This window comes from Heterocephalus glaber, unplaced genomic scaffold, assembly GCF_053883595.1.
Source record: "Heterocephalus glaber isolate CG9 unplaced genomic scaffold, H.glaber_assembly_v1.0 deba00000122, whole genome shotgun sequence".
Lineage (NCBI taxonomy): Eukaryota > Metazoa > Chordata > Mammalia > Rodentia > Bathyergidae > Heterocephalus > Heterocephalus glaber.
This window is the reverse complement of record NW_028258138.1, coordinates 26,462,955-26,535,043: the sequence shown is the minus strand read 5'-3', so window position 1 is coordinate 26,535,043 and position 72,089 is coordinate 26,462,955. Positions and strand designations below refer to the sequence as shown.

Sequence of the window (72,089 nt, the reverse complement as noted above, 5' to 3'; positions counted from 1 at the left end):
TCCAACTAGTCCACTTCTGAATGATAGGTTTAAAAATGCTGAAATAATGGTAAACTTCAGCTGACTTTTCTCTTAGCAATTCAGCATTGACAACTTCAAAATTAAAGTTTTATGAGAGTGGTCTGAGTGACAGGTAAGGAATATGGTATGGAATGGGAATTTTCAGTTTCTAGAGGCATTTCTGGAAAACTAATGGAATTCAGATTTATGTATATCTAATTAGAATTAATCCTACCTATTACTTTGATATCATAGTTTAGTTATTGTCTAGGTTAGGATTTCTTTTGTTACTGATTATAGAAATATATCTATCTCGAGGCTGGGAATTTAGCTCACAAGTGCAAGGTCCCGAGTTCGATCCCTAGTACCAAAAAAGGTTGTATTTATTCTGAGGAGAATTAACACAAATCTTGAGAAAATTTTCCAGTGTAAACTTTAAAAAATAATTTTTCATGATGTGTAGATCATCCTTATTTGATAAATATATTATACAACAGTCTTAAACACATAAATAAATTTTGCAATAATTTGATATATCTAATACCTGTACACTTCATACAACCTAACCTTGTTATTTAGAAAAGATGAAGATTTTTTTTAAAAGGAGTTCACAGGGCCAGGGATTTAGCTCAGTGGTTTCAGTGCCTGCTGCGCAAGCGCAAGGACAGTCCGTGGTACCAAAAATAAATAAATAAATAAAAAGTAAATTAAAAAAATAAAAAGGAGTTCACAGAAAGTCTTAGCATATACATAGAGGGTTTTAATAGAAAATAAACACAGTAATTGTGGAAAATATAACAGATCCATAAGAACAATTTTGAAAACTTCTTGTCTATATCACTTAAATAATCTATTTACATAGTTATATTAGAAAATGAAACATAGTAAACTATTTTTCCATTGTTCATTTCTTTTTACTTAATTGACTTAAATTGTCTTACCCATAAGTCAGTAAGATAATATGTTGTTTATTATTTTTACGGAGCCCAGATTTTCCATCATAAGAGTTAAACTTCTTTGCCTTAACTCTATCATCTCACTTTGTAAATATACTGTATATCTACATTTCTATATATGTATATACATACAGATTCTTTTATACCATGTTTCCATCAAAGTGAAGCAATGTTATATATAATATCTTTAGATATTATATAATTGTCATTTGCACTAGAAATGGAAGCATTTTCATTACCACCTATTTTTGAGTCAATTTTCTGGTATATATATTTGCTAATCCTAGAGTTTCCAGATTTTCTTACATGGGGCTTATGTAATACTTCAAAGCTAGACAAGAACCCTGTCATGGGCACAAGTGGATAGATTATTAATATATTTCAATCAACAATTTGAAAAAGGCTATTTGGTGTTTAATTTAAAAACTCATCATTGAAGCACAGAAACCATAGCTATTTTTCTTGAACTAATGTTAAGCCATTTCTTAGACCAATAAGGAACAACTAAGAGTTGCATTAACTCTTGAGACTCTATACAATATAATGTGTAGCAGCCTGGTGAGTTAGAAGCACCCACTAGGATACTGGGGACCAAGTAAGGAATAGCAGCTTTATGAAACTGCTCTCAATCTTACTGCTTATGAAGAGTACTAAGGATTTCACTATCTGCCGTGGTGCGTGTTGAAGAAATGTAATATTGTCCTTAATATCTACAGGTCATTTTATTAACTGTAGAGTATTACGGAATCATTCTTTCAGGAGGCATCTCACTAACCCTGAAGGAATGGGATGTGGGAGCAAGGAAGGATGCTCTCATTAACCCTCTGATATATGCATAGTGGCAGTTTTGATATGAGAGTGATCATACATGGATGAGTTAATTCTATTCCATAACTGTGGAAATCTGCCAAACTCTGCTACACTTTTCAGAGCAATAAAGTTGGTTCAAGAAAGTCTGAGCTACTCATGAAATTCTTTGTATAACATAAAAATAAACCAAGCTTTTACCTCGAAGACCTTGTCATTCCAAAATATATAGTACTAATAAATTTGAAACTTTACAGTTCCATCTCTGGGATGTTTCTTCACATTTATTTTTTCCTGTGTATTGATGTTCTCTAGTGAAAATTATATTGTTTATTTTTTATAAGAGAGCTATTAACCGTTATGAATTTCACTACAATTTGGTCATCGCCTTCCCCTTTATTATTGCTATATGTATAGTGTTGGTGTGACTGAAAATTATTTATAAATAAGATAGAGGAAAATATGAGTACCTCTACAAAATTGTATCAGTAATTGAGACTAAAATGGAATTTTTACTTCAAAATATTGAAAAGACAGTTTTTATTTTTATAAAATGGTTATTAAGAGTACGCAGAATATTTTACTTAATGCCATATGGCTCATAGAAAGTTAAATATGCTTGATGACAATGAAAGTTTTACTATGACATATGCTGTAACATGGAACTGTAATATCATATTCTTATATTTGCATCATGTATATATATATATATACATATATACATATACATATGTATGAATATTTCTGTGAGTGGCATGAGTGGATATATAGCTACAAAGATGAAAAAGGATTCATAATAAATTTCACATCAAAATCTGCTAAGCAAAATGAAAAGAGAATGTATGTAAAATATAAAAGCAACAGTAAAAAATAGATTAAGTAAAAGAAAATATATACATGGAAATAAAGCCCATTGTAGGCTTCTGCATATATGTGAATAACTAATACTATCATTATGGCCAAATAAAAATGAAAGGCTGGGCTGGGGACTTAGCTCAGTGGTTCCACTGCCTGCTTTGCAAGCACAAGGTCCCGAGTTCGATCCCCCGTACCAAAAAAAAAGGGAAAGGCCATTTCATGATATTTTGTTTATTTTAACTTATTTTTTAATAAAAATTTCAACAGACAATAGACTGCATAGTTTTTATAGAGAAAGTTTTAAATGATAATTTAAAGAATACCAGAGAGATTCAATAGTTACTGTAGTTCATTTAAATTATGATTAAAATTGTGGAGAGTAATCTGTGAAATTTGAAAGATTTGTATGTACCAGATTTAGCATTTGTATGAATTATATGTATTTATATGAAAAACTCTTTTAGGTCTAATGTAAATTGCTAATCTGTCATAATCTTTAACATTAAAATAAGCTTATATTCTTTGTGATAACTAAACTGGACGAAGTTGAGTCTCCAACAGAATTTCACATTGTTATTTTATACATTTTAAAATGCTGAAAATGTCAATTTTTGAAGCTAAATTAAAATAATTTATATTATACCTTAAAACAAAAACTAACATTATTTTTGCATATACTTTTCTTTCATGTGATATTAGTATTAAAATGTAATCAATAGGTTGCTTTAGGGATCTGCTGCTTCCTAGGTTTGCTACCATTCAAATACTTCATTTCAAGTAGATAAATATCAGCTTCACTGAGACAGGAGAAGCCATCATAAACTTGGGATGTTTTGCAATCTCTCCAGGATAAAAGAATAATAATAATTTAAATTATTAGCTTTTTGGTTGAATTACATCACTCATTGGGAGGCACAGCATCTCATGTCACTTTGAAGGATAAATTTCATTTGAGTTTTTAATCATTGCATTTGGGCATGTTAACTGCCAAGGCTAAAAATAACATGTTCAGTATCAATGTTTAAATCTATCGGCAGCTTGACATTGGAGAATATGTATTTTCAAAGATAAATACAAGAATTTCTCTACCATATTCTCCTAAATTCTAATTAGAAAGTAATAGATTTCCTGGTAATTATCATGGGTGTTTTCTGGGAAACAAATGTGCCCTGACCTTGGTGGGTTAGGTGTGGGCCTTGTGGGACAGTTTTGGGGTTATACCTTCCACCAATTTGATGGTGGGAGGATTTGAGGGGGAAATCTTTTCATCTTTGGTGAGGTTTCATTTTTATCACAGGTTTTTCCTACAGTTAGACATTACTCTAGTTTCTACACCAACAAATTATCTGTAAAGGCATCTAATATACCAAGTATCATTAGCATACGTTCCTCTTCTAAGATATAAAGTCATCAAAGATCATCTTGAAGACATTCAGATTATGTGTGTACACATCTAAAAATCATGAAGCATACTTTACTTTGAAATTATTATTTACAAATAAGTCACTTGTGAAATGTCCATCGCCTCTTCAATCATTTTCAGAGCTATCACAAACAGAAATTTTCTCCTCCATATTTTTGAGGCAGTAGCTCCTTTTAAAATAAAAAAAAAACTGAATATTTTGAAGCTAAATCAATCTAAGCAAAACAAAAAATGAAAGTCCTTTACATTTATTTTATTTGTTAATTTTGTTACTACTGGTGGAGAAGAATCACTCTCTCAATATTTTCCTTTATTTTCATAAACATGAATAAATTTCTCATTTAAAAATTTTTCCATGTTTCTGTTCCTAGTTTTAGTGCTACTATATAGCTTGTTTTGTGTGTGTGTGTGTGTGTGATGTTTGTCAGAGTAAGTAGTTCCAATGAATAAGATGTTTTGGCAGTTAGGTCTCTTACGTCATGTTTATGAAGACATTTATTTTTTATTTATTTTATTAGTATGTATTTGCAGTATACAGTGATTATATTTATTGTGGGGAATTTGTATATATACATAATGCATCTTAATTATCTTTGTCCACTTCCCCTTCCATCCCTCCCTGCTCCTTCCAACTCTGTTCCTCTTTCCATTTGAAAAATCTCTTTTTTTTGTCAATTCTTTCCCTTTAAATCCTTTCCTCCCCTCCCTTCCTGCATCTCTTATTCTCCTTCTCATTTGAAAAAGATCTCAAAATTTCCTATTATCTGCCCTTTATTTTGTTCTATATTTATATTTTGGGTTTCTCATATAAGTTAAACCATGTATGTTTAAATGTGTGTCTGTTTTATTTCAAATTTCTTTAAAGGTTATTTATTCTCAAATTGAAATTAGTATCACATCACCTCTATGCTTTACTCCCACCGAAACACTTGATGTGTAGTGCAGTTTACCTCTTTCTGGATTTTTCTGGATGACAGTGACTTAAAATTAGAAAGTTTTGTGACTCAAATGTGTTCTCACAGGTATGAGATATAAATTGTCATAAATTATTGTCCATAAAATGCCAGATTTGGTAATTTCATTGACAGTAATATTTCAGAAATAGTTTGAGAATAGAAAGGTAGTTATTTACCTTTCTCTACAAATGTAATTGTTTATCTATAAAATAAATACAGTTTGCTTTGTTTTATTCAAAGACTTGGTAGGACATGGAGTGCATTGATTATGCCCTGTCATATTTGGGCTACTTAGATTTCCTTAAAATCAGAAAACATCTAGAAATGAACTGGTTTTAACTTTTGATGTTTTGTTTCCTTACAAATGTTTTTATATGAATGAGTATGTGATGCAAAAATTGGCATTGATGTGATATATATATATTATATATACATATATATATTATATTTATATATATATATATATATGAATGATTGAATCCAGAGCTTTTGGACTGAGCTACATCCCTAGCCTTTAGAAAAAATTTTTTGACACAGGCTTTCACTAAATTGCTCGGACTGGGCTTGAATTTACTTTCTTCCTATCTCAGCCTCCCAGAGTGCTAGAATTGCAGGTATGCACAACCATGCCCCATTGTAAGATCTATTTTTAAAAAAGAAGTGAAACTTTAAAAAATACGTAGTCAGAAAAAAATCTTTTGTATTAAGTAGCAAGCATTCGTTAAAAATATTCTACCAGTGTTTCATGTTTCCTTTTTCATGGTTAAATTTGAGAATTATAAAATACAATTTTGGGAAAAATTATGAGGTAAAATTAGATCTAGGTTTTACAAATGCTATTTGCTACTATTTGTTCTAGTATATAGTAGTTATTTAGTGAGAGAACAGAAGATAACAGTGGACAATTACCTTTTGTTTTGGGGTATTATTTGATTTTAAATAAAATATCTTTAAGTTTCCCCTGAGTATATATTGAAGTGTGGTGGTAGAGAATTTTTGTTAGGCCATTTTATAGACGTTATAGATTACAAAACAAGTATTATATCATTTCTGTGTAGAGAATAAAAAGTAGATATATACACAGAAATAAGAATTTGAAATAATTCAGACTTAAATGAAAAAATATGCCCAGTTTAATCAATACACCTGTATTATTCATTGATAATGCCCATTATGTGCTGAATTCTTTTCTCCAACTCACTTGCATAGTGCAACAGGAGCCTGAGTTGGTTTCTCTATGGGAAGGGAATCTAGCACATTAAGGCAGTGATTGACATCGGGGGCATAGTTTGTTTATAGTACCAATGGCGCAGAGGTTTTCTAGTGTAGAGTAATGCTCATTAAAAAACTGTTAATGATGCTAAATTGTTGACAATCAAACTATCTCATGTCTCTCAGAATTGTGGAATCAGAAAAGGATGATAAACAGTTAACTATGGAATTAGTTACTCATAATAGCTTGAAACATTATCTTCTAGGATTTTTGTAACTAATAGGGAATTATTAAATACCAAATCTCACATTCTAATCTAATGAAATAAAATAATAGGAGGATTCCTGGCCCATGGCTACTTAATGAAGGTGGGCACTGTGGAAATGATATTGCATTTTGGTCCTCACCAGCAGTATGTTTCTGCCTCAGATATGTACCTCCTGGGCCACCCTCTCTAACATACACTTTGGAGTCCTGATGCAGGACACACATCAAGTAGACTACCTGTCTCTTTAGGCTTTCAATTCAGAATGAATAAACAAAATTTTAGTTACCCATTGTGGTTTAATCATTAGAAAGAAAAAATATTTCAATTCAATCTGGGCTGACTCTGCCTACAATTAATAGAGTGTGCAGTGGCAGTAATTTTTGACCTAAAACTCTTAACGTCATTCTTCAATTGCTTAACAAGGCATGTGATAATCCAACCATATCATTTACTATTTCTATTTCATTTCCCTGACACGTATATTTATATTTGTCTACAGTCATATATATTTAAAATCTTGTAGCTAACATTTTCAGTACGAAGACGTTTTTAAATACGAGGGTTCCAAGAGTTAGAATTATAGTTGTGTTAGCAATAGCGTTTTACATCTCAGTTGATACTGATTTTTAAAAATACATTTCCCTCAAAACCATTATTTTTGTACAAGTTTGTGTTTTACTTATATTAAAAAATTGAAGAAATTTAGTCACTAGAAAATCATGCATTTAACTGGGTCTTCAAACTGCAATCATATTGCTTATGGTTTTTCAGACATTTTCACATTTTAACTTATGCCATAGACTAATTTTATAAAAAGAGAAAGCTTAAGCATTTTCTCTCTATGATTTGGCTTCATTTATTACAAAAGATTGCAAAGTAATTGAAGGAAAATGAAAACTAAATGAAATAATTAAATAAGCAATCTAATTTCTAGGTGTTAATTCAATTCCATTTCTAATCAATTTTCTGTATTTTAAACTTCATTTGCTTTCTATCTACTTCTTGCCTAAAGGCTTAGATGTCTCAAATTATGGGCTGGCTACATCTGTGAGTACTTAGCATGGAGACACAAGGGAAAATGGCATTCAGAGGCCTAAGACTAATACATTTAACTATGATTCCTTTATTTGGTAGTTCCAAATTCCAATTGGCCTTGTCTCATTGATTTGATTGTCTCTGTACATTAGAAATATATATTATGAATTTGTATGACCAGAAAAAATAAATCTTGCTTTAGTAAGGAGACATTACTGTTTCAGAGGCATTTTTTGGAGAAAGAGGTAGTGTACCAAAAATAGGAACATCAAACAAGGTAAGTGAAAACGTTTAAAATGTATCTTGACTGGTAAATTAAAATAAATCTATAAATATAAAGTGTATTGACAATTATATTGATGCATTTAAAAAATTCCCATGTCTCCTACCAAACACATGTACAAATGTGGAAAAAACCCATGGTGAATTTACTGAATTGCTATATAAAAGCCTTTTGTATAATCCATAAAGTCAATTGTCAGTTTCTTCTTGAGTAATTATTCATTTCTAAAGCTACAGAACTACTATTAAAGTTAAATACATTCTTTAAAAGCAAGAAAGTTAAATAAAAGTGTATAGGTGACTATTAGTATTATGACAAATATCCTCTAATTTAAGTGATCAAAACATAAAATTTATAGTAATTGAATTTAACAGTTTTTGTCAGAAAAGTACATTAAAGTATGAGTAAATATTTCTTAATCAACTAGTCATCTTTGGAAAGAATTTGAAAAAAATTTAAAATTTTTCAATTTCTTTTTAAAACTTGTTTTAGGATTGAAAGAAATAGACAGTCTTCACAAGCTTTAATGGAGTTTGTATTAGGAAACAAATTCAACATAAAAATTCCACTGTAGCTTTTTGTAGCCTTGGATCCACATTGTGTTAATAATCACATTAATCTGATCTATCTTTTATTGTTCCTTATTTGAAAAAATAGCTATTCAAAAATACTTAAAATTATAATTGCTTAGTTATACATATGCTGTTTGCAAGTCTATAGGCATGGGGAGATACTTTAAAATATAATTAACAGATTTCCTAGATTCCTTTCACTACATATTGCTTCATAGTAAGGTGATCATAAATACTTTAATAATATTAATGTGTTCAGTTTTTTCTTTTAATCTAACTGCATTAAAACATATAGTTCTACCTGGAGTGGTGGTATGGCATTTCTACCTCCTGGCAGTTCTACACATAATAGGCTGAACAATTTTTTAATAGTGGCTACATTAATGACACCAAACATATTGGACAGTAAATTGCGTGTGTGTGTGTGTGTGCATGTGTGTGTGTGAACTGTTCCCACACCAAGTTCTTTACAGCACCATCAAAAGATTGAGTTTGTTATACCCCTTCTGTCCTTGGAGATTTTGTGCATACCTCTGCTTCTCTGTAGCTAAGTACACATTCCTGAATTATATGATTGCATGTGGCAGCAATCTCCCTTATTGACATCTTGAAGATGAATTAAGTGAGGCTGGATTTGTGGATTTTGCCTCTCATCCTGTTGGAGACCAATGCCCTCTCTCCTTTGGGAACCAATGCCACTTGTGTGCTCGCCCAACTGCATATTTTTAATGATCTGAATATGAAATTTCACTTATTTATTGTTATATTATTACAGAGATAGATAAATTACATGTTTCTCAATTATCTTTAAAAATTCCCAAATCCCTTACTTATATGTGATATTTTAATAATTATTTACTCCAAAAGGACCTGTTTTGACATGCTACCACATCTAATAGTAAGCTTTTGCTTTTATTTGTGACTGAAAGCTTATACTGATAGCTGCTTCTAGAGAAATCTAATTATTCTTGGTTGGGAATGTTCTGCCTGTGATACCATAGCCTCCTGGGTACTAAGCATGTCTGATGATAGCTGATTCATAAGTGCAATGTGACATTTCCCAATGAGTTGTTTTGTCATAGGTTACCCATTTGTCTGATATGTTATTTCAACCTGAGCTTTAATGTGACTATCATGTTTCTGGGCAAGTAGCTGAGTATGTCATAAAGCTTGTCAAAGCTATAATGTCACTTGAACCAAGAATATATAATTTTAAAATCAAAGATGTGAAATTTAAGCAAGGATCCTAGTGTCACAGCTAATTGCTTTCTTACGTGGTAGTTGGAGTCCAATGTATTAGACATTTCAAATCAGGTTTTGCATATATTTTACATTAATTGAGGGACATAGTTGCTATCTGGAGCAGCCTGTGTCAACTGTTAGATCTGTGGCCTGCATTTCAAGAAAGCAGTTGCTCAGATGATGTTCTTGGTTTTCTGGTTTATTTTTAGTATTTATGGTTCTAGTCATGCTTCTAGTCACCTTGAACTTCAGTTAGTACATCTACTGTAAAGCAAATTTGTGTTTTAAGTAAAACTAATTTTGATATAGTAATTTCTTTACATGTGGTCTATAAAATTCATGTGTTCTAGAAATTCAGACATTGAGGATTAGAAACAAAGTTTGAGCGTCAATATCAGAAAAATTTCAAGGCTAGTCTTCAAAAAAATGTTTATTAACTAATTTTCAAATAAATAGTTAAAAAATAGAATCAGCTTGTCAGCATAGAAGATTCTTTAACTAAATTATTTTTATATTAATTATTTAGGGGAAGTTTACAGAATTTAGTTGAGAGCACTATTTTCATATATTCCCTTGTGTTAGTATTTGGAGGGTGCTTTAAAGTCATGTATGATATATATATATATATATATTTTTTTTTTCTTTTGTTTGAGCCCAGTCTTCCTATGTAGTTCAGGCTGGCTTTGAACTCATTTTGTAGTACAGGCTGGCCTCGAAGTTGCAGCCTTAGCCTTCCCAGTGCTGGGATCACAGGCATGCAGCACCATGCCTGGCATATATATATCTGTGTGTGTATACATATATATACATATATATTTCACTATATATACTATATACTATATATTGTATAATATATATTATATATTATATATGCTATTATATTATATATACTATATAGTATATATAGTATATATAATATATATACTATATGTTATATATATATTTCAATATATATATTTCAATATATCTGTATTTCACTGTGTGGTATATCATATTAAAATAGTTTATTTTCAGGAAATCTATGGAGAATCTAAAAGACTAAAATAAAATAGTCTGCATATCTGATAATAAAGTAAGTAAAATCTTGATTTTTCCAATACCAGTTTTCCTCCCTTTTTACATTAGAGTACATCTATAAGACAGTGTATTATTTAGAATCAGAGTTCTACACTTGAAATAGCAATTGTGTGTCTGATGGTTTCCACTTTCCATTTGCAAATTTGCATTGTGGACGAGGGGACCATCTGAGCTTCTTAGAGCTTGTTTGCATAGTATAAAATGTTGATATTGTCTGCCTTTTGCAACTCTGGTGGTTGTTATAAGAATCAAAGAATTAATAAAATTATTGTGAAAAGTGTAAAACCTCATCCATCCCATTGTAAGGGTTTTTTTTATTATTATTAATGGATCTCTGTAAAAGCTTTTATAATTTCCATAATTCTGATTCACTAGTAAAATCTATTTCCATTTTCCTTTCCTTTTTTCCTAGTCTGGTTCTTGCTTTTGAGGGTAACATTTTGATTTTCTTCAGGAGTGCTGAATCTAACTCCCTATACCAATGCTCCTTCCCCAGACACATGCCTGTGGCATTTTCTCTGATAATTTGTGCAACCGTTCTCACCAGGAGACTCTTGGTGTGTGTTTTTAAGTAAAATATATCTTATTGTTACATGCGTGAATTCATTTGAGAAAAAATTTTATACGTTTATAGAAATCATTGAATGGGAACTACTGAGTCAGCCCTGAAAGGAATTTTATGAATGCTTAATGCAATTGCCTCCATCTAATAAAAGCACTATACATCTCACATTTAGTTTATATTGATTACTTTCTGACATGGAAATAAACCAATATTTATATTATGCAGGGTTCCTGTTAGTGGTAATATCAAGAATATAAATCTTCCCTTGTGACTTCTATTTCTATGCTTTTCTCTAACCTGAAGTAACCCTAAGCAGGTTTTTAATTAAGGTAATGTGAGCCTCTGAGTGTGTCACCCTTTTATGTGTGATCAAGTTACCATAGCATATATATATTCCAGCTCTCTTGCAAACCTGAATTTTATGGATAGGTAATAAAATCCTTCTTTCTAAGGTTTGCAATTTGATTTCCACCTTTTAAAAATACTGTAGTCTCTTGGCAATGCTTACGTAAAAATAAGTAAAGTGTGAGTAACACTATAGCATTATCTAGATATACTGTACTAGATTCACTTTGCAAATGTGGACTTTGAAGCCCTTTCAATTTGTTAGCCTGTTTAGAAAATGAGGTATACTTTAGATAATGATAGTGTTTCTTTTTGCTACACGTCTTGTGTTTCACAGAATTATAAAAATTTACTTAATCTGAAATCAAAGGCTTAATTGTGTACTCCAGCAGAAATATTTTAGATTTTAATCATTTTCATTGTATATAGCATTAAAACCCTTGATATTTGGAGGAAGGTTTTTAGGAATCAGTGAAAGTCCTTGTAAACACTAGCCCTGCCCCATGAGTATAGTTACCATATGTAAGCACAGATGTTAATATACGATAGGGCTTCAGAGTCTGGTGTTTCAAAGTAGATCAACCAAAACTGATTCGCTTTATGACCTTGAAGAAGGTACTTAATCTTTTTAAGCCTTCATTTATTCATCTGTAAAAGTGAGAATAATTATGTTACTGCCTGTTAAGTTTGAGATTACAGATAATACAACTGATACAATAATAGATACAAAGAAACACTGTAAAATGTTAACATTTGCATTAATTATTCATTCATCAATTTACAAAAAGTCTTTTTCACTGAGTACTAAATAGGATGCCTCCAGTGTTTAACAAGATGGTCTCTCATCTTGGGCAGTCTTTTCTATGACTTTAGCTTTGGTATTTTTTTGTTTACTATGAAATAAGTATTATAATAACATAACATTTGGGAAAAGTTTATTGTCTCTTTAATAATTAAAGATTTTTTAATAGTGCTTTCAAATTAGGTAGGTTTCTATGGCACATCTGCCCATACTTCAAATTGGTTCAAGAAATTTTTTTTCATCTACTTTTTGTTCTGATGTAGAAAATGATTATTATTTTTCTCTATAATATTATCTTTCTTTTGTGTCTGAGGGCAGTTACCTGGTATGCTAGATTTCTCAATAGCAGGAAGTTTACCTTTGCCCAAGAGGTAATCTTTCCCTCACTCTTTCCCCTCTCCTCCTTTCTTGCATCCCCTATGTGTCTGTCATTGGAAAGCTTTGTTGGAAATTATCAAATAAAGTTTGGAACAGTATCTTTAAATCTTTCTTTCACACCATTTTAAAAACATCTTAACTGTAGATAGATAGATCAATGATAGGTGCAGATATGTATGGCATTATCAATAGTAGACACCTGTTGTTTTCAAGTAAGAAACAATTTAAAAAGCAATTTCCTTCAGAACAGATTTTTTCTTTTTGATATAGAATAAGTCATTTTTACAACCATCAATGGTACAATGCTAATTCTGTTCATTTTTAAGTGGGAATGCTGAATAATGTAAAGCAGATACTAGCATGTGGCTTGGAGACAGAATACTTGCAATTTGGGCACAGATTTGCCATTTAAACTTGGATGAATTTGTTCTTTTATTTATTCTTTTATTCATGTTCATTCTTTACTTGGACAAAAGCATAGGGAACTAACTGAAGTAAGAGATTGAGGTGTAAAAGAAAACAGCCTAAGAAACAAAACAGAAGTGCTAGGAATGAAGCTAAAAATAAAGTGATAAATACACTTGCAAAAATTGTGATGGGTCAACTTTTTGTTTCATGATTTCTAGCAGTCAACACAACAAAGAAAATCTGGCAATATTACAGAATTATAGTCTCTGTGAGACTAAAAACCAGTCACACAGATGATGAATGCCTTTTATTGAAATTAAGATCAGGAATCTCCTGTTGGTTCTAGTAAAGAGAAATGGAAGGTGAATGATGGCACCAATCATGTCTTTGAAAAGCAGTGATGAGTTTCATGAAAAAATCACAACTTCAACCCATGATTTTACAATGTGGAGATGTTTGGGCTTAATGTAAGGATGATTTCAGTTTCCATTGTACAAAACTCAACTAGAATACACTGAGTTCAGTCCGTTGCTAAATATGAACCATTCACCAAATTAGGAAGTTACTGAGAAATTAGCGATCTCATCTTCCACTTTTGGGCATTATTTTCTTTTCAAAAATTCCTAATGTTTCCATTGGCACTCACATACAGTGACATAACCAAAGCCAAGAAGTGAAAGAAGAAAAATTATATTATCACCTTTCTAATTGGAATTATGATTATTTGATGAAATTCTATTAGTCTTTACTAGTAATATGTCTGAAAAAGAATGCATTAAAGATTGTCATCCAATTAGATTATAAAACTAATCTTAGGGTTTAAAATACAGGTTCTGAGAAATGAAGACAGAGAGTATATGACTTCATTTTCTTTGGAATTTATTGGATTTTCAATTTTCCATGGAAATAATAATTTGGAAAATTTATTGCACATTGCTGGCTCTGAGGATCTCTTCAGAAATCTTTCTTTTGCTAATGATAGTTCTTGTGTTCTAATCTACAATACTGTAAGAAAAGATCTTGTAAAACATACCACTCTCTAAGACATGAAACTGTTACCTGTTGTCAAGCATGAACTGTGAGACTCTGGTACAGAGATTGCTTACTATCTTTTTTGTTTCTCACTTCAACCTTTAAAATTGTGAAGTTTTATAGGTCATACAGTCTATTCATTACGTAGGTTATCATAGATGACACATATTACCCTGACATTGTCATCAATTTGTGTACAGTTTTTCTGTCGCTTGAGAATCATGTGCCACAGAATTCAGATCATTAAAAACTGCAGGAGTGAAATACATAATTACCCAATGAAAATATCTAAGGATTGAGTTTATGCATAATTAGTAATTTCAACTACTTAGAATGAAATTAATGTATACCATATATATGAAATCTGGCATTGAGTGAATATATACTTTGTGTTATAGTCATTGGTTGAAATAACTCAAATATATTATCATTAGCTTTAAAACTTCCTTATGGTTTGAGAGCTATTTTCTTTGCTATTACCGGTTTATGAATAGAGTATGGTAGGTAAGTTCTAAGTTCACATAACTAGTTGTTGGTAGAACTGAAATACATACTCATGCAAAGTAACTCCCAGGATTTATAAATTAACACTTGGCTATGCTACTAAAATTATTATTATCAGATATTAACGATATTCTGGAAGTTTTAGTTAAAAGAAATGTGGCATTTTAATAACCACTTGGGTTCTAGAGGTATCCTGAAGTCCTCACATTATTCAGCTCTTTAGGGTAATATAACAAGTCCAAGGCTCCATATGCTATGGCTTCTTTGATGACTTCCTTTTCAGCTGTTTTTCTCCTGATAACAATGCCTACCATAGTTTAATCTAGAGCATAAACTATTTGGCTGGGGCACTCTAATTCTTGTCTTGCTTTTTCCAGAAGATGGTAAAACTTGTTCCTTTAACTTTTTATCTCTAAATAGAAAACTGTCCTAAAAGTTCTTAGCATTTGAACTTCCATGATTGACTCCTCACATTGAGAGAAGGTGAAGATGAAAGAAGCCAAATGTTTGCTGAAGCCTCTTTTACTAGGACTTTAATGACATTCATGAAGAGGACTCATCACATAATCATCCCTAAAAGACTTCACCCCTTACCATCACCACATTGGCCATTACTTTTCAACTTCTGAATTTGAAAAGGATATAAATCATAGCAAACCATAAATTAAATTTTCTAAATGTGAAATAATGCTTCTAGAATTACTATGTAGTGTGATGAAAAAGTGTGGTGAATGTTTACATTTTTAAAAATTACAGGTAAAGATACATCCAGATTAATACTCCTTACAATTCTCCCCCTTGCTTCAGACACACTTATCCCATCATTCTTGCCACTTTCTGAAGCAGTTCTGGGAGTCATTTTTCTTTTTTCTTTTTCTGTTTTTGGTACAGGGGATCGAACTCGGGTCATTGCACTTGCAAAGCAGGTGACAGAAACACTGAGCTAAATCCCCAGGCCCCTGGGAGTCGTTTTGGTGAGTGTCTGTAGTTGCTCTGTCCTTGATGGTTTGATTTCACAACCTGATTGAAAATGTTTACCTTTCATGATCATTTTGAGTTTAGGGAAGAGTCTGAAGGGAAACAGTGTGAGATCCAGTGAATAAGGCGAATGAGGGTACACTGTAATTAATGGCTTTAGAAACCTGCTTTTCTGTTGGTAGGCACAAGGCAGCAGCCTTCGGTATAGTTTGGGTCATACGTACCTTACAAAGACATGAAAGAGGATTTCCAGAACTGCTTCAGAAAAAGGGTAGAATCATCAAATAAGGGTGTTTGAAGCAAGGGGGCGCATTTTCAGGGGCACTAATGCTTATATGTCTTTTACTGTAAGAATTTTTTTTTAAGTTTAAAATTCTCAGTATGTTTTAATCTCACATTGTATTAAATATGCATCTATAACTACTGGCTTCTATATTGAATAACACAATGAGTGTATATTGCTAACTGATGTTTTATAAATTTAAAATATGGTGGCTGAGAAAAATATTCCAGTTAGTTTTTGTTGGCCAGATCCTGATGTTGATGATACAACAGAGACAGGCCTTGGAAGAATTAAAACACTCTTTTAAATATTGGAGAACAGGAATTGCTGGTGCATTTGATTTGTATAAAGGCTAGGTAGATTTTGTATGTGCATCATTTTTCAAGTCATTCAATAGTTTGCGGGTGTTAGTAGGGCGATGCTTTATAGAAATAAATTGTGTAATTTAATCCAGCAGGAAATTATAATGTTCAGAAATGTGGTAATATTTATCTACCCTGAAAGAAAGGATAGCATATCACCACTTAAAAAAAATATTAGGACTGGTAAATACTGTTACATTGCCAATAACAAAATGTAATAATTGATTAATAGAGCTATAAAGACAAATACTAATACAATGTGAAATATGTAGTGATTTCTGAAAAGCAAGTGAATATATATACATGTATGTATATATACACACACATGTATTTGAACATACATATCTTTGTTAGAGTAAATAAGATTAAAATACAGGAAATGTTTCAGTAAAAATTACATAAGCAACAAAATAATTAGAATTTATCTGTGGATAGTACAAATGTTACAGAAATTGTTTTAGAAAGAACTGTTGTAAAGCATAGGATATAAAAATAAATTTGAGTTAAATGAAGTTTTTTTTTTTCTGAATATTAGTAAACAAGAAGAACCATAGGGAAAACAAGTACAGGCAAACTGGTAGATAATCAGATATTCTTATGATAATTGTATTTGTGGCACCAAGTACCTCACTTCTCAGCTCATCTTGTGTTTGTAAATTTTCAGCCTTTTTTTAATAAGTGATGACTTTCTAAGATATAGTACTAAAAGTTTGTTAGCAAGCACATTAGTAACTTCTTCCACATTGAGCTTGAATCTCACATTCAACTGTTTAGGGTATTCCTTATATTTACAAGAGCCCTAAAACTATAGTGAATAAAATAATATTGAAAAATTCATGTTACCATTTACAGACAATAATTTCTTGTAGTTCCATAGCAAAGATATCTGGTATATAATGTTAAAAATTTTGGATGTGTACTTATACTGTGTAGGAACAGCTTTAGTCATTTTGGTCCACTTTTAGGATTTAGAAAAATCATTTTTCCTTTTAATATTTATATCATGTTGTAATCAAGTTAGCTCCTAGAGTTTCCTTTGAAACTCACTTACATGTTATACACTATAAAAACATTAATATAAAATAGAATAAGATTTTATGTGTTTTGACACTTAATATATTCATATAGTGTCTTTTCTTACTTAAATGAGAATTAAAGATTATATTTAATTTAATTTCAACAGTGGATCAACTTGCAAAATCTTTACTGCAGCCATTAAAGCAATATATAATAATTGGGAAGATATAAATAAGGCTAGAGATAGAATATCCTGTTATATGTCTCTATGGAGTGCTTTACTGACTTCAGTGTGTTACATAAAACCAACAAATGTAGTGCTATTTTTTACAATTGTGACTATTTCAATAACAGCACAGTGTTAATGGCTCAAATATGCTTTCAAATTTTTATTTAAACATGCTTAATGTTTCCTAAACATCCATTTTAAGCAAAGAAGTATATTCTTTCCCATTACCATACTGGCCCATCAAAAAAGCATAAGATAAAAGAATAACATAGTCAACCATCTGAAGAAATTTTTTCTAGTTTTCTTGTAAAAATTTTTAGTAAGTGAACTTATTTTACCAATTAAATTTTAATACATATGGAGCAAATCCCATATTTTTATATTTGCTGATACTTAGGATCAGTCAAAATAACTTCTTTGAGGGCCGGGGGTTTATCTCAGTAGTTCTGCTGTCTGCCTTGCAAGCGCAAGGTCCCAAGTTCGATCCCCAGTACCAAAAAAAATAAAAAAAAAAATCTTTAAACCTCATCAGTTGGTCCCAGAGTCCTATGGCTTAAACTGCCTTTGACTCTCTAAGTCTGTCTTCCTAAATATATACCTCTTTCCAAATTTGAACTTTCCTTAAAAAGCAGTATAAAGAGAAATGAAAAAAGATCAAGATATGATATATATATGTACTAATACCCCACAGTGAATATATTCATTATGTATTGTGAACATGTACTAATAATTTTTAAAATAGAGAAATAAAAAAATAAAAGGAAAGTGTTAAGGAAAATAAAAGTGAGAGAATGTCAGTCAATACACATAATCATTTAGAAGATGCCCGAAGCCAGGCAAAAATCTAGAATGGAAACACACATAGCTTTTATGATGTGATATAAGAAGATTTATACAACTTAACTTTAAAGGAGTATATAAGAAACAGAGTCCTTAGAAATACCATAAATTAAATCAAGCTATTGCTATTTTTTATACAGATCTATTTTCCCCACATGATACCAGGGATTGAACCTAGGGCTTTCATACTGAGCTATATCTTTAGCGGTTTTTGTTTGTTTGTTTGTTTGTTTGTTTTGAGAAAGGATCTCATTAAGTGGCTAACTTGCAGAAGCTGCACTTGAATTTACAATTTCCCTTCCTCATTCTTCCAGAGGGCTGGAATTACTATCATGCCTATTACTCTTACAAAGCTTTAAGTTTTCAGACAATGTATTTTTTAAAAGCCCACTCTATAAAGATCATTCCAGGTTGGCATTTAGATTATGTGAATCCAAATATATAGAAATTTGATGCTATAATTCAACTAAAGGATAAAACTTTATGGAGCCTAGAAAGCATGATAATGATGATGAAGATAAAGATGGTCCTAATCATGATCAAGAATTATACTGCTTTATTTGCAGCACTTACAATTTACAACCTTTTGATGCCAAAGATGTTATTCCCATTTTTCAGCTCAGAAACTGAGAATTGTATAGGCCACTGGGCACATAAAGTCAAAGAACAGGTCAGTAGCTGAAGCTAAATCTGCATCTCTAGACCTCTAGACCCAAAATCCATAATATTCATCATTATACTATAGTTTTTTCTAAAAGAAGTATTTTGTAGGAAAATGACTATATGAGACATTAACTATTATAGTATACTCTCTGGTTTAGGTATGTAATCAATAGCTCAAAGACAGATCGACAATGTATCTGGCACATAGGTACCAAGGTTAATATTTATATAAAAACCAGAGAAAAAGATTGAGATTCTTATCCACTTCACCTAGCTTTCCAAGAAAATAATAGTAGCAGGTAAAATAGAAATATGCATAGAATGCAGATTTGGATTTATTCCAATTTTCTCTTGTTGCTGATTTTTACACATGTTAAATTCAGTCTGCTTGGGCTGCTTTATGAAATATCACCAATTGAGTGGTTTAAAAAACAGAACTGTATTTTCTAATTGTTCTGGAAGCTGAAGTTCATGATCAAGGACTTTCGTTTGTGGTGATGGGATCTCTTCCTGGCTTGTAGACAGCTGCTTTCTCCATTTATACCCACTTTGCTTTTTCTCAGCCCACATGTATGGAAAGAAGCAGCAAGCTCTCTGGTGTCTTATATGGACAACAATACAATTAGATCAAAATCCCAACTGTATGACCACATTTAACCTTAGTTAACGCCACAAAGGCTTCATTCCTGCTGACAGCCACACTGGGGGTTAGGGGTTCAACATATACATTTTGTGGGGCCACCACACTTGGTCTACAGTAATATAGGAGCCTCAACTTGTCTCTAGTTTTATTTCAGGCTTTCTAAAATCTTCATTAAATCTCATATTATGGCACAACATTGATATCTATATTCCTAAAACATGCAAAAGCACACATTTAGATGAATTCTTCATTGCTTCATCTCTTTGTCACCACCAAGCTATTTTTGGGGGAACAGGTTCTGTCTGCCGCTCACAGGGTTTCAGATATGATGGACTGCCATGTCTCAAGCCTTCCAGTAACACTCATGTTTTATCTCCTTCTTCACCCCATGATCATCTCCAGGGAAATGGGACATACTGTATTGCTCAGGGGGTAAACAAAAACATGGAAACCACTACTCTAGAACTATATTAGTATTTTGTAAACATATTTTGAAAAGCAAATTTTAAAGGTAATTGACCAAACCATTAATTTCTGCATCTCAGAAAATACCCATAACAATAGGAATTGAAATTTTGTAGTACAGATTCTGTGATAAAACACTATGATTTCTTTGGCAATTGGTGAAAGTAAAGCATCACATTCAAGTTTTAAGGTGATATATTTCAGAAACAGTCTTATGAATAAAGTTATTGAATTTTCCCATATCTCTGGTTAAATGGTAAACTCATTACCATAAATTAGATTATTAGGTAATTATTTCACATAAAAGCAATATATATTTTAGTTATTTACTATTTTAAAATGACGTTTTACATTTTGTGTAAGTTTGCAAATGTCTTTAACATTTGTTGATTTACTGAATTTTATATATTAAAAGATTGGTTTAGATATATTTGTGGAACTACCACAGTTTCTATGCTTCTACGAGCAGTATAATGCACATTCATTATAATAATAATTTACATCAATACTAAAGAATAATATTGAACTTTATATTACAATTGTAATTCATGTGCATTTAATGGCTTTCTAAATCTTAATGCTTAAGTAGAATTTCATGAAGCAGAGAAATATTTAGTATAAAGCTTAGTTTCTTGTGCTTTCAAACTTTGTCAAACTTAAGTTTTGTGGAAGAAAATTCTTTAACTATTGAGTCCTGTTTCACAAACTAAAACTGATACCTGTGGATAGAAAGCAAATGCTTGTGCCATTTATAATAGTAACTTTGTTTTACAAAAGTTAAATGAAATAATAAGGATTATAACTTTATTATGTGAATGGTTAAGGAGTCATTTATGTTTTTTTTTTTTAGTTTGCCTTTTTTCTCTTTAAGGAAATTGTATGTGTGAGTTTGTGTGTGTGTGCATGGATGTCTGTTTCTATTTTTCAAATATTTACTACCTAGGGGAATTTTTAGATATATGGTGCTAGAGATTTGTATTATATTGTAGTCAAAATAGATCTATTTAGGTATATTTATAAGTATTAGCTTTAAACAGTATTCACCTTTTAGACATATGCAGCTACAGGGCAAAAAAAGTTTAATGAAAGATAACTTGAAATCATTTATATGCAGTTTAAAATTTATTGTTGTTTTATTCACCAAAACAAAAGGGGAAAGCATACATTTAGTATGGTCAGAATGTTGATTAAAGTGGAGAATGTAACTGCTAATTCTGAAAGTAAGCATGTGTTAAAGCAATATGAAAATCTGAAGCATAAATGCAGATACAATTTCAAACTTGTTTTACTCTTTGTTAAATCATTATCAAGTTGAAGAGAAAATGTACTTAAAGACTCTTTTTAGTTGAAAATAGTAGATTTTCTTTCTAGAGCTACTGGATAAACTTTCATCTTCAAAAAAAAAGTAAAATGGATATTGTTTACTATTCATGATAAGGATAAATACAAATGAGCACAAAGTTTAAAAAATGCAAAACAAAGAATGTAATGCATTCACTCCGTAGGTTAAGTCATTTTTTTGTTGTTCTTTTGTTCTGTAATTGATTGCTAGCACCCCCTTTAACCCACCTTAAAGGGCAAGCAGGAAATTCATGTTTTCGTTCATCAGCCCATCCCTCTGAAAAGCGTTCGATATTAAAACAGTTTGTAAGAAGCAAAAGCAGAGGAAACAAGAGGCCCAGCTATACTGTAGCAAGGTTAGAAGATACATGCAAGATTGCCTGCAACACACATCGGGTCTTGCTCCTGTCCAGTATTTGCATGAAGATATCAAGTTAATTAGGGTAGGACTCTGCTCTTCACTTTCTATATGACCTTTTATTGTATCTGTGCCTCTCTAGTTCATATGGTGTCATAAAAATATGGGTAAGTCTTTCCAGCTGTTAGACACAAACTGGGAAAAATTAAGCATTGCTGTTTCCTTTTTGCCTGAAGGTCTTTACAGTAGCAAAGTAATGTAGAGGCAAAGTTGATGTAGATTTACTGTGGATGTCAGAATGTTTCTTTTGTCTTTGGTCTCCCTGCTTTTCCTGATGCTCAGATGCAACCCAGAGAGTTGGAGAGAGGAGCAGGGTGTTGTGAGGGCCTGGAGGGGCATGCTTTGCGGGTTGGTTTAGGAGGAGGTTACATGGCAGAATTCCCACAAATGCTGGCAAAGGATGAAAAAGATAAAGAAATCTTGTTTCTCTGAACCAGGGCATTCTCTGCATGACTTCCCCACTGTTGGGGTGATGAGCTTTCAGGCTGAGATTTTACTAACAATTCATATGGAGATTGAGGGCAGAGGAGGAGCAGATTCTCACATAAACTTGATCTGTCCATGAATGCAGTTCTCTGTTTGCCCTGACCCTGCATGGCTTAAGACACTGCCTGTGAGGCCAGTGTGCCAGACACAAAGAAAGAAATGAAAAGCAAGCACATTCCAGGAGTCTGCACAAAGGAGCCCAGCAGTTTCTAGTCATCTCCCCAGAGAGGATCTTATCTCTGCACAGCCAAAAACCTCTAAAATGTTTATTTGTGTGCTTCAAGTTTTAAGAATCCATGCATTGCCCATTAAGCAATAGTCTATAGAGATGTTTTGTTAGGTTTTAAGCTTTGTTTTCTGAAGTTGTTGGAGTAAGAAAAAAAAAATTACGAGGCTACATTTTCTTAAGTTTACCTTTGGAAGTCACTGGCCTTGAATTACTTTTACTTTGTCCATTGGTAGATCCCTTGCAAAATGAGTCCTTTCTACCTTTAGCAGAACCCAGAAAAACATTTAAAACTTGATTTGGCTTTGTGATATATGGTGACAATGTACCTCAGAAAATTGTACCAGAGTTAATGCCTGAGATGAAACTGACATGAGATCTCAGGGGTGGGCATCACTGTGCTCAGGGCATGAACGAAAGTGTCACCTTAGAAAGACGGCAAACAAAAGTGGAGAGAGAAGTTGAGAGTGAGACAACTAGGAACTTTTAACGTTACATTTCTATGATTATTGGTAATTCACTGAACCTGAAGCTTTACACCAGGATAATGACAGCTCTCCTAAGCTTTTTAATCTGCTTGATTTCATTATAACAAACACATAGAAGTTTGCTATTTTTAAATTTAGGGAATTAGAAACTTTATGTACATAAATCTGTTGCTAAATTACTTGTTTCCAAAGATGACTAAAAACTAGAAAATTTAGATACATTAAGTCTTGTATTTTGCATATGTTTTTAGCTGTTCAAGTTGCTTGAAAATTTTAAGGTTCATTAATGAAATAACCAGTTGAGGAATACTGACAGATGCCATTAATTATGATAGGTTTTGTTCCTTTCATTTTATAGTGGTTTTATTTCCATGAAATTAACTGTTGTACTTAGGCTAATTGTCAGTCAGTGGTGACAAAATCACTTCATTGTTTTTCTATAGCATGATACTAATTAGAGTGTTTGCATTATTGGCTCAGCTATGTTCTGTATTTTACCTTCTATATTGAGTCAGTGGTGATAATATTAAGCATAACTTTTTCAGAAATCTATAAGATAAAATGTTTCTATTAATAATTAAACACATCCTTTAAACAGCTTGTCATAAGTTAACTTTAAAACATTGATATTAAAGGAAGCTTTTATTATATATTTAGTTGGTTTCATGAAGTATAGTGATTTTCTTAATTTGGAATCACCTTTAAAATATAAAAATTATAAATTTCAACTACTTAGACATGTGCATTTTCATTATTCTATTTATGTAGGCAACATTGAAATTGGTATTGCTAAAACTGTTGTATGTCACAGGAGTGAATGAGATTATCTTTCTCTACTCCTGACAGTTAAATTGATTCTCATAAAAAATAGTCTATTATTAACTCCTGTTTTTCTGTTATTGTTTTCCTGGATATTGCCACATAAGATTATTTTTGGAGAAATATTTAAAAAATATATATACAAACAGTTGAGATTATAAAATTGTGTGCATTATCTCATGATAGAAAAATTTGCATCAGTTTATTTTATTTAGGTTGTATTGAACAAATGCTGAGTATTCTATTTTTGAAGTGAAATTTAATATCTATGGGAGAAAATATTACAATGTGACATTCCATTAAAATCACAAACAATACCATTAAGTCAATTTGTTCTTTAAAGGATTATTCTCAACTGATTTTCTTATGATTTTTATGACTTTGTAAGTTAAAAAGTTTTCTAATACTTTTGAAGTATAGTTTTCTTGCTGCTTTTCCTTAATCTAAGAGACTTTTACCAATCAAGTGCCAATTTGCAGTTTACAACCCACTCAGTTTGTTTTAAATACATCCATAATGGATAACTTAGAACTGTGTGTCTCACAACCATTCTGGAAAAAAGTTTTTACAGAGCGATTACGAAAATAATTGCCTATTAAAAGGTGAAGATTGGTTTGAGCTGGGAGAGAAGAAACTGAACTTTGAAATTGAAAGCATTCATTGTTAGCAAGAGACATATGCACCAAATCTGAAATTAGAGAAAACTCATGAAATACGTATCTTGGCAAGGGGAATTGTTTGAATTTTCTAAAGCTGTCAGCCCATTTTCTTTATTTTTTTTCTCTTAAAGAGAAACTTCAAATGGAAAGCTTCACCTTTTGTACAAAGTTGAAATGTTTTATTATTGCAAGATTGTTCTACACTGTACAAAACCAGAAAATTCAATAACTTTCAATGGGGTGGGGAGGGGGCACAAATGAGAATCTTTCTGTCATTTTGGAATGCCCATAGCAAAGCAAAAATAAGTATAAAAATCTACAGTTGTTTCCTTGAAAAAAGAGTCTTTTGAATATAGCAGTTATTTGAATACCCTTTCAGTTTCTTTTGTAGCATGTTGTAATAAGTGCACATCTCTTAAATGAGGAATACTCTCGAGGGAACAAAACTCAAACATAAACTATGCAGTTGTTGCATCTCAATAGGTTACTCTACAGGATTAAACAAAGATTATTTTTCTCTTTATTTTATTTTGCACTCTAGAAAATAAATTCCTCAAAGTAAAAATCAGTTTCTTCTTTACTCATCTCATGGGTGTATATGCCACTTGTTATTTCATTTTATGTTTTTAGTTTTTGGTTATTTTACATAAATTTAAAATGTGAATAAATTTGAAATTGACTTCAAATTTTGAAAGGGAAAAAGTATTATAAAATTGACTTACAGAAGATAATTTTTCTCTGTTATTCTTCCTGCTCTATCAGAGATCTGAAGAGTAAAATAAGATGGAGTTTTTGTTTCTTGAGAATTCTAACTGTTCAAGGAAAACACAAGAGTAGAAGTAGGACTCTGGTAAAACTATGAGCCACATCCATGGTCATCTGAATGCTTTAGGAAAAAAATCCACTCTATTTCTTTCATAATCATACTTGACAACCATATAGACACCACTGGGCTAGCACAAGTAGCACTGTGTCTTTGACTATGTTGACCCCAGAAGTCTTTTATAATTGTAATCAGTGTCTTCATCAGACCACACTCTCCCAACACCCTAATTAGCCATAGTCTCATTTAAAAAAATAAGAACAACCCACATGCAATAACACCTAACAAGCACCACCAATCTCAAACATTTACTGTGCTCTTTGTGTGACCTCACATTGTGGAGCTGTTGTATCCAGTGTCTGGATTCTGACCTGTATGGAATCCTTGGGGTTAACCAACTCCCCAGTGGGAGATGTACACACATTTGAAGGAGCAGACCCTATTCTAGTGTTATGAAATTCTGATATCATTTTTATATTTTCATGTTTTTCCTCTAGTAATGTGCTTGTGTATAACAGATATATTCTGACTCTGGTACTGCTAAATAGACTGCCCACCAACTTAAGCAAACAGCAATTTAAAAAAATGATCAGAGATAGAACATATTTATTTCAAGTTAGCTTTAGTTTATGTTACACAAATGAGTTCCACATTCTGTGAAACTTATCTTTCCCAGGGGTTAAGCTCCTGCAGTCCTTGGGAAAGTGGGCAATGACTACATTAAAAAGAATAAACCATAATAAAACAATGTGACAGGCCTTGGAATGTTTTACTTTTTACATATTTTATAATGCACTAAGAATTATTTTATGTCACAATAGAGGCATATATGTATATAGACTCATATTATTTTTTTATTAAATTTTTTCATTTCTGAGGCTTTAATTCTGTCTTGGGCAATGTCAAATTTGCAACTTGGGCAAATTTATGTGACATCAAATACACGCCTCAGCAAGTAAGAGGTGGGTGAAACAGGTCCACTAATGCATGCCATAGGAAGGAGCCATTAACTCCTGCTTCAAGTGACCAGGGGCTGAAGGTGAAACCAAACTGAATATATTTGTCTTTAGTACCTTAGGGCCAGTTGTTTATATTCATAAATAATGGTTGAATTGCAAGCTCATTTGCTCTGGAATCCAGTAGCAACCTGAGACTAATGATTGTTTTACAAATCAGCTAGCCATCTACTTCTAAGAAATGTTCTCTTATTTTAATAGCAAGTGTTATCTACTTTAGACTTTATCTCCAAATATGAGGCCAGCATATACTGTAATCAAATTCTAAGTCATGCCTTGAATATACTTTCCAATTCTCTCTTCACACTATGGCTGATGAGAAATGAACTTTATATGTTGTCATTTTATTCAATATGTCATGTTTGAAATTAATTTAAAATAATGTCTAACATTTAAAAACATTAACACTAATGTATGCTATAGTTTTATTTTATTGTTTTAAATAATGAAAGTAACATTTTGTAGATCTTTATAGGTACATATTTTTCTGTGGTTATATAGCATTATAAAGAAGCTAATTAAATCTCAATATTATATAGAGAAAATTTACTAGAATAAAGAAAATCTACACCTTAAAACTACAATAAAGACTAATTTCTGTCCGTGGATAACAAGCTCAAATATGGAGTGTTAAGTGAATATATAGCTTATAGTGTGACCACATTGTAAATGTCAAAGGTATAAAAACAAAAAAGCAAGACACATAATTTTGGTTAACACATTCATAGTGAATGTAGGGGATTCTTAATGTTGATTTTTACTTGTGCAGTTTTGCTCTTTGGTTTACTACTTCCTGCAATCGATTCCTACCAAAAGCCAAGGCTCTTCAGGAGAAGGTTGAGATTAAAACAATGTCAGCCTTCGCTTTTAGCAGAGTGATGAAGTTATCAATAATGCATTCGAGATCTTGGGAACCTTGGACATATGCATATCACAGCTGCCCCACGTTTATTGCATTTATTGTAGAACTTGCTGGTTTGAGCTGAGATGTCACCACATCTGTATTTGAGCCAGTCATTAACACAGTCTCAAGAAATCATGGGGAAATGGGGGGAGCTGTTGAGATTATTTAACTGGAGCAATGGTTTGGAGAAGGTTATTTAGGAGTGAGAATACATCTATGAAATTGCTTTTTTTAAGAAAACTATTCAATACTCCCTTTAATAACCTTTTGTTCCTCTAGCTCCCTTCTAACAGTATAAGTTGTGTTATTTTCCTGACAAGTTTATTCATATCCTAACAGCTTGTCTGGCAGCAGGGTTCATGTTCTGTACTTGAGCTTTCTGGTCACGGTGGTGACTGAGAGTAATGGAGAGGGGGAATAAGTGAGTGTGGAAATGCAAAGCTGTCTCTTGTTACATTTTATCGATCTCATTCTGGTGTCATTCAATTAAGACAGAAATGTGATGGATAGTCTCTGCACAGATTCCTGGGTTGCTCTCCATCCACTGCAGATAAAGCTTTTGTGTTTTGTTTGGGGGAAGGGTTGGAGAAAGGGCATAGGCAAGTGGGAGAAATCAAAGATGCTATGTGATCTGAATTACAAATCAATGTCTAAGGATGCTCCAAAATGTCAAACATGCCATATTTATATTTTTATGTACACAGAAAATTTCTGTTGATATATGAGGTGGGTTACTAGAATTTAATGATAAGGTTAGTTTTTGTATATGTATTTTCAAAGACTTGTGAGCTAATATCTTCCTTTTACCAGCCCAAGATAATTAAACATGGGTTACATGAAAAAAAGACTTGAATTAAACTCATGCCATTTTTGAAGTTTGTGAAAATGAGAAAATCTCTTATTTTATCTTGGGCCTGTAATTCCAGGTTGACCTTTTAGTAAATAGATTTTAAAGCTCATAAGATGAAAATAGTACTTATTTTTTAAAGTAGGGTATATAAATAAATCATTTCTATTATTGCCTATACTATCAAGAAGTATACTGTCTTGATTAAACTATCTAAATTTAGGAGAGCATAAATTCTAATCTTTTCCCCTGATGACATGATTTTTCCTTAACTATGTCAGTACTTTAATTTGCTGCCAATCTCATAATGAGAGTGAAAGGAATTCATGGAAGTGAGAAGGTGTAAAACTAACAACTTATGTAAGCAAAGTATTTTTAAAAAGATTTTAAAGTATTTAATGCAAACAGATATTATAAAATCAATTAATGCTAAACAAACTCCCTTAGTTCCTTTCAAAGTTGTGCCAGATTCAAATTGAGCATTCATAATTTTCTAATCAAGGTTGTGGCTACTGATAATTAGGTGAAAGTAAAAGGCTCTGCAGTGTAAACATATAAGGAGAGGTTTTAATATCAGACCACTGTGTTAATGTCCTGGCTCCCCTTTATCCTTGCTATAAGGCTTTGAATAAGTCATACACGCTCCAATTTAAACCTCAAGTTTGTTTTCTGAAAAATAACAGAATTATAAGTTTAAGAATGTGGAAATGCCTGCTCCAAGTTTGTCCTAGGTACTTGGTTCATGGAGGGCAGCAAATACATTTCTTTCATCCTGAATCCAACTTTATGGCTCTGATACTGAGTAGCTTGGTCATATAATAAGCCCATCCAGTCATTTGGGAATGTGCAATGCACAGGGGGGAAGTTTACCAATCTGTGTGAAAATATGCTAAAAAGTTTCTAAATGATCATTATAAGTTTCTTTTAAAATTCTGGTTTTGAAAGGAACTCTCTGTATATTAAGTCTTAGTCAGAATTTGTCAAAGAATCATCATACTTTAATCCTAAAATTAGAACGCAGCAAATATTTACTAATTTTACAAATGTGAAAGGGCATATAAAAATGAAATATGTGAGAATTTAATTGATAACCGATATTGTAACCCACTTAACTAGAGAAATACAAGATTTTCTGTTGTACAACTTGTACATACACAGCCTTGCAGGCATTGTTGAAAGTTATATGTATAGAGGTGAGGTAGGAACTGACCTTCTTCTTCATGCATTTTTAAATAGGGTGCTAAAGAAACTTATCTTCATCAGTCAAGGCTTACTTCAAATATACGTCAAGGTATAATTGATATCTACTTAAGAAAAATATACCTGCAAGGGATAGGCCATAAGTAAAGGAGTTTCCCACATTATTAAAAACAGATAATCAGAATGTTTCTGGTAAAATAAATGTTTGATCTTAAATTTTGCATATTTTTTCAATTATTTTTGATTTGTGATAAAATGACTTAGTGTATCCTTGCTAAAAGCTAACAGTTGAAGGTATTCTAATGAATCAACAGAATGCTATATTATTACATAATTATTGTGAACTTAATTAGCATTACTGGAGAATAAACATTTTTATGGGAAATTAATACAAATTATTTCACTAATTTTAAAATAGGTATGGGTAGTACTCCTTGATGTCTTATAGTATTGTTGAACTTTTTCCTAGTAAGATAGAAATTATGCTGGCATGCTGGGTCACATTGATGGCCTGTAAGATAGTTTAGATCTGATCTAGGATGAGATGCTTCTTTACCCACTTGGATCCAAGCTATTTTCTACTGAAAATTGCTGTATAAGAGATACTACTACATTCCAGCTGCCTGACTACATTTATAAACATTCTAGAAGGTATGATTTACAGAATTTATATAAACAGGGACTCTAGTTTGGGATCTTACAAATAGGTAACTTTCAATGTTATAATTTCTAGAGTTTCTAATTTCAATGTTCAATTCCTAAGGCTTGTGGCAATATTGCTTTCCCTTAAATTCTGAAAATAACTATTTTCATGACGATTTCCAGTATAGTTAAGTACTTTTTTCTAGTTGAACTTTCTTGTCTTTAAAAGAATATATTTTACTGCCTTCAACTAATGTTGAAAAGCTTATTGTTGTTCACTTTTCATTTCCTTATAGTTTCTCCAGTTAGGATGTTAGTGCACTGAAAAGTAAAAGCAATTGCAGATGAACAAAGTATGTTGAATTAGTCATGTTGATTACTGTACTTACAAAGCAGAATGTTGCTATATTCTTCTCTATTCTTCTCTGTTTGTGGGAGAGATTTAAAGGATGTTGCCATCCTTAGACCTTGGCATTTCCTTTTCTTCAACTTTTATCTTTGTTGTTGTGTGTGTGAGTTGTTGTTCTTGTTAAAGCTAGAACCCAGGCTCTCACACATGTTAGGCAAGCACTCTACCACTGAGCTTTATCTCAACCCCTCTTTAATGTTTAGACATCCATTCTACATTTATTATCAAACTAACATGATGTTCTAGGCATTATACTGCATGCAGAGTATGCAACATTTCAAATTAATAAACTGTATGTATGCTAATATTAATTTTCATAATTTTATATCTATCTTTAGATTTTCCAGATTCAGATCAGTATCTGCCAGCCTTGATCTCCCTTTCTCTGCCTTTTCTCTGTGTTTCAAATGAGCAATATCCTTTCTGCATGGTTTTCTGGCCATTACAGCATGGTTTGAAATGTTTCTTCAACAGTTCACTACCATATAATGCAAATGAATTGTTCATAAACCACATAAAAGTCTTTGAACCATTTTTTAAGGTTCTAACTTAAGGCAACTTCAGTTTGATATTTTCCAAGACTTACTTAATTCAGTGTAATCCATTCTCTGTTGATTCTCTCTCTCTCTCTCTCTCTTTCTGTCTTTCTCTTTCTCTCTCTGGACACACACACACACACACACACACACACAGACCTCCTTTTCTCACACTGTACTCTCATCTCATCTCTTCCTCTATAATTTCTATTATTGTATCAACAACTCTTGGGAATCAGAACATTGGCATTTTTGATTTACTATGAGCTTGAGTAGACATACACTTCAACTTTATATATTCATAAATATCCTGAGATCCTGAGCCAGGAAAAGTTAGAAGAAAACCTCATAGGAAATTCAGAAATGCCTTTGGCCTATGGAAAACTAGTTGCCCTTCTGAGGGTTAACCCTATCATATTGTCCTGAAGTTTGCAGGGTGGAGTTTCTTGTCTTTTTCAACCTTCTCCCCACAGGGGTCTATTAGTCTAGATTAAGTCAATATAAGTTTGTTAGAATAGTCAGGAAACTGTCATATTTTAAGATGTTTCTAAAACAAAATGAGTTAAATTTCATCTTTGCAAACACAGATGTGCTAATTATGCATTATTCTGAGCAGGAAGAGGAATTTGAATGTTTCATAACTGTGTCCTGATAATTTTCTCTTCATGAGATTCTATTGCTTCAGAGGAAGGAAACAGGGGCCTGTTTTTCTCTTTCCCTTCAGAACATTTTAGATGATTAGTATTATCCTTAATACTCTCATGATTCTTATATTAAAACTAATATCTAAGATTTTTGCTGAGTAAGATTTTTTTGAGAATTTCTTGAGGTCTGCTACATATAGCAATTGACAAGCTATTTTGAAAATGGAAATTTGAACAATACCTTACTAAGAATGCAAGATATATGCCAGAGTCACACATTTAAAAATTCAATGAAAAGTAAAAATTCTTCATGTGGATATATCTTGCTATATTTTCACCAGTCTCTTAGCTCTCTCACCAAAATTCAATTTATTTCTTATGAGTGTTTTGTTTCTTTGTTTATTTTGTTCTGTTTTGTTTTCAGCCAGTAGTGAGTATAATATCAGTATAATATCAATATTTGGCTGTCCACTTGAATTACTTAGTTGAACCCTGACCAAAATTTGTATCTGATCACCAAGCACAGCAAGCATTCTAAATGACTGATTTGTAGTAGATTGAATCAAAAGTGTGGAAGAGGAAGTGGAATTATGTGGACATGTGTGTCAGTGGAATAGATACAAAGCAGAAATGAAGCCACCCTGCTTTCAACAGTTACTTGGAAAAATAATTTTCATGTTTCTGTCTGTAGCTGGACATATCTTAAAATATAGACATGCAATTATTGGCTTATTTCCTGACATGTGAGATTGTTCCTGTTTTTTCCAATCAAGAAGGTGGATAGGCTAATCCACATCAAAGGATCTACACCTCAGTTGGGTCTAAGCACTCCAGGAGTTGCTTGTATTTGTTTAGAAAGTTTATTTGGTCATGTACTCAAAGGTGCTGCAATCCTAGAGGATTAACTGACATAAATTCAAGTTGATAGGAGACTCACTAAGAGAAAAAATGTTGATGGAATCCTAGAGGATTAACTGACATAAATTCAAGTTGATAGGAGACTCACTAAGAGAAAAAATATAAAAAGAAAACTATCTTGGATAAGTGAATATATATATACTTGTTAGCGGGCTAAAAGATTTTTATTCCCAGCAGAATAGACAACTTAAAGACTACATTAGTGTTTTGATGGCCCTTGGAGATTATAAAATTATAATAAGTAGTACTCATCCTTATGGTTAGCTCCACATAATTGTCACCTGAATTTCTAGCCAAGTGGGAAAGAGTTTTCAGTGTGGTTAGTGGCAAGTATCCTTCAAATGGATTCAATATTATCTTCCCTATTTTTAATATTCATGTATATTATCTCCTTTATGTGTAAAATAAATAAGAAATGTGGTATAATTCAAAACAGATAAAATAACTAAATAAAAATTTGAAACAACAAACCAGTTAATAGGTAAAGCATGTCACTGGTAGACAAAGGCATATGTTCTTGGCCAATTTTCTACTGCTGTAACAAAATATCTGAATCTAGGTAATATATAACAAAAACAGATTTTTTTTTCTTTTAGCTTATAGTTTAGGAGGCTTAAATTTTGATATTTGGCTGGCTTGTTTGTTTTACTTCTGTGAGGGTCTCTGGCTACACCATAGCATGGCAGACCGGCATCATGGTGGGAACATGTGCAAAAGGTAGAGAGCAGACATGTGGTGAGCCAGCAACAAGAAAGATTCAGTGGTGAGGCCTGTTCTTTATGAAACAACTCACACCTTCCAAACTGAGTGAGCTTCTTTGAAAAATACATTAACCTCTTAATCATCTAACTACTTTCTCCTAGGCCCCACCACCTAAAGTGCCATCACCCCAATATCACAACACCAGAGAACAAGTTTCCAGCATATGAACTTTTGGAAGACACATGCAAACCATATCCAAGCCATAGAAAATCTGTTTTATTTGTCTGTTTTGTCTTTCCTGGTATATTTGCCAGTTTTCTGTTACCATAATAAAAATTTCTGAGCTGGGACTTATAAAGAAAAGAGGTTTATTTGGCTTAGTTTTGGAGGCCAGAAGTTCAAGGTCAGGTGGCTACACTGTGCATGAATGAAAATAGAGATGTCATGATGAGACAGGAAGCCACAGTACAGAGGGGCTAGTAACTATCCCCCACTACTTCCCATCTCTTAAAGCTTCCACCACCTCTTAACATTGCCATACCTTGACCACCGAAGGATCCAGTCAAACCACATCCAAGCCATAGCACCTAGGGGAGTTTTGAGTGCAAAATGAAGCTGGGTTAAATTATCTGCGCTATTGCTTATAGAGTTTGCAGTTTATAATGTTGCTAATATATAACAGAAGTTCCCAAACAACTATTCTATGTTATAACCTTTCTGAATTTTGGAAAATAGCCTGCCTGTTTCATTCTTTTTAATCACCACAAGACTAATCAAAGGCTTTTAATGAGAGAATTATGTTGAACACAGGGTGCTACTAGAGTATGAAAGATATCCCCCTTTTTCTTTTTTACTTTAACCAGTTTACAATGCTGCCTTGTAGAAAGGGCCTTGAACTGAAAGTATAGTTAAGACTTTCAGGTTATTTTTGTAAGTGCTTAAGGAATGAAGCAAATGATGTCCTCTTCAGAATTTCAGTATTTGTGCATTTCTCTATGTGGTCTGTAGCAATCTGAGAAGACTTTTGGAGGAAATATGTTTTGAGAGTGGTTTTGAAAGAAAGAGACAAACAACAAAGAAAAATAAAATCCAATGAACGCTTTATGTCTCTTCCCAACCTCAAGGCTATAGGAAAATACTCATTATAGATCAAGAAAACGGACATATTAAATATTACCTTTAGATAGCATAAAGCAAAAAGAACTTTAACATTCGTTGCAAGTTTGTTCTCTGGTTTACCTTGACCATTAGTTTGATGATCAAATCAAACCTATGGCCCCCACAATAAATATGATGCTATAATATGAAACATTAAGAACACTTCAATACATTTATGTTGGGCAGGTGGTGTTTTTTTTTCACACCTTACCTGAATCTATGGAGGTATGTATCTGCCAACACCTTTTAGATCTTTTCCAATGCTGAAAGAAATATTACAGATTCAAAATGTTATAGACTGAAAATATTTTCTAAACAATGCCATGAGAAGTAATAATATGTATGAAAAAGTCATCCTAATTTTCTGCTCATCCGCTCTAAAAACCCTGCTTCTTTCCAGTTGCCTCTGCCTTAGGGAATGGTGGATGTTGGACAACCAACCTGTATCTCAAGTGTAAAATCTCAGTGTGGCCTTGGAGTAATCTCTTCTTTAACATTTACATTCTCATCACCAGATTCCCCTAACTTCACCTTCAGCTCTCTTCTTATATAACCCTTGCTCATTACTTCCAGGACTGCCCCTTTTCCTTAAGACACTGTCATCCACAGCTACAGATATTTCTAACTGATATTTCTTCATTATTCTTCTTCGACTGGGGTTGATTTTTCCTCACAGCATTCAAGATTACCTTAAAAATGTAAATGAGATAAAACCCTTCAGTAGCTTCTCATTAGAGAAAATGCCAACTCCTTGCCCTTGCAGACGTGCACCTGGTTTGTAAAGTTTCAGCCTGTTTCTAACTTCAGGCCCTGCCACCGTCCCACTTATATATCCTGTCCTAGTATGTCCACCTTCAAGACTTCAATTAACATGCCATGGTCCTTCTACCTGGACCTTTACACGTGTTCTATCTGCTGTAAACACTCATTCTTCTTATGGCTTTGTCCTTATTAAAATCAGGCTACTGCTAAAATGTCACTTCTCAGAAAAACCTCTGACTTCCCAACTAGTATTTCCAACTCATTACTCTTTATCTCCTTATCCAGATTTGTTTTTCATCACAGTGCATGTTAATACCTGGACCCCCATATATATGTGTGTGTGTGTGTGTGTGTGTGTGTGTGTGTGTGTGTGTGTGTGTGTGCTTATTGTCTCTTTCCCTGATTGTATTTCATAGTAGCAAAGATATTATCTGTCTTCCTCATCATTAGAAGAATTCAGGGCACAAAAAGGAGTATTTGTTGAATAAATTTATTGAAGAAAGTGGAGCATAGTCTTGAGGCAACATACAATGGAGTGGAAATTGTTCTGTGGCCAGGGTGAGCTGAGGTACAATCTCAGATTGGACACATGCTTACTCTCTTTTTTGGAAAAAACAGTAAACACTCCACGTGTCTCATGTGCAAAAATGAGAATAATGCTCTTATGATGATGTGTAGAGAGAATTTGAGGTGATACAATTATGAAATTATGAACACTGAGAAATGTTCACTGATATTATTATTGTACTAATAACAGTGAACACAAGGGCAATAATCCAGTGCCCTGAATTCCAGCCAAACTACATCACCAAAGTGGGATAAAATGGGAGCATCTATCTTTCAAGTCATTGTTAAGGATTTTTAGTAGACTCTTGAATATGAGAAATAGAGTAAGAACCACAGTTTAAATAGTTTAAACTCATATGGGACAAAGAAATAAAGAATACACAAAAGGAAAAATATTACATTGGAAAAGAATTGATCCAAGAACCTAATGCATCTTTTTATTATTTCTGGGAAGAATGTGCATGTTTAATTCATAAAATTCTTCACTCTTTCTAAGCTGAGATGCACTTAAATGACAATTGCACTCCTATCAGCAAAACTGGATTAAAAAACACACCAAGGGTTTCAGTATTGAAAAATTTTTCTATACTGTATATTAAAGTTCATTGACTAGTCGAATCCCCATTTGCACTTTGTGTGAATTATTAAAAGGTGTCCTTTCCTCTTGGCAGGTGATGCATGCACCCTTGCAAGTGTAATTGGGCTCATATTTGTGGCTTGGTAGTCAGAGCGTGGGCTGTGTTTTAGTCTCACTTACCTCCCAGGTTGGCCTCCATTTTGCAGGGCACAGCCCAAATAATCATGTGCAGTGGCTAGAGAATGAATACAAAGTCAAAATTAAGAATCCTACTTAAGTGAACAGAAGATTGACAAAGCTCAGCTCTGCCTTTTTAAAAACTGGTAACTTTCAACAGTATGCAAAATAAAAGAAATATGATTTCTACAACACAACAATTGTAGGCATGTCATATTTTAATGTAGATCACTAATTAGTATTGACCCACACTCTAAAAACATTATCCAAGTAACATGTTTATCGCCATGTTTATTGTACTTATACATATCATATCCTAATCCTTTTTACTTTACTTTCCTCTCCCTTTCCTCCCCTTATCATTCTGTCTCTTGACCCCTTCTTATCTGCAAAAGATCCACCTCCTTTCTGTTTTGCTCTTTAAATTATATTTATTTTGGGTTAAAGAATGCCAACAATGTTCAACTTAATTCTAATGATCTTTACTGAGTATCTACTCCATTGTTGAACATTTCCAATTGTAGAAAAATATGTGCAATCAGTTTTAGACCTTATGGGAGTAATACCTAGGAGTGTACTATTAGAATGTGAATCAATGTCACACAGAGTACAGTGAGATAGGTGTCATAAAAACAAAGACAACAGGTCAAAGAAAGGAAAATTTACACACTGACAAGTGGCACAGGAGAGAAGTGAGAGAAGTGAGGTATTTCATTGGGAGCCTTACAGGGCATGACCACTCTGTCACCTTAATGTACTATTCTGGCTTTCTGTATTAAAACAGGTCCTGTGAGTGAATGAATCAAAATTTTCTGCTGGAGGGAAGTAACACAGAAAAAGTCAAGGGTAGAAGAGTGTGAATCCTCTTTAGGGAATGAAAAGCAATCAGTTGAGCGGGAATTTAGAGGGCATACACAGAAAGAAGGAGCATGAGTTGAGGTCATCTAGATACCGAAGGGCATGAGATAGTCTAGTCTCTGAGGGACTGTTCTTGTGTCTTTGTGTCTTGTGTTCCTGTGTCTTTGTGAAGGTAGTACATTTCCTTCTGAAGACTTTCAAACATGAATCACAAATATAATAATGAATCAGGGAAAGTGGGGATGGTTTTGAGGAGGATGTTCTTACTGAGGGCATTACAGAAGCTCTAAGAACTTTGTGTAAGATGAAAGCAAAGATAACAGAGGCAGACTTGGCCTGAGTTAGAAAACTGGATGAAATGTAAGAGGGAGAAGGAAGAGTTAAAGAGGACTCTGACTTCTAAAAAGCTAAGATAGAAAAGTGGTGTTATGAACAGATTTGGTAAAAATAAAAGAAATGTTTAGGACTCTGGACACTTATTAGGTATTTTTTCTTAAGAACACATGGAAACTGGCTTGTAACAAGCAAATTTGCATTCAGATTTATGGTAGATTCATAGCTCCTTTAAAACTCCTGAAGATATTATTTATTTATTAAGCTCTAAAATATTTTATGTACCTGTATATTTATGCACGTATCTCTACTTTATATCATTTTATGTATATTAATCAAATTTGATTTGTAAATATAGATGAACTAACATATTGAACCAAGAATAAAGGTTAACACTGAGTAATACCTCCTTAATGTTGACATTTGCAAACCTTTCTCTTTTAAATACATTGGAGATGTATAACATTCTAAAATGTTCCCTCACATTTCTGATTGTTTAAAAAATTTTATTTATTTATTTATTTATTTATTTATTTATTTGTTTGTTTATTGTGTTGGGGATCAAATCCAGGGCCTCATGCATGATAAACATGCACTCTACTAAACTAAACATTGAGCACCGGTTTTTTTTTTTTGTTTTGAGGCAATTGAAAGTTAAAGAAAATTTACAAAAGAATACATAGTGTTTCCATATGTCTTTTACTCTACTTTCATATGTTAATATATTATGCAGCCATAGTCTTCCTATCAAACCGAGAAATTAAATTTAATACTGCTGTTCATTTTTAATGCTATTAGTCTTCACATCATTTGTATACAAAACAAAAATATATAGTTCATAAAATTATTGCCTATTTATATGCTCAGAATGCTATTTTAGGCTTTCAGAATGTGAGAAATAATATGATGAATTATACTCTACACTGTTAGCCAATGACTATTAACACAATCTATTGCAAATAATAGCAGCACTCTATTATGGTCTCCTTTTATGCTGTTTATTTTGGGCTCTAACAAACAATCTCAACTCCAGTTAGCTGACATAAAGATTTATAAGTAATAGCAGTTTGTGAAGCATGCACATGAGCACCCACATGCACACATACCCCCATACACACAGAAAAAAAATTAAAATGACATAGAGAAATGTATATAAATTGTCAGGTTCAGTAGTGGCTGGTAACGAAATCAATGAAATGGTTAAGAAGACAGTAGAAGCAGGTCAGTGGGCAAGTAGGGACTGGTAGAAATCATCTGACATTATTAAGGTCATTAGTCATATCCCTAGAACTTGGGAGGAGTGGTCAAAAGTTCTTCAAAGAACAGCAAAGGAGATTTATTATTAGGACGTTTACATCTATTGTGGTTTGTGTCTCGATGTCCCCCCAAAGGCTAATGCAGTCATAGGTGGGGCTTTTTCAGAGGTGGCTGGATCTAGAGTTTGTGATGCTGGGATCATGGGTGTGTGATTAGTAAATCAGTCCACTGATCGGTTTGTCACTGCCTTAATCCCTGTAGCCTACATAGAATATAAAAATGGGCAGAAAAAAGTTGCTAAGGTTGCTTGTTGGTTCCTTTGCTTGTTTTGCTACCTTGTGCCCACTATGAACTGCTTCTCCTCTGCAATACCTCTTTGCCATGACATCCTGCTTTGGTGCCAGATGATCATGGACTGAAAACTATACAAATTGTAAGCTAAATAAACTTTTCCTCCTTTGACTTTAGGTGTTGGGTGTTTTGATCAACAACAAGGAAAGTAAGAACAGACAGAAAAATATAGTGTTCCACCTATGGGAAAATCTTTGTGGATACTCCACAGTCCAAGGAAAAAGGAAGAAGAATAAAAGAAAGGGAGAGATGAGAAAAGAGGAGAAAAGTAATGGTAAGAAGGAAGAGAAGGAATGATTGAGGGAGGAAATCAAAACTGTTTTTCAAGTGGTGGTTTCTGCTGGGTTCTCAGGAACTAGAAAAGTAACTAAGACAACATTCATATAATAGGAGATTTCTGACATGATGAGTTTTTGGTCTGGCCTCAGCCAGCTCCACTTGGACTTCCAGCTTTATTCACTATGTTCTATTGTTAAATACCAGTATCTACACAGTCCTCAAGCCAGAACTTCAGCAATCATCTTTGACCTCTCTATAATTCCCAAATCTGAATCATCAAAAAGTGCTGCTGCTTTTACCTCCCAATATATTTTTAAACGATCACACTCTTCTCAGCTGCTATCACCCCAGGGTGCGACTCTGTCCTGTCACAGGAGAGCTCTTCTAGTGGCACTCCAACTGTTCAGCTTGGATTTTATCCTTCTCTTCTCTAACTTCTTCCCCATAGGAATATCAGACTCGTATTTCCTAATAGTAACTCTGACCGTGGTCCTCTCTTCTTAAGACCTTCCGAAGACTTTTATTCAATACAGATTTGAAATTCTCTTTAAGGAAAAAAAAAGGCGCAAGGTCTTGAATTAACTATTATGACATATCCCTCTTGTCTCTCATTTTGCCCAGATAGGATCAGCTACAAGCAAGATGCCCTTGGCAAGCAGAAGGGAATCCTCTCTGTCTTCACTTCTGCCTTGCATTCTTCCTCCAGCATCTTCTTTTTTAAAGTTTCTAAGCTTTTTTATTTAAAAAAACCCATATTTATTAGTACATGCATCATAGAGAGCTGATATCTGTACACAACACACCTTTACTCCTTTTTTCATCCCCTTTTCCTCCTCTCCCTCCCTCTTCTCTTCGTATCTTGATCACCTTTCCATTTGAGAAAGATCATTCTTCTTCCTAATATTGATCTTTTATTTTGCTCTTTATTTATAATTTGGATTCCTCATACAAGAGAATGCAATATTTGCTCGTCTCTGATTTTCTTTTGCTTAACATACATCTCAAGGTGCATCCATTTTCCTACAAATGACATGAGTTTATCTTTCTTTGAGAGTAGTACTCCATTGTGCATAAATACAACATTTTCTTCACCGGTTCATCTGGTGATGGACATATAGGCTGTTTCCAAGATTTAGTATTATGAATTGGGCTACTATAAACATGAGTATATAACACATCACATTTCTTTTTAAACTTCCTTTCTCCTTCTTCTTTCCCCTCTCCTTCCATCTCTTGGTCATTGTCCTTTTGCAAAAGATCTATCTCCCTGTTTCCTCCAGTATCTTCTTAAGGTCAGTTTTTGGTGCAGAAATACAAGCTGCAGCAAGGAGAGATATAGGTACCAGGGAGTACTCATTTACTGTTACTAACTTTTGTGTGCTTACTGCTCTTTAAGGTAGGTATTCATCAGACTCTCTTAAGGCACTCTTAGGTGTGCATCAGAGGTGCCCTTGGGAACATTCAACTATACTTCATATGTGTTGGATAATAGAATATCCTCTCATTGCTGTGCCTCCCCTCAGCTTGTCTTTTTCAGGACCGCATACAAACTCATTCCGTTGTGGTATCCATGATTTGCCTTTCCAAGTGCTTCATTAAGCAGCTTCTTTGCCAATTTGCAACTGGATAGAGCCATAGGCTACACACATACATTCTTTGCCCCACCCAACTCAGGAAATTCGTGTAGATACCCTTATTGTAGGAAGCTCCCCTTTGATCTGAAGCTAAAACAGTAGGTTCATCCAAGTGTTTCTTTATATTGTCCAAGCAGGATTCAAAACCACTTCCATTCTGTCTCCCAACTTCAACTTTCCAAGCAGTCCTACTAAAATCCCTTGTATTAAAATAGAAAAGGGAGCAGGTGCAGCACTCGGTAAAGAAATATTTCTCAGCTAATCCTCCCACATCTCCATATTTCAACCCTTTAATATTTCAGTGTGGTCAGTGTCACCAAATTCTTGAAATTCTTGCATTCTGCCTTAGAATTCACTATGAAATCTAATATCACTTAATATTGCAATAACAATTTAAAAACTAATTAATAAATTGCTTTGTATGTTATATAAATAAGATCTTATGTCAAGACAATTTTAAGTCTCTAGTTTTAAATTAGTTTCATCAAATTGACAAAGAAAGGGGATTTAGTATATAAAAATTCATATAGATGGCCCACATTTTAAGATCTTTAAATGGAAATCAAAATATTTTATGCATTCATAAAAGTGCACTTCCAACACTAAATGAAAAATTCTACATCTAAGAATATTGCAGCCTTATTTTCACCTATACATGGTTAAACACAAATCACTAAGAAGGGATGTATCTGTACATTATTCTTCCAAAAAGGCTGGGATGCTGTATATGTCTGGCAAAAAATTACTAAAAAGAACCCTCAATTAAAAATTTCTACTATAGTATTTCTATGGTAAGGTTAAGCCATGTTTCTATTAATCATGCATTCTAATATCTAGAATTTACAGTGCTCTAATTATTTAAGATCCTGAAAAAATACAATGAAACTTGTGATTAAGCCTCTCTGTCAGCAGGAGCACCTTATAATTTAGCTTAATACTGTGTTTACTAACTACTTAATCTATTTTGTACACAGCCTGCTAAGAATGATTCTAACAGCCTATCCAATCATTAGTGGTTTGGTCCTTTTGCTTTTACTGAACATGCTATAAGCAGTTAACTTTAAACATTTTTCTCAATAATTTTATTTATACTATAACTGAATACTCATTAAATAGAAATAATATATTTAACTATAACATAAAGAGGCAATTGTTATATATCTTCTACTTGATTCTAACCTCTTGATGTGTATTACGTCCTTGAATTTTCAATTGAGAATATAAACTGGCTAATAACTTAATAAGATAATGTCATTGGTGAAATAGTTTTCTATGTCAGTAGGCAAACTCAGGAGATGCACCCATTCTTGATAGAGAATTTTCCATATATTTCGTTCCAGAATCACTTACCTCAGTGATAATGAAAGTAACACAAGTTAGCACTGACTGTGAGGAAGAAATTTGGTTATTTGCTATCTTTGAGAAGAAAAATCATTGACTAATGCCTCAAGTATGCAGTTCTAGACCTAAGTACCTAATAAAACAAACTTAGAAATTGGCGTTATTCACCAAATAATGTCATGAAGATTTTTTTTTGATAGTATCAATAACAACTGTCAGCTGAGTATAGGGTGCATGGCTGTAATCCCACCAGAGGCAGGGGGATTATGAGTTCCAGCCCAGCCTGGACAATTTAGGGAGATCTTGCCTCAGAGTTAAAAATGAAAAATAATGCCTGGAGATGTAGCTCAGTGTGAAGGCCTTGGGTTCAATCTCTAGTGGCAGTTGGGGCGGGGGGATAAAAACAAGTACCACTGTCCAATAACTTGATTTGTAACTGATGACCCCCAAATTCTCTTACAAAGAGATTTTGTAATGCATGCCTCTTTCCAGACAGACTGGCTCTGGAGGTACTCACTGCACTGGGAATAAAATGCAGTTCCTCCTCTTGGCCTGGAGGTCCTTGAGTGGTGAGCTGACTACTCACTGATATCTCTGATTTACTCCAGTCCCGCTGGCCACCCCTAACTGCTCATCAAATGCCTAGTGCCTTTCTGCTTTCATTGGGACCCTGTACAAGCTGCGCCCCTCTAGTGCAGAAGCCCTGACTGCTTTTCTTCACAGGGAGAGGCAGTTTTGACTTTTAGACTCATTTCATGTCTTGCCTTCTGGAGACCTTTTGGCCTTTCCTGACCTTCCTATCTATGTAAGAACTCTTTGTCTTCCTTTTCACTTGTTTTTCTTATCATAATACATAATTGTCTAATAATTTTTAAAAATTTGTGATTTCATTTTTTGCACCTGTTAAGTAAATGTGCAACAAATATGTGATGAATGAATACATTTTTCTTAAAACCTAGGAAAGCACAAAGGCAATAAAAAATGTTAGTTGAATGAGTAAATGGCTTTAAAACCAAATGACTGCTTGATATAAAATATTGTCAATATCTATTTCACTTTATGAGTCATCTCAGAAATGCCTTTATGAGAGCTGGCCTCTATTAAATGATTCATATCCCCAAGGAAGGGTTGCCAATTTATTGCAAGTGTTCACATTAGTCTTTCAAAATGCATATAAGTTTAAAAAAATCTGAATCTATGGAAAAAATAGTATCTTCTACAAAAAGCTTTGGATTCCAACTTTTATTCAACTATTGTTTTAAGTGAGATATGAGCTTAGGAGTCTCTGGTTTTCCATTTTCAAACTAATCTGGTATAGGTGCTCCTCATGTTAAGATGGAGTGATGTCCTGATAAACCCATCATATGTTGAAAATGTCATAAGTGGAAGATACATTTAGTACACCTAAACTATTGAACATGTGGAGTGCTCTATATCACAATCCTCACAATCCTGTGTCTGAAGTGGAGCTGCAGCTTGCTCCTTTTGCCCATTATGTCAAGATAGTATGAGCCTACATATCATTCACAAAAGACAAAATCAAAATTCAAAACTCGATGTAGTTTCTGGAGAATGCATATTATCCTTGCACCAGGGTATAGTGAAAACAATTTAACTCAAACTATTGTAAGTTAAAACCATCAATATACACAACCAAAATGCATTAGTGTTTGATAGACAAGATTTTAATAGTACAAATGTCTACCTTGTACTTTAGAATTATTAAGTATAAATTGTTAAGTGTAATCCTGTTCACTGGGCTTATAGCAATAGATTTGAACTTGAAATTTGCTTTGAGAAATTACGAATTAAGATAGGTAATTTTTCCCAAACCACAGTGACACCTGTTTTCTTTGGTTAGCAAAGAGTATAGCTCATAGATAGGGTTTCACTTAGAGTCCAAAGCAACAATGATATGAAGAGAAAATTTCATTGTTTACTTATGACATACTGTGTAACCACATTTTGTATTGGTCTGTAATTTTGTGACATAAAAGTTCCATTTATAAAGTTTTGACATAATACACTTTTAAAATGGTTACTTTTTGAAATGTGTTAATTCCAGCTCATTACTTTTAACAACAAGGTAATGCATACAATGGAAAAGTAATAATAAATTACATTAATGTATAGATTTCTTTAAAAATTTCTTCAAGAGTATTTTTATGTTATTTGATGTATGAAAACTGGGCATTCATGTCAAAATTTAATTTAAAGAAGAAGTAAATCACATTTTATCCCTATTTTCTCAATATTTAAAAAGAAAAGTATAGTAGCTAAGGAAATACAACTGGGGATTTTTGGTCTTCCTGCAATAAATCCCAACATTCCAGAGAAATTTGTACAGAATGTGAAGGATGAACTCACCTCTGAATTTTTAGGAAGTTTATCTTTCATCCAAAAGGATATGTGCAAGAGAATGAATACAAAATTTAAAAAACATATTAAATATCACGTCAGGGATACAAGTATAAAGGCCATAGCTCAGTGGTTTCGCCACCTGCTGCGCAAGCGCAAGGACCTGAGTTCAATCCCCAGTACTCAAAAATATAAAATAAAGGCCATAATTTTTTCACTTTTTGAAATATTTAAAATCTGCATGACAGTTAAAATTTAAAAATTAAGACAATAAACATATACAAATTAGTGAATAAATTCTTTTGGTTTACTTGCCAGTGTGTAAACATTAAAGTGACATCCATCTCCCCTTTGAGTTTTGCTCCACTTACTTGAAATGATGTTTCTGCTTTTTAAATGGTTACATGATGAATGGCCCAAGCTAAGGTTTATTCTAACATGACTCTCTCTGTCCTGTCCTGGCCCATTCTTGTGTCATGAGTTGCTGCTGCCAGAGTCTTGGCCTATCCATCTCTCACCTCTCCATCCCAAATTTGGTCTGATAAAGTTCACTGGGGCCCACAGCGTGGTTAGTACAGGTCAGTTGTGATTGTGGTAACTCTTGGTGTGGAGAGTGTGGCCGGGTAGGTGGATCAGAGGCAACAGAGCTACACTCCGACTGCTCTTTGCAGGGGAGCTCTTTGAAAGAGAGACACCGTGAGCAGCAGCCCTGTTCAGAGACTCACAGGGACATCGGACATTGAATTCTGGTGGTGGGTTGGGTGAGAATGTCCCCTGGATTCCTTGTAGATAGTTGGCAGTCTAGCTGAAGGCTTTGACTTTGGGTTCATTAGCCATTGCTTATGTATGAAAGAAATACATCAAAAAGAGACACTTCTTTCTGGTCAGAAACATTGAAAGTTTTACAGAACATGTGGATGTATCTCTGTGCCTCAGACTTTATTTACAGGCTGTATTTAAAGAAAGCTTAGTTTACTTGTTATGCCTAGAGAAGAATTTTCTTAACCATAGTTATAACAAAAACATTACTGAATGGAGACAAAAATGTGTCATCATAATGTTTTGTTGAAAGAATGGAATACTGAAGTTAGTTTTGGAATTGTATTTTTCTAAGTGGAGAAATCTTTCCTAAACTTCAGAATTTCAATGATATATGATTTACATTAAATGACATAGTCTTTTCTGTAAAACAACGAAATGGTTTGATTTAACTTTGGATTATCTCCCTTATATGGAAGGAGCAGGCTTCATTTTGAATAATACATATATTTTAATATTGTATCTAAAGCGCTGGTAAATGGTAATCTTCTTGAATGTATTCATTTACCACATACTGTATTTGAGAAAATAGAGAGGCTATATCAATTGAAGTGCTAGTAACAGATGTGATAATTGAAAGTATTCTTATTTGTAAAACAAAGAAAGTAGGAATGGAGTGATGTTGGTCAAAGGATATAAAGTGTCAGACAGGCTGAGCAAATTCTGGAGTTTGGTTTTGCATGGTAAAAAGTGTTCTGAATGCTTGAAAATTGTTAAGGGAAACCATTTTATAGGTTCTCACCAAAGAAAAATGATATGTATCCCAGGTGATAGATATTTACTTGGTTTTCTCTATGCACAAAGTATACATATATCATAAAACCACCTTGTATACCATAAATAAATAATTTTTATTTAATTATGCTTTAGTATATCTTGGGAAAAATTAAATACAGGGACCCTAAAGTCACTCAACTACTCTTAGTGTTGGTGTACAGTGGTTTATCTTATGTGTTCAGGGATGAAGATTATGTTACATTTGATGTTTAAGAATAATTTGAAATGATTCAGCTGTAAGTTAAGTATATAATGGACAAACATCTTTTGTTCACTGAGATATAATTTATGCAAGAAAAGTCATAGAAGCAAAAAATCTTGGTAATTTTAAGGGAAGATATGATTCATCAGAATAAAGTCACTTATTGAGAAATAAAGAGAAAGGTGGCATTCAGATAAAGAAATTAATGTGCTAATTTTGAGGAAGAAATATTGGTGTATATAAATTTTTCTTGAAATATTAAAAGGGCTATATAATCATATCTTGATCCATTTAGAGTCCATGTAGAAAGATGCATTACTTCTACAGTTTTTATTGTATAAAGAGGATGATTTTTTTAGAAAATATGACTTTTATGAAGATTGCATTCAATTTTTGGTTGGATCCTATATTTAATGCCAGTTTAGGTATGTTTACCCTAAATGACCACGTACACTGATTAGAAAGAAAACAATTTACTGAGAGCTGTATCAAGTACAGCCTCGCAAGTGGTATGAGCTTTTTCCAAGGATCCATATTGTCCTTGAACTTGGCTGTTGTATTATACTTTAAATGGAATTGATTGTGTGGTTGTAATGAAAGTAACAGATTGATTTCTGGCCAGTGTTACAAAGAGTAAATAGAAAAGTGTTCCTGTCTTGACCTGCATTCATAACCAATGGGATTTGCTGGCTTTGACCCAATCTTTAATAAGAGATAAGATGCAAATGTAATAAAACAGGATTCAAAGTTTAAGGATCTTTTTAATGCTCATCAAAGATGTTTCTTTTTGCATTGATTAGTTCACAATCACCTAGGAAATGTTACTTTCTTTAAATGTTATTCATAATTTATCATGTGATTTTCATAGAGTAGTGTCTTTATGCACATATTGAGATGATTGGAATGGGGGTTATAGCACAGTGGCCTATATTTTAATTGTCCTCAAAACTGAATTGTCTTTTATAGTAATTTAAGCCAATGAAGATGGTTAAACTTTGGGTTTATTAACATTATTCAATTCTAGCAATTATTTTTGTCTGTGAAGTACATTTTTTGCATTATAAAATATCAGGAAAGAAATAATATTACTGTATTTTATTAGCATATTTTAAGTGTTTTTTCTGAGGGATAATTTCTGCTGAATTCAGAATTATTATTATATTGTTTACTATGATTAAATGCTTATTTCGAGTAGTGAATTCTCAGTCTTTTTCCTTCATCTTTTCTTGATACTTTAGAAGATAAACCCACATGGATAGTGTAATTGCATTTGTTATTTTATTAATTGAGACTTCAATGGAACCTCTTCTCTACTCACTTTTTTGTTAACTGGGGCCTACAAAACAAGGGATTTCAAATATAAAATGCAGTTGGTAACTTTACTTTGCTGTAAATGAAGAAATGCCAAAAGAAAAGAAAAGAAAAGAAAAACCTAACAATTCACTTCCAGGCAACAGTTTCTTCTTCACACATTATGTGACATTTTTGGGATTTGTTTTGTTTTGGGTAAAACAGTTTAGTATAATGATGCCTAAATGAGACTAAACAAAACAGAACAAAATAAAAACAAAAAAACTAAAAAAATCTAACACATTTGACTCGGATGTTTCTCAGTTGTAGCTTCTGAGAGCTCTCTATTCTTCCCAGCCCACTTGATACCCCGCAGGCTGTGGCAGACAATTCACAGGAAAAGCTTAGACATCGAGCTTGCACGCTTCTTGACTCCATTTTAAACCTTTTGTTCGCACCAGGGTGGCATTTTTTCACACCGCATGTGGCAATTTTGACTCCTATCCAACTTGTCTGATAAAACTAAAGTCTGTGATTTTTTACATTCACAAGCCTGCTTCCTGAACTGCTTCTGCTATTTGAGTTTTTCATAGTGATTGGTGCAGAAGTTTATAGCAAAATGTGTTTTAGGGAAGGGGAGAAAGTAGAGAGCAATATGAAAAATATTCTGGCCTGAAACAGAGGACATACATTTTGGATAAGACAGCGGCCAACTCTGCAAAGTATGTATGTGAAATTAAAATATACTGGCCTCTATTTTAATTGTTTTTGTAGCACTATGTTGAATGTTTAAATTAATTTTTAAAAATGATAACATCATTTTCAAGTTCATAATATTATTTTTAAAAAGTTGTTACAAAACTTAAAATCTAACCCTCAGAGTCATAACATTACTTTCCCAAAATATTTTATAATATTAAATGAGTGGGAATAAATTTTACTTTTAAATATAATCATTTAACATGCTCCATTTGATACTAAATTCAACTATGAGTAAAATGAAGCCCATTATTTAAAAAAATGTACTATAAGCCACATAAGAGAAACTGACACTTTGTAGAACTAAAACAATTTTTATAACTTCATCATTTTTGAAGTTTATCTTTATACTTAGTTAAAATCAATGTACACAATCATATTTTCTTATAAATTACATGACTATTCCAAAGAAATTATATAAAGTAATGATTATAAAATCACATCAGAAGCAGACATTTTTACCAGATATAAAAGTATGTGTATATGCTTATTTCTAGATTTATTTATTAGGAAGGAAATCAAAGCTAAAAATAGAGTATTTCTGCAGATAACCTAGCAATAATTTCTATACACCCAGATCTTTTCACTTTTCTATTGAAATTCTATTACATTTTATTTATATTAACAATAAATTGTAAATTGTGATATTTAAAAATATTTTCAGATATACATACTTACTAATTCAGTATTTTTCTAGGGAGTGCAGGGAAAGCTTATTATTTAATTGACATATAGGTAATGATTATATGATTTGTTATATCTCCTGAAGTTGTAATCATATTTTTATTTTAAAATTATGCACTAGTTTATGAACATAAATATTTTAATCACAACATTAAGAAAAAAACATTAATAGAAGCAAGTCTTTAATGTTATATTTGTAAACATCGTTAAATTTTACAAATGAAAAAAGCTTATTGCATATTTTATTAAGCTTTTAGCAACAGAGCCAACATACATGAAATCCTTTCATATATCAAAAGAATCATATTATTATGCTTTAATACAAAATATATATGATAGAAGTATTTGTGGATCATAGTTTTTATACCTTCTTCCAGGGAATACCTAAATAAATTCAGTGCACTTGAATTATTCATTACAATATTTGAAAAATGGAATGAATTCGATAAATTATGAGAAACCTCAATTTTCAATTTAATTTTTTTTAACTTTCAGGAATAACAAAGCATGATTGACAAGAAAATATTAGAGAAATAGTATTTTGTGAGTTCTATAATCGTAGGTGTACTAGCAGACAGAAGAACTGCATACTTTTCCTTTTATAAATAGAATATTACTTCAAATACAACTCCTGTGAAGGGATTGGTAATAAAAATCAAGCAATTTTCATCAATAATTAAATTCAAATGGTTAATATAAATAAAAACTTATTTAAAACAGATAAAGTGAAATGAATTTTGCAGACTTGGATTGTCTTATGATATACAGATATTTATAAAATGCAGTTTTTTCCCTCTTTTAGTTAATTTGAAATCTTACTTCATTAGAAAAAGAAAGCAAAAATTCTTTTAATTCTATTTAAATAATAAATTTTTATAAGGATCAAATAAAATCCTTGTAATTAAAAGTGAAACAGAATTGAAAGCAAGTAAACATTCTTATAAACACATTTTTATTTAACAAAAGTTTGCTATTAAATCCTCATATAAAAGCTAATGGCATCAAAAATCTAACATATTACTTCTAATAAAGACTATGAGACTACAAATTGTTATCTAAACAAAAGTATGTTATGAAATAAAATTTACCTACTTTTGCAGCTCATGCATTTGTTGAAAAAAGTATCATTTTTATTTCATATGTATGCCAAAAATGTAGAAATATATTTAACTCCTCATGTATCATTCATTATATACACAGGAAAACCACAACTTTTATTGCTTTAAATTTCATATTTCCTACCCTCCCAATCTACTCCCTCGGTTGCATCAGACTCTGCTGGCCAGCATATCTTCTGTTTTAGATGAAACAAATTAAGAGCCCCAAAGAGATACACACAAAATAAACACCACGCAATTGAAGAGAGTTTTTCTGTCTTTGCTCTATCCTTGCATGTTAAAAAAAAAAACAAAGAAAAAACAACTCAGTTCATATGTTCTGCCATAAAATTCAGCTTGAAAGTAATCCTCTGCTGCTTAAGGCTGGATGAAAAGAGTACTCATTGTGAATTATGTTTCATCTGTCACAATAACCTTCTTTATTCTGCTATGGACCTCCCCTTTGCCTGTGGCAATTAGAGAAAATAGTTATACCTTAAAGTATGAAATATTGGTTTCTTAAAACTAAATAAAACAAAATAAAACCTGATGACATATACAAACAATACTGCCTATGCAACATACTGAAGATAAGCATATGAGACATTTTGAAGTTAGTCTGCTTCTATAAGGACATAGTAAAAGAATACATTTCAGAGCGAGCAGGTGGTAAATAGTTGCCATTGGTTATTATTAACATCCATTACTGATTACAAGCAGTGAATTTTACTTGTATTAAAAAAGAAATGTGAACATTTTCATATTGTACTTTATAACTAAATCAAGCCATAACGTGTATATTATAAATATGAAATATTTCTCTGACATACCGAGTCATAGTAATTTCATGTGCCTTTCATAAACCACCATGAATTTATGTGCTTTTAAGGATATTTCAGTGCTTGAGAATACCATCTTCACACATTTTTAAACAGGGGAAAACAAAGAAAAAAAGCCTTTAAACAGAGCTTATCAACAATTTTGTTTAACTTAAAATCAATGTGATTATTTGATTTACTTACTTTTACAAATCACTGAAATTACCTCGAGGCAGTTCAAGTTCACCTTTCTGGAATTAAGCCTGTTCAATGATAGAAATCATCACATCTTCCCCTTAAAAAAGAAACCTCAACTTTTTGGCTTAATAGAGTACAGTAAAACCTACGCCATTTCTAGCATAAACAAGTTAAGTTAAAGGAGCTTAAAAAGCTACCAAGCAGTTAACAGAAAAAGAAATGCTCCATCTACCCCTGAAAGAAAGTCACTGCTGAGGAAGTCACTGAAACGGTCATCATAACAGTTGGATAAAGGCATATAAATAATTTAAGCTAACACGAAATTCATAAAGTCTGAAGAAAAAAAAAATCTGAAGATTAAAAAGAAAACCTTTTGGCCCACTGCACAGGTTGGGCACAAAAGTGCTTGCTAAGCTATCTATTTCACACATGCAACGACAGAAGGTTCGATATTCATTCGATCGATGAGTGAAAAGGCACAATGGCAAAATCAGACAGACTTCTTTTCAAATACAGATCTCCAATGTCCCCTACAGTCTGCAGATGCACGGCTGGTGGTGTGGCTCAGACGGAGCAAGGGTTACATCAAGGCTGTTCTCTGGACCGTGCAAACAGTCTAGACCAATGACCTGCAGCATGATGCCCTTTGAAGAAGAGGCAAGTTCGGTCATGATGAAGAAAAATCAAGGCGTACCCCTTTTAACAATAAGGAGCAGCTCGAGGCTGCAAAGAGGTAAGCAGGGTAAGAAGAAAACGGCATCTGCTTCCATGGTTACAGGCCAACTATGAGAACCTTGCTTTTCAAGGGAGTCTGTTCTCAGGCTCCCTCACGGGGTATGTCATGCATTATAAGCAAAGGGAGGTTGAGCTGAAATCCGCATAGTTATTTCAGAGTAAAATGATACGGAGCACATGGCTGGCAGAAAAAAAAGTCACATGACTATTAAGAACCAGACTTGGGCAATTCAGAATAGAATTGTTTTCCTTATACAAGTTTAGCTAAAGACAGGAAATTTGTGTAAAATAAACAAGGATGAAAACAAGATTTTCATTTCTCTGGCTTTATGTGCACTGAGGTCAAGGGTCAAGACACCCTCCTCCCAAAGGCAGAATCATAATTTATTGTTAATATAGATTTATTATGAATATCATTTAAGAATGTTTCCCTCTTTGCTGGACTGTAACATAGACATGTGTTATTATGAATTTCTCCCTCTGACTTGATTCTCTTTGATATTCTGCCCAAGATTTTTCCATTTTTATGTTTATTTTTGTGGTTAGATCTCATGAGGAGAGGTAGAAATCTTAGTGAGAAACTTCCTTGGTTTAGTGCTAATGTTTTTACAAAGTATAATCTTTCTGTGTTTATGGAAAATTCAAATCTGTAGCAAAACCAATAGCCTCTGACAGTAGTTCTGTTCCTAATTTATGCCTTTGTATTTTTTCAGTGCTTGATATGTGAACAAATCTTTAAGTACAAATGTAAATTTTTTTTCCTTTCTATGAGGTGTTTGGTTACTAAAGTTGAATCTTGTAATATAATACACAAGTGGCTAATGCTATTTGAATAAGAAATGGACAAGTATGAAATGCCACATATTCTATATTATTGAAGAAAGAACTATAATAAGCACACAAAATGCAGACATATGTATAATTAACATAGATAAAACATTCCTCTGACAATGTACTACAATTGCATGTTAAAAGTGCTCAGATTGGCTTATCTTCCAACTATGTACAATTAACTATAGATGTTCTATGCAGTTTATGCTTTGAGCAATTTTTGTTTACAAATAAATCATAAAACTTAGAGAATGAAAAGGAAAGAATGATACAAAGGATAATGCATAAAACAACTTTCATTACAGTTGTTTTTCAGAAGAACTCTTAATATTGAGCATTTAGTAGAAAATTACGGTTTCTTTCCTTGAAAAGATTCTCTATATTTGAGATATTAAATGACTGAGTAGCATGTACATACAGCATGTAGTTTGCAATAAAGGCTCCACTAATACAACAAACTATGTATTTTACTATAAATGAACACCATATGGTTTTGCTGTATGTGGATATTCTTTTCAGATACTTACCTTAAAGGAAAATTTTCTTGTGCCTTTGGAAAAGCAGTTAAGTTTTGTGACTATGATAGTGACAATTTTATGCTTTCAGTCTAGAAATCAGAATATTTTCTGGTGTGTTCCCTCAGAGATTTCATGGATGAACATATGCATATTGCTTTGTTTCTTTGAATGTGTTGAGAGACATCAATCTTTGCTTACATAGTGAGAAAACGATATGGGGTAAAAATGAACTATTGAAGTATCACTATTTTAGTTTAACTACACTTTAGTATGAGGAATGAACATATATACTAAATCAGTCATAGTCCAGTTTCTTTAAATAATTTACTGACTGCTAAGATAATTCAAGATCAGAGTTTCTCTGATACAGCAACAGATTGTACTTTGTGCCAAAGGTCAAGTGCTAGCTATTTCTTCTGTGGAAAATTTACCTGTCAGTTCTCTAAAGGAAAACAAAACAAACACAAAGACACTAAGATTTGCACATTGCATGATAATTTGTGAGTTGTGGCTAAAGGAAAAGTAGGCTATGCCATATAATCTTTTGGAAGAGAGATAGTTGAATCTTGGGGTTTTTTTTTTTTTTTTTTTTTTTTAGGTGACATTTAGCCTACCTCTGCTTTGTTTGTTTTCCAAAAACATGGTCAGGTTTAAGAATACTTACATGTGAACATAAACTTTACTAACTTGCCAAATGTGCATATATATGAATACTTGGAAACATTTTCTGAAAGTCAGACTGATAGTTTTTAAATGTTACTTTTAATATGTTAATATATAGATATGAACACTTCAACATTAGATATTTATGAGAATATGAAACTTTTCCTTAAAATTATTTGCTATATTTAAGGTATGAGATGACCAGTACCTATATAATATATGCAGTTTGCAACAAAATCTTTATATCAGAAGATATGTGACATTCAAATATTCCTTTGAATAAGGTTTTAGAGTAATTTCTATGTTTTATCCCTATATTGCAAAAGTTTTGAAAAAAAGGCAGACTAAAATTGGCCTTCCTTAATGGAACATTTACCAGTGTAAGTGAAATAAAGAGACCTAAGAGTTCCAGTTCTTTAGTGTTTATAGCACTGTGAATATAGTATATGGTCAATAAATATCTCTGTAATAAATGGGTACACTTATGATGACACCAATGAAACAATTACCTAAGAGTAATCCAATTGCATGAAAGATAGGACAGAATCTCTGTTGTTTACTTGCATATTATTTTAAATCCTTCCCTTGTGAACCTTCAATATATAAGTTACTAGCCAGTAACTGTGATTGCTAAGAATGTACATAATGTGTCCACTGCGACTAGAAGTGGGAGATTAGAATCACATTTTCTGAACAGGTTCCTGATGAAAATTATTCTGAAAGGTGTTACATGTTCTGTGGAAAAAATTCTAGGAGCCAAAAAAATACATGAGAAGGATGCAGTGTTATACATAGATTTCATACATTAAAATAGATTTATCTGGAACAGGTTTTAGGACATTCAAAAGACCAATGTATATAGAATATTCCTAAGAAGTTCATATAGTTCATAGCCTTTCAAAAATTAGCTAATTACTAAGAAAATACTTATTAATTAATATTACCTAATCTTTTGAGACAACTGTGATTGAATAAACTGAATTTAACTGTTTTCCTAAACTCCACTTTCTAAACTTTTCTTAACTTGATATCAAGTAGAGCAAGAATATTGACATAATAGAACTAGCAAACACTGCAAATAAGAGCTTCCTTCTTCTCTATATTTGAGACTGCAGTTTTGAACATTTACCAGCATACTACTGCCTAATTTCCTCCCTGAATCCATCTTTGTAGGTAAGTTATGATCACTAAGAGGTCAGTGAGTTCAGAGGTTTCCTATTTATCAAACTGCCTCAACTATTTAAACTAATTAGAAAACATAGATATAAAAGAGGGGCAACTAAGATAAAAATTAGACACTATCTTTTCTTTAAAATTTTAGATATTGTATCAGAAAATCATATAGTTTATCTTTCTGATTTCTCTAGTGGGCCTGGAGAAGCATGTGTTTATCCCTTTCCCCTCTTCTATGAAAACATTTATATGCTCTGTTATTCCATTGTGTGAACATATCTAAATGAGTTCCCGACATCCGGGTTCTGTAAATCACCAGACACCCTTTAAATGTGTCTCTAATTCAGCTGCACTTCATTAACTTTGAGTTTTACAAAGCTAATGTGAAGAATCTTTAAGCAGTATAACTTTTGTATTGCATGCCTTTTAATTTCAGGCATTTTTCAGAAGTATTAACCTGTTTGACATCTTGTGTAAGATTATTAAAAGGACAACAAAAAGGGAAGATCTATGAATCAAACAATTGAAATAACATTTTGATAAACTACTTGATAACCAACTGTGATTAGTCTATATGCAAAATTTCTAAATATGGGTGTATTAGAAGTATAGATGTTTGTCAAGTAATAAATAACTTGGGACCTTACTTTTGAGACCTTATAACCTGAAGCAATGACCTCTATGGTGGTGTGTTTTAAAGGATCTCTGGGATTGACTTTGTCATAACACATAGGATGATCGTTATTATGGTTCTTTTTTACCTTCCCAAACACATGCACCTAAAGCACTACACACTTTATGTGGCTCAGATTAGTTAAGTAATTATTTAATAAAACTGAGTGTGTATTTTGGGCCAAGAATTGGAAATTGAGATATGACTAAAACATGCTCTTTACCTTGGTGGATCCTATGGTTGAACATGAGAAGAAAGCAGTTTAAATGTGCTGTTATCATGACATAAAATCATCTGAATGTATCTCTTTCCACTTTAAATCAACTATCCATCTATGTTATGAATTCCCAGAATTCTCCAAATTTAATCCCAGAATCTAGTATTCTTCCTGGATTCTAATCTTATCTCAGCTAGCTCCCTGTTCACAAATACAGTTATGAACAGAGCAGTCAGAATGGCAACCATATGATTATTAATTAAAGAGTAAATGACTGAAATTAAGCTGTGCATAACACAATAAGCTACTTTACACGATGTCAGAATTCTCAAAGGATACTTCACAATTATCATAAGGTAAAAATAATCAATTCTAAACACATTGAAAATTCTCAGACATTTAACCTTTTCTTATATACATGTGTGAAAGGTGTTTGAATACTCATTGGATAAGCTGTAATTTGTAATTTGAAAGATATCACTTAGGTTTAACCAATACTAGGCTTCTGAAAACTATCAAACCAATAGAAATTTATAAAAAGCTTCTATATTATTATCAGTGTAATACATACACAATTGGAACACATACACAATTTTGCCATTGCGAACTTTTCTTTTTTATGCCTCAAAACCTGGAGCTTTTCTTTCATTCAAATAGTATTTTCCAAGTTTCAAAACATATTAGTGCATAATATTTATACATGAAAGCTTTTCAAATGACTTCTTTGTTGCCAGGTATCTTATGGAAATACTTTTGAATTTTGAAAATTTAAATTTATAGGCACGATTGTCTTTCCATTTTGCATAGACATATAGTCCTTTTGGTTTTTTTAATGCACCTATCCTTTTGATAGCAGAATTTTTTTAATTATCTAAGAAATTTATTTAATTTTTCTGGACCTAGGTCAACTATTTTCCTTCTTGTAATTATGTCACTTTTCATGGGAACATCTACCCTTTCTACCTTTTTCTATTTCTTATTAATGTGTGCCTTCGTTTTCTCCCCTTCCCTTTATATTTTTATTAAAATAAAAATAATAAAGAGTAGATGGCAATTGGAAAAATTTTAGGATATATGCCAAAATCTTCATGCTTAAAAGCTGTAGTAATTGAGGATGAAACTCAGCTCTAGACTTTCAACCACTTTTTAAAAAAATCCTTTATCTGAACATTAAAAAATGCAAAATAAAAATATTCTCTCCTTTTTGAAGGTATGACCTTCTCACTCTTATTTTTTGTTTTATCTAAAGGAAAAGTTTTGCATTTGATTATTAAAACCCATGTTTAGGCTCCATATTGCCCTGCTTTCCAAAAATTAGCATTTATTATTTATAACATAAGCACACTGAAAGCAACTTCTTTTAATTAGCATAGAACAAACTTTAGATTTCTGTTGAACATAAAATCATTTTACTTAGCTATTGCATATGTTTAAGTGTGTATATAGGGCCCCCTAATATTAAAATGTTTTGAAATAAGCATTTCTCGATACTTCATTTTACAGATGGATGCCAACTATTGTGTTTGTACATTACTTTGTATTCGCATTTGCATTCTTTTTCTCAGAAAAAATGATTGCATTGTCATTTACTCCCATCAGACTACTCAATTTTGCTTTAATTAAAAGGGTAGGGGAAGTGGGAGGGGTAGGGGAAAGAAAAGAAGGGAAAAATATGAGAAAAGGAAAAAAATGGAAACAAAGTCTTTGTAAATAGGGAACAATGGTGGAGGGGGTGAAGGGAGGGCAGGGGAATGGGGAAAAATAAGAGCCAAGATGCATCATGTAAAGACACAAGATCCCAATGATGAATGTAACTGTATTGTATACCCAAAATGTACCAATAAACTTAATGAAAGAAAAAAAGTAAAATCATCATAGTATTTTAAAGAAGTAGAATGGGATGAGCCATTTTCCTCTTTGCTATCTCCTTCAAATGAAATGTCATCTTTTTGCTCCATTGTTTTAAGACTCAGTGTTAATATTCTTGAGTATTCATTGAACATTTGATTTGTTTTTACTAGTTCTTTTGCATTATGATGTTGGGTACACCATTGTCCGGTGCAAATATGTTTATAATTGTTATCGGTTCTTGTTAAATTTTTCACTTAATCAGTATAAAATGACCTTCTTTTCATGTTTTGATCAGTTTTGACTCACAGTATGCTTTGTCTGAAAATAGGACAGCTACTTCTGCTTGTTTTCAACTTCCTGTTGCATGGAATATTATTTTCTATCTTTTCATTTTTAGTCTATGAAATTTTTTTCAGGTTAGATGTGTTTCTTTTATACAACTTATTGTAGGATTTTTTTTCCTAATCCATTCTGGCAATCTGTGTCTTTTGATTTGAGAACTGAGACCATTCACATTGAAAGGTATTAATGATAGTTACTGACTTATCCTCCTCATTGCATTATTTCCCTGTTGTTGATTCCCTTTTGTTTTCTTCTACTTAACACTCATTCTGTCTGGTTTATTCATTCTATTGGAGTTTTTCGCATTGTTAACTTCATTGTCTCTTTCTAGAATATTCTTGCAAAGTTTTTGAAGTGCTGGTTTATTGGTCATGAATTTCTTTAGGAGCTCTTTATTATAAAAATATCTTATTTCTCCATCAATTTTGAAAGATAGTGTTGCAAGATATATCATGCTGAGCTTGAAGTTGCTTTGTTTTAAGGCTGGAAACACTTCACTCCAACATCTCCTGTCCTTTTAACATTTATTTTAAATCTGCTATAATTCTAATGGGTTTTCCTTTATAAGTGATTTATTGCTTTTCTCTAACTGCTTTTAAGATTTTTGTTGTGTTGGATTTCTGGATTTTGACTGTGTTGTGTTGTGAAGTTCCTTTCTGATCATGACTATTTGGGGTTCTATATGCCTCACTTATATGTTAAATTCTTTTTTCATATTTGGAAAATTTTCTGCTGTTATTTCTGTATAAAGTTTTTTTATGGTATTTGTGATGTCTTCTGATTTTTCACAAATTCCAGTTAATCTTAGTCTGTGTCATCCAGTAGCTATTGGATCCATTTTTAATGTTCTATTGTTGCTTTTAAGGTATCTCAATAGTTGGTCACCAATTACAGCCCTGTGTTCTAGTTCTAATACTTTGTCCTCTCATCAGTCACTTCTGCCCATACTTTCAAAAGAGTTTTTAATCTGAATTTGTGTTTGGTACTTTTGCATGGACTTTAATTCTTTTCTGTACTGGACATTCATGTTTTGTATCATTTTTTATGTCAGCAAGCTTTTTATTAGTGTCTTCTGTAGATTCACTGATTGTTTTGTTCATTAGTGATATCTTCTTTGAATTTGAAAAGTATCTCATTGATCTATTTTTTTTATTTTTTCTGCTATTCTTTTGAATAATTTGGCTGTGTGGCTTTTAATTTCCTCTGCCCCACTGACCCATGGATCAGCTTTGAGGGAGTTGGGATATTTGAATGTTTTAATGTTTCTAGTTTTTTGTTGTTTGTTTTATTTTTGGGGGCTGAGGATTATGGGTTGATTATAGTGGAAGACTAAGTTGCTAATATAGAGAACTCTTTATAGTCATTGTCTACTTTTCAATGATGCACTTTAGGCATGGCTAACTCTAGGCCTTTGCTTGTGTCCTAGGATCCCCCTACCTCCATTTGTTTGGGAGGGGAGGCTGCAGTGTATTTTCTTCAGTACCCACTCTTCTAGGAATGGGCCATGATATTATTAATGGCACGAAGGGAATCCAGGTATTAGCATACAGAGAAAATCAATTAATAGCAAAAACTATATCACCTTGGCTATAGTAATAAAATCAGGAACAATAATAGCATCAAAGACAAACTGGATATTGATATACACTAAGAACCACTAATGTACCATAGAAAAAAGGTCTAGAATTTTAATATACCTACTAATGGAACTAGAAATAGAACAGTGTTCAACAGAAATAGCATTGAGTTAACAAAAGATTAATGGTTGAACTAGTAAAGATAAAAGAGATGGGGAACTTGAGAAAAGTAAAATTTGAAACAATCAATAGGACATGAGAAAGAGAAAAAAAATGAAAGGGGAAAACAGTAACAGAAAAGAACAAGAAGGAAAAAGAAGATAAAAGAGAACAAAATAAAGAAAAAGTAGACAAATTAGAAGGGGGAAAAGTTAGAAAGAGGAAACAAAAAAGAAAAGAGAAAAAGTCTCAACATCAAAAATACCAATGAAAATAAAAGAAAGAAAAAAATTGAGTTGATAAAAAATTTCTCTGTTTTTCTGACTTAGTCCTTTTTTTGGGAGGGGGGATCTACAGTATTGGAATCAAGCAAGTCACAATTTTCTCTGCTTAGCTTTAGAGTCTGTGAGTTTGTGAGGTGCTCTCCCTCCTCCAGGGACTCCTCTGTCCCTACCCGCCAGACTGTGGCAGCCATTCAAGCTGAGACCTGTCCTTACTGACATTGGTTGATGGGAAAAGCAATCAGCCTTTTCCCCTCTGCTGGATATAGGTCTTGGGGGGAAAGGTTCAAGCAGTCAGCTTGGCTGGTGCCAACACTTTTAGATAGAATGACCTCTGAAAGCCACACCCACAGGGCCTGTTTCTACCAATGAAGGGCCGGGCTCTTGTCCTTCCTGATCTGAGATTAAGCTTTTCAGGGCATCTGTGTTTAGCCTGCACCCTATCCATGGCTGTCTCTCACTGTGAGGAAGTAACACTGAAAAGCTTAAAGCAGAGTTTTTCTTTACTTGTGCTGTGGTTTGTCTTACAGAGCCCCTTCCCAAAATGGAGACTAATTGAACACTCTGGCAACATGGCGGGTACTGCACTGGTTTCTTCTCCAACTCTATAACTTATCACAAAGGTATCACTTTTGGAGTAAAACCCCAGTGTGTGTGTTTTTGTAGTTTAAGTAGCTGTGGGCATTTCTTGGGGCTTGTGCTTCTGAGCAGGTCTATTATTTCATTCTGGGGCTTACCTTCTCTCCCACAGCACTGACCTATCCTTGATCAGGTTGGTTGATTGGTCAACACCTGTGCTCTCTGGTGCCAGGAGGAAACAAAACATAGATAGGCCTGGACTTCGTGAGTGGCCAGGGCCATGGCACAGACTCAATGAGTGTCTAGTTGGCTGGGGACAAAGGCCATATGGGAACTGGTTCCTCCCTAGTTCTTTTGTAAATCCTTAAAATCATTCACAATATTACTGCTTCACTTTTATCCTATAATGAATTTTTATTCATGTCATACTACACTAATGGAAATTGCCTGTCATTCTGATCTCAGTTTAGATATCACCTCTAGACATATCACCAGTTACTGGCTGGCCACTACTCTTCCCATCATGGGATAACTCACCACTTTCCTTTATTTGTTTCCTTTTCATTACTTGGAATTACCCCCTTCATTTATTTGCTTATATATTTTATGACTCTTTGGTCAATAAGATTTTATTACTTCATTATGTGACTAGCACTGTCAGGTACATTGATGACATAGCTGTGAACCATTACGTGTGTCCTGAAAGAGACAAATGCTACACAAATTGATAGGAATAAGTAACTATGTGTATAAATGTCAAGTGATGAAATGTGCTCTAAGGGAAACTAAAGTAAGCTGAAGGATTAGAGTAAGGCTCATTTTGCCTTTTTATGTCAGACATTCAGGCAGGCTTTCCTGAGTAGGTGCTCTTTATACAAAGGCTGGGAGAGCTTCAAGCACTTGTCTAGGGGAAAAGTGGCCTGAGCAGGGGAATTGGTAGGGAAATGCTTGGTATGTTTAAGAGCAGTGAAGAAGTAAGGGTGGCAGAAGTGCAGTGAGGCAGGTGAGCATGACAGGTGATGAGATCGGTGAATTAGAGAACAAAGGCTTGGACACCATTTGTGCTAGCTGTGAGGTTCAGGTTACGATTTGAGGTCTTAGCTAGGCATGCTGGTGCATTGGTCTAACCTCAGCAATCTGGGCGGTGAGGCAGGAGGATGACAAGTTGGGCCTAGCCTGGGCAACATAGTGACATAGGGAGACCCTGTCTCAAAGAAAAAAAAAGGAAGAGGAAAAAGAAAAAAGGCTGGGGATGTAGCTCAGGAAGAAGGGCCTGCATTCAACTTTTAGTACCGGAAAAAAAGATTTGATATCTTACTCTGAGTGCAGTGTGGGTCATCTTAGCAGGCTCTGGGCAGAGGAGTGGCAGCAGAAAATTCAAGCATCTCTTGCTGTTGTGTGCACGGGAGTGAAGGAAGGAAGAAGCAGTGTTATGCTGGAACCCGCTCTTCTCAGCTCACCAGAAGCCATTATACTTTTCTTTGCCAGGACCCTGCTGTTTTGCCACTGGAAAGTAGCAGTAGTGGAAGTGTGCAGATGCTGCCAAAGGGGGATTTCTTCTCTGTTTCCCCCTCTCCGTTCTTCCTTTCTTCCATGTTGCCTTTTTCTTCCTCATCCTTCTTCTTACTTTCTTATTTGCTGGCTTTTCTTCTTCCTTCCTAATTTCTCCCTTTCTCCTTCCTTTCCCTTTCTTCCTTTTCATTGTTTGAAGCATTGTAATATTTATTTATTATTTAAAAATGAAGTTTAGATGAACATTCATCACCATTGCTCAGGAAGTGTTTACAGGGGTCCATATGAGAGCTGGTGATGGTGAGACCGGGCTGGTAGTGAGAGAGATGGCAGGAACTGGGCAGCCTCTGGAACGAACCTTCAAAGGAAGCACAGGCTTTGCTGAGTGATTTAGAAAATAGATGTGAAAACAATTCTAAATCAAACAGTAAAGAAAAACATGAATCAAGCATGGTTTCCAAGTTTTGGCCTGAGTAATTAAAAGAATGTTTGTTTTGATAAAGATGGAGATGAGGCCCAGTAGCAAAGCCAGGCAGCGCCACGGGCCACCAGGGCCTGGCAGAACCGGGGAGATGCGGCCTGCGTGGACCCCGCTGGCTGGCTTCCTGACTCCCCATGCCTTCCCGCATGCGGCGGTCCCGCCTGCATCCCCGCTGTCCCTGGGGCCCTCCGAGTGCCCTGCCCAGACCTGAGGTGGAGACGCTGGCTGGGCCACCTGTGCGGGATCCCTGGCGCCCCATCACAGACCGGCTCAGCGGTCGCACCTACTTCAAAGGCCACTTGTTGGGCAAGGGAGGTTTTGCCCACTACTACGAGGCTACTGACGCGGAGACCCGCAGCGCCTACTCAGGCAAAGTCATCCCGCAGAGCCGCATGGACGCGAGAAGATCATCAACGAGATTGAGCTGCACAGAGACCTACAGAATCGCCATATCGTTCGTTTTTCACACCACTTTGAGGATGCTGACAGCATATACATTTTCCTGGAGCTCTGCAGCCGAAAGTCCCTGGCCCACATCTGGAAGGCCCGACATATCCTGTTGGAACCAGAGGTGCACTACTACCTGCGCCAGATCCTTTCTGGCCTCAAGTACTTGCACCAGCGGGGCATCTTGCACAGGGACCTCAAGCTGGGAAATGTTTTCGTCACCGAGAACATGGAACTGAAGGTTTGGGACTTTGGGCTCGCAGCTCGGTTAGCGCCCCTGCAGCAGAGGAAGAAGACCATCAGTGGCACCCCCAAGTATGTGGTTCCAGAAGTGCTGCTGAGTCAGGGCCATGACCCTGAGGCAGATGTGTGGTCACTGGGCCGTGTCATGTACACGCTGCTCTGTGGGAGCCCCCCCTTTGAGATAGCAAACCTGAAGGAGTCCTACTGCTGCATCAAGCAGGTCTGCTACAGCTGCCTGCCCACCTCTCACTGCCTGCCCAGCAGCTCCTAGCTGCCATCCTCCCAGCCTCGCCCCGAGACCACCCCTCTATTGACCAAATCCTGTGCCATGACTTCTTTACTAAGGGCTACACCCCCAACAGGCTCCCTGTCAGCAGCTGTGTAACAGTCCCCGACCTGACACCTCCAAATCCAGCAAGGAGTGTGTTTGCCCAAGTTACTAAGAGCCTTTTTGGCAGGAAGAAGAACAAGGATAAGAACCATCCTAAGGAGAAGGAGGAGGTGTCCTGTTTGGTGAACGGCCTCATGCGCACACCCCTTGGCCATCAGGGCACCAGGCCCAGGTACCAGCAGCTTCTGGTCCAACCCCTGTGAGCCTGGTAGAGACAGCAACTGAAGATAGCTCACCCTGTGGGATGCTGGCCAGCAGTGGAGATGGTCTTGAAGAAGCCCTGACTGTGGCCACAGTGGTAGAGTCAGCCCTCTGTGCTCTGAGAAACTGTGTGGCCTTCCTGCCCCCAGTGGAACAGAACCCTGCCCCAGAGCTTCTGGTGTGGGTCAGCAAATGAGTTGACTGCTCTAACAAGTTCAGCTTTGGGTTATCAACCGTCCAGCTGCCATGTAGCTGTGCTCTTCAATGATGGCACACACAAGGCCCTGTCAGCCAACAGAAAGACAATGCACTAAACCCCACCAGCACAAAACACTTTTCCCTCTCCGGAGTGCTGTGCCCCAGGCTCTGAAGCCTCAGCTGGGCATCCTATGGTATTTTGTCTCTTACATGGAGCAGCATCTCATGATAAGTGGAGGTCTGCCCAGTTTGGAAGAGGTAGAGGTGCCTGCCCGACACTTGCTGCTGCAGTGGGTCAAGACCAATCAGGCACTGCTCATGATGTTCAGTGACAGCACTGTCCAAGTGAACTTCTATGAGGACCACACCAAGCTGATCCTCAGTGGCCCTCCTTGTGACTTATGTGGTCTGAAATCGTAGTGTTTGTACTTACCTCGCTTCCCATCTCCAGCAGCTGGGCTGCTCCCCAGATCTGTGACAGTGACTCCGCTATGCTGTGCGCCTGCTCCGGGACCACAGTCCAGCCTAGGCCCCAATTTGTAGCACAGCTGTATCCCAAGCCCTGAGGCCTGTGCCTATTAAGGTTCTACTTCTTGCCTTTGTGGCCCTCCCTGTCCCTTTGGTGCCTCATTGGGAGGCTCTGGGCTGAATCCTCCAGGGAATCAGGGACCATCTTTCCTGGAGTTGGGGGTAACCTATCCTTACTGTTTCTTACACCCTCTCCGAGATAAGCCTGAGCCTTAGTCCACAGCTAGGGAGCATTATTTATGGACCACTTTTATTTATTGACAGACATTTATTTATTGGGATGTGAGCCCCCCACCAGGGGGCATCTCTTCCTGGAATAATAAATCATTTTGCAGAAAAAAAAGATGGGGATGATATCTGAAGGGGAGGTTTAGAGGAAAAATGTCAAGAATCAGATTCAGGATAGATGAAGATGGACCTATCCTAGGTCTACCCAAGTGGAGATACTGAGTAGGAAGTTAGATGTATGAATCTGGCATTCAGTAAAGAAGTCTGGATTAGTGATACGAAATTGGGAGCCATCTATAAAGACAATATTATGCCTCTGCTCTACATTATTTAAGTAAGGATCAGTTTCATATCAGCTTTTCAAGGTTTTTGTGTAGAATAGAAAGGCAATGTCACTGCAATGCTATTCCATGTTTGAGACTACTGAGTCCAATGTTCTTTTGATGCATTTTAAAATAACATAATTTCAATAACTTGTATAAACTACATTGACTGGAATTCTACTCCAGTTCAATTTTATGCTTTTGGTTCTTCTTTGTTAGAGCCAACCAGTCACAGGTTTCAGAATGATCCCAGGATTCAGGAATTAGCTGCCTCAGAATTAGAGGGATACATTAAAAAAATGTATGTTCCCGCACACAAGTATCAGATATCGTAAATCATAATATGAATCCCAGGGTCCAGAAATTTTCATTTTAACTCATTATTAAAATGACTCATTATCATTCCTATGTACATAAAGCTTTGGCCACTTGTGTTATGTTATGTAAATATAAATAGGATTATCTTCCTATCCTTTTGTAAGGTTTCCTATTGCAAAAATTTTAATGATTGCTTAAATCATTTTATATATAAATTTGCCTGCTCATATTATACAGTGTTTGGATTAGAATAGATTTAATTATTATTTTTATGGAAAACCATAATTATGGAAAATAATATAACTTTAGAATATATTGTTGAAAACACAGATACTAAATTGCTACAGCCACTTAAACAGCACGTAAGTATGATTCTCCTTTGTTCTGGGCACAGTGACACAATTGTACTCTGTTTTCCTAGTCCTCTTATGATTTAGATGCAGTCAAAAAAGTAGTTGTGGCCAATATGCTTTGTGGTGATGACAGAACTTTCGTTGCAGTTGTTGTACTGGGGGCTGAATCCAGGGTCTTTGCACCAAACTACATCCCTTGCACTTTTTATTTTTTATTTTGAAACAAGGTGTCAGTAAGTGGTACAGGTTGAGTTTTGAACTTGCAGTCCTCCTGCCTAACCTCCCAGAGTGCTGGGATTACAGCACTCAGTCCATCACATTTGGTTAGGACACAGCATTTAACTGACAGTGTTTCTTGATCTCACTTGCAAATTTCTCCACATTTGAGTTAGAAGTTGCGTGTTATACTGCTTACCTGAGGTGTGATGATTATTAGCAAAGCCCCTGTGCCATTTGTAACTGACAGTTAGTGTCAGAAAGAACTGCCCCTTTGCAATTTTTCCTTTTTTGTAATGGGGATCAAACTCAAGGCCTTGCACTTGAGAGGCAGGTGGTGGAACCAGTGAGCTAAATCCCGGCCCCCCTTTGCAATTTTAAGACCATTGGTTCTGTCTGCTGCATAATCTAAAGCGTCCTGAGTAGTCATTACCTTCTGCAGCAAAACTGAGTAAGCTGACCCTGAGTTACCTCCTAACTGATAGACTGATATTGTGGATTAAACTAAGCTGTTCAGTTCCTTCAACAAATTAGGGATTTTTTTCTCTATTTCGACTGTTGGCAATAAACAGTTGGTAGGAGTTATATGTCTTATGTCATATAACATTGCCACAAGAGTTTTTTTTAAAGTTACAAACTGATTTCTGCAAATGTACAAACTTTTACTAATAGACAGGTACAACATCAAACCTGTGCCAATAAATTAGAATAGTTTCTGTTCTTTGTCATTTAGGGATGCCACTCTGTTTGTACCTTGAAGGGAAGGTTTCAGGCAGAGCAAATGCAATGACTTGTTAATAGTAACAACTGAAGAACCCTCCTGCTACACTGAGGAGGGATAACAAGTCAAGTGAATTCTAGGTCTAAGATGACACTTCAAAAATGTAAGACTCTCAAGCTTTACCCTGGGATTTCTTATACTTTGGTCACACAATTCAGAAGTGATTGCCCAGTATTTTTACCCAATCATTACTTGTTTCATCAATGAAAAATTATTTGTAAGACTTTGTAAGTTACTTGGCTCCCTTATAGTTTTACAGGACAATATTTGGAAATTTGAAGCAATTGCCACCACAATTGCCTTTGGAATGCAGACCACAAATTTTTAAAAAATGTAAATTTTAACTGACATGCACTGTGGATCTCTGATAAGGAAATCTTCTCTAATTTTTCCAGTGTGTAGACAAACATTAAACTACTGTATTATGGACTTTACTTGGTGACACACTTGAAAGTTAGTTGCAAGCTCTAACAACTAATTAAGAATTTTTGCTTATTTTCTCTTATGTTCCATTAAGGATGTAAGACCTGTACAACTGACCAGAAGTTTACATTTTTTATTTAACAAATGCAGATGTCTTTGTACTTGATTTTTAACTTTACTGGACTTTATTCTCAGTATTTAAATAGTTCACTTCACTTAAACTGAACAATAAATATTCATTCTTTAAACCAATATAATACAATATGTAATATATAATATATAGAATTTAACTATTTAAATATTATGTAGGATTTTTAAACCAAAAATATCTACTGTCAGCTCAAAATAAAAATCTTAAAATATTGGATTGTAATTTTCAATGCTGTTTTCCTCTTTCTGCATATTCATGGTCTGGAAAGGAGACTAGCTCTCCTTAATGTTTTAGTTTCCAAATATTTTGCCAACTATGAACTAGGTCAACAGAGGAAAACATTCTTTCTACTGCTGACATTAAAATTCTCCTGTCTCAAAAACTGGACTAGCTCATCAATCATTTTGTTAATATTTACAGCCTCTGACAGAGTTGGAATATGATTTGTAAAACCCCATCAATAAACATATGTTCTTGAAAATCTTCACCTCATTTCAAATTCATTTAGTTCCTGTTATAGACAAATAATTTCTAGATGGTTATGACAATAAATAAGATTAGTTAAGAAATAAATTATAATATATTAAATGACTTATTTTAAAACATTTCTAAGGAACTTAAAATAGTGTCTGAAATATAATTTTAGACATTAGACTTTTATGATATATTTAAATTACATCTAAAATAATATTGTATTTAAAATGGCATTTCATTAACATTGTGGTGATTTGAAAAAGTGTTTAAAAATGTATAGATTGGGCCGGGGATTTAGCTCAGTGGTTCCGCCGCCTGCCTTGCAAGAACAAGGACCCGAGTTCGATCCCCAGTACCAAAGGAAAAAAAAAAAAAAAAAAAAAAAGTATAGATTGTAAACAAATTCATTCATATGTTCACTCATAGGACAATATTTTGTCTTTAAACCACTGATATTTTGCAAACTAAAACTAGCAACGGTATAATTTGACTTATTAGAAACTTAAGTGTGGCTGTAGCTATTTAAATATTTTAATTAACTTTGATTCTTGTTAATTTTGACATCTAGAATTTACATATTTCCAAAGTTAGGCAGCAGACTTGCAATAACTTGAATTGATTATTCCTTTTTCAGGACATCCAAGAAGATGACTACTTTTATTAGGAAAGTTAGTATCAACTGTTTGACATTAAGGTGAAAGTTTAAAACCCTTTCAACTGTTTGAATAAGGATATTTTAGTTTTAATATATATTTTTGAGAATAAACGTGAACACTTGGGATGTATGTTATTTCATGGATATCTTTAAAGACGATCATATATTGATTTATTTATTTCTTTTCAGGATCATTAAAAATGAAATTGTAAAGGAAAGACTGAAATAACAGTAAGTCTTAATTATTTGAAAGACATTTTTTGAATGTTATACTACAATATCCCCTATTGGCTGATTTTCTCCCATTCTAATTTTGTATGCTAGAATAGGCACAGAATCATAGCAGAACACCTAGACCTCAGAGTACATTTTTATGTGAAGCCAAAATGTTTTTAACACTACTTTTCTAGTTAATGATTTTTGGATTTGACACGCTGTAGTACACTCTTATTTTGAGAAAAGTTAACAAAATTATTTTCTTTCCAATTCAATGTTCTTTTGTTTTAAAGATTTTTTCCCTTTTGGTACAAATGCATACAAATTCAGTATTAGCATCATAACATGATATATTTTGTTTCTGCTGTGCTAAAATAATAACATTTATGCTGGATGAAAACTTTTGTCAGAGAAGATCTACTTATGAAGCTGAATGAAGTAGGTATGATAGTAACCCTTTCTTTATATATTGTAGGTAGACAACCTCTGTTAGATTTAATACTCACATCAAATTTTCACAAATTACCATTGCTCTTTACACCCATAACTCCTAATGTGTTTACTATTTATAGAAAAATGTAATCACTCATAAATTTTCTTCTGAAATATACACATATCAAGATAAGTAGAAGTAGTGTACTTTTTCTTACTCATTAAAAATGTTTAGATATATGTTTTGGCTAAATTATTAACTAGTAATTTCATAAAGTACTAAGTTATTAAAGTAGATTTATGTTCTCTGGTGATATTAAAATATATACCAATTTGTAGCACTTCTTATGCTAGGACAGCTGATTCAATTGTGTACTTAATGATAGCCTCAAAAGTAAAAGAGAAAAGCACTGTTTGATTGGTGAATTTAGGTATATGCATGCATGTGCATTACACACAGAGATTATACAAAAATATAATAATATATCATTACATATGTTATAGTTATATAACTACATTATATAAAATATAATTCAGAATACACTCAAGTTAATCATGTAAACATATATAAGTAAATTATATAAGTATGTATAAATATTTACATGTATGTAATTACATAGAATTATAATTGTAAAAGTAGTACTTTACAAAACTCAAAACAGATACACATAAAGGGAGAGTTACTAATCAACCCCCTTTTCTCACCCTCCTTCCCGAGGCAGCCCCTCTACCTCACTTAACATGAACTCCTCAAAGTACAAAAACTCAGACCTATATTTGTGCCTCACTTTTGTCAGAGAGGAAGGCATGTGTTTGCTTTCATGGGTGGCTCTTTAGCTTGTATGTCATCGACCTCTTTTCAGGTTAATATAGCACACTAACTTTCAAGTAAAGAACATGAGTATTGTTAATTATATGTGTATTCATTGTCTTTCACCTAAAGCAGGAGTATTGATATTACCATGAAATGCAAATCTTAGTGATATTGTAACTACAGATCTGATAGCCACACAAAAATGACTCTTATGCCTTTGGAAAAGCAGGAAATTAAGATTTATGAAGTAATTTGTAATTCAGCTGGCAATATCCTTTTACTGAACTGTGAGTGATCTCATGTTATCCATCTCCAAAAAATGTCTTTCATTTGTATTACAGAATGCACACTGCTTAGCTATCATGCAAAATTGCACTGCTCAGACACAGTTTACTCTTCATGGGGAAAAAAATGGATGACAAAACCATGTGTTTGAGTGGAAAGGAATGAGTTACAGAACAGATTTTGTAATCTTCCACCCAAAGCTTATAAAGTATTCAGGAGTTTTTGTAGATTAGGTTTGATTATAATGATGAGAGTGAAAAGAAAGTAAGCCATGGACTTATCCAAATGAACAAGGCTCAAGGAAAATAAACATAATAGATTCCTGTCTGAGAATAAATAATATTCTTAATAAAAGCTATCAGTAATTTTGTTTAGAATGGTGTAGGTTATCATCAGGCTGTAGATACGTATTGTATAAAATATATTAATATATTGTAATATACATCATATATACTCATCCATTACATATTTAAAACACTAATATGTTGACATTTAGCATGGTATATACATATATATTTTGTAAATTATTTTGATGTACTAAACCTATCATATAGATGCATTTGCCCTTTGCCTTCTTAAATTTTACATAAGAAAAACATCTTTCTTTTACAAAACTTGAATCTTAACACAATAGTATAATTAGATTATGCTTTTCAGAAACCTTTCAAGTTAAATTTTTAAGTCTTTGTATGTGTGAATATGTTGTGTGTACTATGTGTGTGTATGCTAGCATTGATCCTAGATACCATGTAAGCAATATGGATCAGGCAAGATTTAGCCCAACTAAAGTGTGAAGAGAAAGTTGACAGAAATGATCCCATTTAATCTTTAAATATTTCTTAAACATTCACTATGTACAAGATCCTCTTGGAAGGGCCAATGTGGCATATTTGAGCAATGTCAAAGAGCCAGTGTGATGGGCCAAAGCCTTGTTGGAACTTATTGGCCATGTCAAGAATTGGCCATGTCTGAATTTATTTTCTAAGCCAGATTGAAAGCCGGTGGAGGATTTTGATCAAGGATGTTAATTGGTTTACATTTTGTAGAGGTCACTATGCTATATAGTCCAAGAGCAAGTTGGAAATTTAGTTAAGCTCTTTGTGCAGTCCTTCATAAGAGTACACTTGTGTGTATTAGGTACTTTTACATAAAATGATATGAATGCCATAGTGTCTGATTCATAATTTATTTCATTCTTACAATAGAAACTTTATAACAATTTTGTCATACGCTAAGTTCTAA

General features: G+C 33.6%; 1 long non-coding RNA gene and 1 pseudogene across 2 annotated transcripts; one reads left to right on the top strand and one right to left on the bottom strand.

The window, feature by feature from the left end:
* Positions 1-28,407: 28,407 nt before the first annotated feature.
* On the bottom strand, positions 28,408-52,121 carry LOC147830380 (uncharacterized). Its single transcript, XR_015450203.1, has 5 exons — positions 51,393-52,121; positions 50,558-51,029; positions 36,527-36,581; positions 34,652-34,703; positions 28,408-33,869 (listed from the first exon to the last, which is right to left on the bottom strand). It is a non-coding gene; the product is annotated as an uncharacterized LOC147830380 (long non-coding RNA).
* Positions 52,122-52,310: 189 nt separating this feature from the next.
* On the top strand, positions 52,311-69,283 carry LOC147830379 (serine/threonine-protein kinase PLK3 pseudogene; annotated as a pseudogene). The gene has a single exon (XR_015450202.1). The product of XR_015450202.1 is annotated as a serine/threonine-protein kinase PLK3 pseudogene (transcript).
* The last annotated feature ends 2,806 nt before the right edge of the window (positions 69,284-72,089 follow it).